At 50.0% G+C, this 70,612-nt stretch overlaps 2 protein-coding genes and 2 long non-coding RNA genes across 5 annotated transcripts in view; 2 read left to right on the plus strand and 2 right to left on the minus strand.

Annotated features, from left to right (window-relative positions):
* Positions 1–17,213: 17,213 nt before the first annotated feature.
* PVALB (parvalbumin) lies at positions 17,214–35,833 on the plus strand. 2 transcript variants are annotated; one of them, XM_032138095.2, is made up of 5 exons: positions 17,214–17,283; positions 19,690–19,757; positions 21,481–21,613; positions 22,944–23,053; positions 35,615–35,833. In XM_032138095.2, exons 2-5 carry the CDS (start codon positions 19,697–19,699, stop codon positions 35,641–35,643), a joined length of 333 nt encoding a protein of 110 aa, XP_031993986.1. In that variant the 5' UTR covers positions 17,214–17,283; positions 19,690–19,696; the 3' UTR covers positions 35,644–35,833. The 2 variants fall into 2 exon arrangements, with proteins under 2 accessions (XP_031993986.1, XP_031993987.1); XM_032138096.2 differs by lacking the exon at positions 17,214–17,283 and adding an exon at positions 19,176–19,194.
* An 18,914-nt stretch (positions 35,834–54,747) lies between these two features.
* Positions 54,748–58,148, minus strand: LOC131382048 (uncharacterized). The gene is made up of 3 exons (XR_009211198.1): positions 57,960–58,148; positions 55,795–55,895; positions 54,748–54,845 (listed from the first exon to the last, which is right to left on the minus strand). It is a non-coding gene; the product is annotated as an uncharacterized LOC131382048 (long non-coding RNA).
* A 2,203-nt stretch (positions 58,149–60,351) lies between these two features.
* Positions 60,352–70,612, plus strand: part of IFT27 (intraflagellar transport 27) — a 17,940-nt gene continuing 7,679 nt past the window's right edge. The window contains exons 1-5 of the mRNA XM_058431917.1: positions 60,352–60,413; positions 60,685–60,765; positions 68,581–68,660; positions 69,079–69,138; positions 70,255–70,314. Coding sequence (XP_058287900.1) covers positions 60,732–60,765; positions 68,581–68,660; positions 69,079–69,138; positions 70,255–70,314 — 234 coding nt within the window. The 5' untranslated portion in view covers positions 60,352–60,413; positions 60,685–60,731. The remainder of the gene's footprint in view (positions 60,414–60,684; positions 60,766–68,580; positions 68,661–69,078; positions 69,139–70,254; positions 70,315–70,612) is intronic.
* Positions 68,709–70,612, minus strand: part of LOC116458462 (uncharacterized) — a 63,011-nt gene continuing 61,107 nt past the window's right edge. The window contains exons 2-3 of the long non-coding RNA XR_004245333.2: positions 69,931–70,108; positions 68,709–69,495 (exon numbers count right to left, since the gene is read on the minus strand). This is a non-coding gene — a long non-coding RNA (uncharacterized LOC116458462). The remainder of the gene's footprint in view (positions 69,496–69,930; positions 70,109–70,612) is intronic.

A 70,612-nucleotide genomic window follows, 5' to 3' on the forward strand; every position in this document is an offset into this window, starting at 1 on the left:
ACCATGTTGGCCAGGCTGGTCTTGAACTCCTGACCTCAGATAATCTGCCCACTTCAGCCTCCCAAAGTGCTGGGATTACAGGGGTGATCCACAGTGCATTTCTTGAATGTATTTGGCATAGAATGCTCTATTCATCAAACATCTGTAACAGTCTGTTAAAATGCAATTTTTCCATCTCAGTTTTAGCTGAGGGTCTGTGATAAGAGCTGCCACCTGTTCTCACATTCCAAAGTGAGATTCCAGTCCCTGAAACTTGCGTGATTGTTTGTTACTGCAGCACAACTGAGTCCATGCGGACTGATACAGATGAGCACCAGACAGGAGCCTTGCCCATCAGACACTGTTGCCTGCGTATTTCAAACGGGACATTTTTTCTTAAAGGGCCAGATAGTAAACAGGTTTTGTGGGCCATGGCTCATTTGGCCACAGACTATAGTTTGCTAAGCCCTGTTCTAGACCCCTCTTGTTGGACTTGCAAAGGAGAAGGCAAAAAACCATTTTCGTGGCTCTTGGCTTTTCATGCATTGGAATGTATAAAAGGGTTAAAACTGCAGACGTAGAGAAGTCGAAGTATGCAGGTTGCTCTTTAGAGAGAGCTCTTGGGGTACTATGATCCCCAATCCTAAAGAGAAACTGTTAGGTGTAGTTCAATGATCTATTACCATGGAAAACCCATCCTAAACATCAATCTTCAATGGTAGATTATCTCTAAGGACTCTTCAGGTTGGTAGTTGGATAGTCGCTTTGCTGCTGCTGGTGCCATCTGGGGTCACTCATATGACTGCACTCAGCTAGGATTTTGGCTGCCACCGGAAGCTCAAGGTGGCACCACGTCCCCCTTTCCCATCACAGGCTCCCCTCACACCAGGCTCCAGCTAGGCCAGGGGCAAAGCTTTACCTCTGAACAGAGGTTGGGGTTTTGATTATTAAACAAGACTGGACATGCTAGTTATCTAACTGACAGATATGTGTGGCTACCAGCACGGAAAGCTTTTTATTACCTGAGTAAAAAGATTTCCTCCAGGACTGGGGAAAGGACTAGCCCTACAACATCAGAGCCAGGGCAGGGGGAGGTAAATTACCTTCTGGTTATCCCCGTTCAGTTGATGTGACACTTATCACACTTCCCAAGCAATGTCTCTGGAATAGAAATAGGTACATATTTAAGTACCCATATGGAAATAGGTACATATTTAAGTACGCATATGTACTTATTTCCATTCCAGACACATTGCTTGGAAAAGACCCTCAGGGAAAATTAGGATGTGCTGGAGCCTCTGACACCAGCAGACGCTGGTTCGCATGGTGGTGTGTGAGCTCTCATTTCTTGCTCCATCTGTGAGACTCTATTCCCACACCCTGAGACAAGGTACAAGTCCACATACCTGTACGACAATGTGGTGGCTCATTGCACAGGATTTGAGGTCAAAAAAATCAATGTTCTGGCCAGGCTTGATTGCTGGCGCCTGTAATCCCAGCACTTTGGGGGGATCACTTGAGCTCAGGAGTTCAAGACCAGCCTAGGCAACATAGCAAGACCCCATTTCTACAAATAAAATAAAATAAAAACCTAGGTTTACATCCTAACGATTTTCCAATTATTATCCATGGGATCTATAATAATTCATGGTTCCTCTGAGCTTTAGTTTTCTTATCCATAAACTGGGGATGATGATGTCTCCCTTACAGGGTTGTCAGGAGAATGAAATGAGATAATCACGCAAAGCATTCAGCTGATGCGGAGGAAATCCTTGTCACCATGTCAGTGTCTAATGCTATAAATGGGGAGAACCGCATCTGTTTGGGATTGCTGTATACACACATATTCTGCTCAGGAAGGCATCAGCAGAAGCTGCTAACATTGGCTGCCTTTGGGGAGGGAAGCGCATGGCTGAGAAGAGGCAAGAGAAAGACTTTTCACTGTTTAACTCTTTTGTACCTTTTGAATTTTGAAGCATATGAATGTATTAATTATTCTAAACATAAACTTAAAATCTTTCTAATATTTTATTATGAAAGTTTTCAAACCTACAGAAAAGTTGAAAGAATTTTAAAATGACCACCATGTACCCACTGCTGTGGATCGGCCATGACCATTCTACTATACTAGTTTTATCTCATATCTATTAAATTTTTAAAATAAAATGAACCTATCTCTGAGGCCTAGGGAAGTTTCTTTACTTATTAGGGTCTGTATGTTCCCTCTGTGAAATGCGAAATGTGGGGTATTATCCCTGTTACTCACCACACCCAGGGTAAATCTGAGTGAGCTGTTGGCTGTCTTGCCTATATGTCGTAAGTACCCCTTGCTGGCTTAAAACAGTCCTCTCTCTCTCTCTCTCTCTCTTTTTTGAGACCGAGTCTCACTCTCTCGCCCAGGCTGGAGTACAGTGGCATGATCTCAGCTCACTGCAACCTTCACCTCCCAGGTTCAAGTGATCCTCCTGCCTCAGTCTCCCGTGTAGCTGGGATTACAGGCACACACCACCACACCCGGCTAATTTTCGTATTTTTAGTAGAGACGGGGTTTCACCATGTTGGCCAAGCTGGTCTTGAACTCCTGACCTCAGATGATCCACCCACCTCTGCCTCCCAAAAGGGTGGGATTACAGGTGTGAGCCACCATGCCTGGCCCAGTTCTCTCTCCTTGAAAACAACCCCACCACACATGTGTGAGCTCCAAGTGGCTACAGGTGCACCACAGCCTCGTCCCCCTCCAACTTCACCCCCGGCAGTAACCCAGGGATGGTGGAGTGGATAGCCTGCCACTTACTGCTATTTCTGATTCTTCTCCCCTCCAGCCCTCAGAGGGACTCTGTACTTCCTGCCCTTTTGATGTGGAGCCTCCCTCAGCCTGGATTGTTGAGTTGTTACAAGGAGGTCACATGCCCTGGAAAGTCATCTGGACCCAGAGTGGACTTCGTGTGAGTGTGAAATAAGCCTTTGTTTTGATGAGTCCCTGAGACTTGGGGGATTGTTTGTTACTGCAGCACAGCTAAGTCCATGCGGGCTGATACAGATGAGCAGCTGACATGAACCTGGCCCATCAGACACTGTTGCCTGCATATTTCAAACTGGAATTAAGGGAAGTGAAGCAGTCCTTTGCTGGTGACAAAGCTGTCAACCGGAAGCTTGGGAGCAATTAATTAGAAATGAGACTTCCTTCTATGTAGATGAAGCCAATCAGAGAGAATTCTGCCTTTGGGAGAAAAGAAGTGTGTGTGTGTGTGTGTGTGTGTGTGTGTGTGTGTGTGTGTGTGTGAGAATGTGTGTGTGAGAGAGAGAGAGAGACAGAGACAAAGAAAGAGAGGTAGCATTTAAGGCCCAGAATCTCTGACTCTAGTTGTTTACCCCCATAGACTACTGGTAGACTTTTTTCCTTCCAGCTTCGAATGGGGAAAGAAAGAGTAATCAAGCTATTTTCCCAGTCTCTAGGAGATTAAGAAAATGCCTTCAGCAAGATCAAGACCATCCTGGCTAACAGAGTGAAACCCCGTCTCTACTAAAAATACAAAAAGTTAGCCGGGTGTGGTGGCGTGCACCTGTAGTCCCAGCTACTCGGGAGGCTGAGGCAGGAGAATCGCTTGAACCCATGAGGCAGAGGTTGCAGTGAGCCGAGATCGTGCCACTGCACTCCAGCCTGGGTGACAGAGCGAGACTCCATCTTTAAAAAAAAAAAAAATGCCTTCAGCAATCTTTAAATCCAGGGCAGATGGTGCTTCTGAATGCCTTGTCTCAAATGAGCTGAGGATACTTCCTGGGGTGGATGGAATAGGCCCATTTCTGTTGTAGGTCACAGAAAAACCAACTCAGGCTGGTTCAAGCAGAAAAGGAGAATTTCTTAGCTCATGGAACTGAAAAATCTCGAGTAGGTCTGACTTTATGGACAGGTATACTAGATATTTTTGTGGAAGAAGGCTGGAGTCAGGGGTCAGAATCTAAACTGATTAAGCATTCTCACTCTGGTTCTGCTGATCTGTTTTTCCGGAAAATTATGAACTGATACCGAATCATAGCCATACTCATTTCTAAAGTCCCAGTGGTTACTTTAGCTCTCTTTATCCATCCATCTTCTCCTCACCATTCAAGGCCCAGATCCAAATCTGCCTCTTCTGAGAAGCCTCCCTTACTGCCCCAATTCCCAAGGTCTCCACTTTTCTCTGAGTCCCCATTGCATTCAAAGTCTTTCCATACTTGTAGTCAAGTCAAAAGCCCATATAACCTTTGGATTGAATTCCACTTAAAGTACGTTCAGATAAAAAATTACAAGCTAAGGGCAAACTATGCATAGAGCTCCGTGTTTTACATTTTGCAAACACTTCCACTTGCTGTTCATCCATCCATCCTTCTGTTCATTATCCGTCATCCATCCATCCATGCGCTCATTGAAACCAGCATTGACTGACTACCTACGATATGCATGTCCTGTGCTGGATCCCAGGGATACAGCGATGCATACGACACACTTGTCACCCTCAGTGAGCTCTTGACCTAATTTGGGCAACAAACATGTTGTAATCATATCAACAAGTAGAAGAATCATATTAACAAGAAGAAGAAGAAAAAGAAGAATCATTGTAATCATTATCAACAACAAGAGGAAGAATCATTGATACTTAATGAGCACTTTCTTTGTGCCAGTCACCGTGCTAAGCAATTTACATGCACTATCTTAGTCCTAACAACAACTTCATAAAGTAATGTATGAGACAGTGCTTATCTATTGCTTTACAACAAACTACAACAAAACATAGTAGCTTCAAACAACAATTACATTATCATCTCTCTAAATTCTGTAATCTGAACTGGGCTCAACTGGGTGGTTCTTCTGTTCTTGCCTGTGGTCACTCAGGTGGCTGCAATCAGCTGAGGGTGGGCTTGGCTAGGACACTGGGAACCTGGGCTTTCCTCTTCCTGTGTGGTCTGTGGGCCTCTCATTCTCATGTGGCATCTCCATGTGGTCTCTCCAGCAGGGCATCTGAATTTTACCTGGCATATCTGGGCTCCCAAGAGCATGGAAGCTGTCAGGACCTCTTCAAGCTTAGGACCAGAGCAGGCACAGTGTCCCTTCCACCCCATTCCATTGTTTAAGGCAAGCTGCAAGCCCCGACCACAGCCAAGAAAAGGTGGCAATAAAGCAAGTTGCAAGAACCATCTACAGTCGAGGAAAGGTGGCAATACAAAGGTATGAACACTTAAAAGCATGGTTTATCAGAAACCACTGATACAATAGACTACCACAGTCAAGAGTCTTTCTGTTGCAAGTGAAATAAACTTGACTCATACTAACTAAAGTTTTTTTTAAAAAAATAGATTGGGGAAGGATGATTTATTGACTTTGTAACTGAAAGCCCAGGTGTGCATTTGTCTGTAGGAATGGCTGGATCGAGGGGCTCGTTGATATCATCAGGGTTTTATCTTTCTTTTCATTTCTCTGAGAGTTTCTCTCTTTGTGGTGGGTAAGATGGCTGCCCACATTTCTAGAACCACATCCTATCAGCTCAGCAAGCATACAAAGGTATGAATACTTAAAAGCATGGTTTATCAGAAACCGCTGATATCATAGACTACCACAGTCAAGATTATTTCTATTGCAAGTGAAATAAACTTGACTCATACTAACTAAGGGTTTTTTAAAAAATTGATTGGGGGAGGATGAAGTAGGTGGGTTATGCCCATTTGACAGATGGGGAAACTGAACTCGAGCAGTCAGAGCATTTCCTCATATTCAGTGGTAAGTTTAGAATTTGTAGTACGTTTCCTTCCATTGCAATGTGTAGGCAGGGAAAGGAGAGGAAGGAGTTCAGGGATCAGTCTGTGTTTCTGGCTTACGCTGCTGATGTTTCTGTAATCACATGTGGATCTGGAATTTTAATTCCACTTCCATCCTGGAATTTGCAGTCTCCAGGGAGCTGCTTGCTCAGGGCTCCTCAGCCTGGGGAGTGGGGCCCTCACCTACCCCTCGCTCCAAGGTCACTCAACTATGGGACTGGACTTTGCCCTGGCCCTGCAGAATAATCCTGGTCACTCTCCTCACCCCTGCCTCCCACCCTCTGGAGGTGGAAAGGCACGAGCCACGACGTGTGGTCTGACTGAATTCAAGTGGGGGCATCACTTCCTACCCGACACTCCCCCACCTGATACCTGTTCACCCTTCAGCCTGCAACACTAAGAAATGGAACTCTTTCTTTCTTGCTTGTCTGAAACACATTTTAAGAATTTGGGTAGCAATCTGGCATTACTGAAAGTTCATTTACTGAAGCATCTGTTCAGAATCCGGCAAAGGTTGAATGTATGTGTATTTATATTACAGGACATTATTATCCAGTAAGGTGTGTATATTACATAAGCAGGGAATCATGGTGATCTGCCTGCTATGGCGGCCTCTTATTGGCACATTGTGTGACCCACCCTCTGCTTAGGTTGTTGAATTCATGTATTCATTTCACGCTCACAACACTTGAGTGGAGGACTCTCAGGAGTCCCAATTGACAGAAGTGGAAACGGAAGCTCAGGGAGATCAAGTCTCTCTGCAAGTGTCACACAGCTAGAGCTGGTAGCTGAGCCTGAATATTCTTTCCTCTCCACTGTGTAACAGCAGCAGTCACCACTGACCCCAAATGCTCAACCCCCCAGGACTCATCTCCTCTCCGCCTCAGCTACCCCTCACCCCCCATCCCACACCAGCTGGGCACCCCCAGTGGACAACAGGTTGCCCTACAGCCAAGACATTCTTTCCATTCTATTGCTCATATGGTTGGTGAGATTGTTTGAAAATATTCAGACATGGCCAAAACTAGGAGAAAAGCAAAACCAATATAATGCAAATAATAATAAGTACAAAAGTTCAAAGACTCACAAGAGATGCGATAATACATCCAAGACTCCTTGGCACAGCCCCGTAAGGAAAATATTATTTTCATCCTTCAGATGTGAAACTGTCATTCCTAAAGAGTAAGTAATTTGTCCCAAGGTCACAGAGCTAGTAGGTTGGCTGAGCCAGGTATTGAACTCAGGTCAATGTGGCACCGAAATCAATGCAGTTTCCTTTCCACCCTGCTGCGAAAGGGCCCCTGAGCTCAACAAGCTCATAGTCATGTTGGGAGAAGACAATTCCGTGGATAATTGCTCCACGGCAATGATCACAGTAAACACAGGTCAGTATGAGAGTGGTGTGTGAGCAGGAAGAAGAAATCAAGGAGGGCTTCTGGGAAGAGGTGATGCCTGAACTGAGTCATACAGGATGAATGGCAGGTGCAGTGAGCCTACAGGAGGGAGAAGGCAGGACAACGCCAGAGGAAGCAGCATGCTGTCACTGCCAGCCATTACTGCAAGCCATTGTCACAGTGGTCTATGTTACCCTTCAGGGTAAACAAAAGGTAACGTCTCCCTTGTATGTGACTCACATGGCTATATCGGTGATATGGTTTTGCTCTGGGTCCCCACCAAAATCTCATGTCAAATTGTAATCCCCAGTGCTGGAGGAGGGGCCTGGTGGGATTGACTGGATCATGGGGGCGATCTCTAATGGTTTAGCACCATCCCCCTAGGGCTGTCTTGTGATAGAGTTCTCCTGAGATCTGCTTGTTTAAAAGCGTGTGGCACCTCCCCACCCTTTCCTCCTGCTCCCGCCTTGTAAGGTGTGCTGGCTTCCCCTTCGCCCCTCTGCCACGATTGTAAATTTCCTAAGGCCTCCATAGAAGCAGAAGCCTGTACAGCCTGCAGAACTGTGGGTCGATTAAACCTCTTTTCTTTATAAATCACCCAGTCTCAGATATGCCTTTACAGCAGTGTGAGAAAGGACTCATACAATCAGTAAAAGTGACGGTCATCTGATATGCTGTCATCTATCAGATTCACTACGAATCTTGTGGGGAGAATAGGAGATGTTTTTAACTGAAGTGAAATCCATACAACATACAATTAACCACTTTAAAGTAGACAGTTGAGTGGCATCTAATGCCTTTAGGGTTCAGAGTGTGCAGAATGTTGTACGACCATCACTCTATCTGGTTCCAAAACATTTTTATCACCTCATGATGCAGTGACCTCAACACCCATTAAGTAGTTGACCTCAACAAGCTCATAGGTTGAGAGCAGACAATTCCATGGATAATTGTTCCACAGCAATGATCCTAGTAAACAGAGGTGAACATGAGGCTGGTGTGTGAGCGGGGAGAAGGAATCAAAGAGGCCTGAGCATCACCTCTTCCCAGAAGCCCTCCTTGATTCGTTGGTGTCACCTTGACCTGGTTCCGATAAAGCCCATTAAGCAGTTACTCCCTATTCCTCCTTCCCTCCAGCCCCTGCTTTTTTGTCTCTAGATTGACCTAGTCTGGATATTTCATACATATAAGTAGTGTGACCTTTTGTGTCTGGCTTCTTTCACTCAGCATAATTTAATATTTTACACATTTTCTAATTGAGGAGGAGAGGGCAGAGCTCACACTGTGGTCTAAAGTTGACACAGCATCTCCTGCTCTCTCTCCCTCCTACCTTGTTCTCATCCCTTTAGACATGTCCTGCCATCCTTTGAGGGCCCAGAAGTCAGATCCACAGGCCTGGGTGAGTCCCTCCTCTGCCATTTTCCTTGGACATCTTATGCCCTTTCTGAGCCTCAGGCTTCCCATCTGTCAAATGTAATGATTGACAAACAATGTGAATATACCTAACAGGACTGAATTCTACACTTACAAATGGTTAAGACGGTGAATGTTGTGTGTTTCTTTTACCATAATTTAAAAAGTAATACAAGGGAAACCCTTTAGAAAATGAGATGGTTGGATTGGTGACTAAGGGCCCCCTAACCCTGTAGAATCGTGAGACCAAGCATTCATGATTGAGACTTAGGGAAAAGAAAGGCAAGACGAGGAGGCAAAAGGGAAAGGAACAAAGGGGGAGAGACATAGCGGTGGGAGGGGGAGGAGGAGGAGAGGAAGAAGGAGGAAGGAAAGGGGGAGGGTGGTTCTGCTGCCTCAGTTCATTTCCTCTCTGCCTCGATTGGTGCTTGTGTTTATTTCTCAATTCTCAGCCATTGTCATTCTGCAAACCTTGGTCCTAAACCCCAACATGAGCTGTGGGTTAGTCTGCAGTATTGAAACAAAATGGGAACTATTGGGTTTTCAAACTAATTCAGCCTCTGAGTTTAAAAACATTTTTTTCTCAGTCAAATTTGACCCAGAATCAGGATGGAAGCAATAAATATTTAATAAGAAAAAACTGGTTCAACGATGTCCTTAAAACACATTAGCTGTATTAACCCGGGGCCTTTACATTGGTACCAACACCAAGCATCCCCCCATTGGCTGATGGAACACCAAGGCAGATAGCGATCGTACATTCTGGATTTGCTCAGCCGGTTTCAAATACCCAGCTCCCTGTTCCCCAGAGCACCCTCCCTTATCGAAATGTGAGCTGCCATTTTGGATCAGGAATTAAGATTCCTGGGGACAGGAGGCTGTAGTTCCCAGGGAAGGCCACAGTTCCTGGAAGACTAATTACACACCAGCAGGTGCCTCTAAAGTGCAGGTGAATAAATGGATTTCGACAGCACTGTAAGTAGGAATCCAAGAATGTCTTAGAGAAGAACCACTGTACACACAGAGCCAAAAATAAAAATATCCCCCATTTGATTTATTCTCCTTGGAGTCCGTCCTGGAAAGAAGCTGAACGCTATGGTGGTGCTTCAAACTCCCAGCAGAAAAGGCAACTGGAAACACAGAGAGAACAAGCAGAATAATAGGAGGCCATTATTGAGGCAAATGCAGAGTTCTAGAAGGGGCATGAAGTCAGGGGGAAGAAACCCAGGAGGACTTCTGGTAAGAGGTGACACCCAAGCTAAAACATGAAGGACGATCAGCAGGTAGATAGTCCAGCAGAGTGAGAGGGCAGAAAACCTCTGAAACCAATGGTAACCATGGTTGTATTTGGGTAGCAAGGGATTACTGGTGACACGCCCCCCCACCCCCGGCTCTGTTTAGCTCCTCTATTTTCTATTGTTTCTTTAAAGAGTACGTGGCATATTTATAATCACATTTTTTTTAAAGCAGGGAAATGTCGCAGTTTCAAAGGATTTTGAGACTTTTCATGAGCACATGGGCTGGCATCTGCGTGGTGATCACGGCAGTGGAGACCCTCTCCTTCACGCGCCCTCAGCAGGCGCTTTCCATCGCCAGGTGTGTTAGCCAGCTTGGTAGTGGGCCTGAACAGCAGAAATGGATCCTCTTACCCTTCTCAAGGCCAGTAGTCTGAGATCAAGGTGTTTTCTTCTGAGGCTTCTCTTTGACTGTAATTGGCTGTCTCCTCCCTGTGCTTGTCTGTGTCCTAATCTGCTTGTAAGGACACAAGTTATATTGGATTAGGACCCATTCTCAACACCTCATTTTAATTTAATCACTTTTGTAAAGATCCTATCTCCAAATGCAGTCCCATTCTGAGGTACTGGGGGTTAGGGCTTCGACATAGGAATTTGAGGGGGACAAAGCCAGCCCATAGCACTGAGGTGTAGATAAGTGGTTAGAGGTGAGCCCTTGATTTTCCCCGTTTGCTATGGGAGAGTTCAGAGCATTAGAACTTGCCTGATTTTGATGCAAAGAAGCCAGATGCTGAAGAGGACACACATGGATTGTTGTAATGGCTCTGAAGGGTCAGCCACTGGCCCTCCCAAGGGCTAAGGAAGAGCACTGGATGGGAGTCCCCAAAAAAACACATGGAGACTGGGTGCAGTGGCTCATGCCTGTAATCCCAGTGCTTTGGGAGGCCAAAGTGGAAGGATCACATGAGGTTGGGAATTCAAGGCTGCGGTGAGCTATGATCATGCCACTGCACCCTGTCTCTAAGGTAAAAAAAAAAAACAAAAAAAAACACACACATGCAAACTCATCATCCTCCCCCTCGACACACATGCAAACACACACCACACATAGACACGCCATACACAAACACACACCATACATAGACACACCATACACACTCACCATACATAGACACGCCATACACAAACACACGCCATACATAGACACACCATACACAAACACACATCATACATAGACATGCCATACACAAACACACGCCATACATAGACACACCATACACAAACACACATCATACATAGACATGCCATACACAAACACACATGTATACACCACACACACCTTACACACACACACACCACACAGAGACATGCCACACACAGAATACACACAGATACACACCATACATAGACATGCCATACACGAACACACATCTGCATACACCACACACACCTTACACACAAACACACCACATAGAAACCCACACAGACATACACCCCATACACAGACACAACATACAGAGAAACACACAGATGCACACACCACACACACACTGCACACCCCACACACACCCCACACACACCACACACACATACCCCACACACACCACACATAGACACACCACACACACCACACACAGACACACCACACACAGACACACCACACACACACCACAGACACACACCACACATAGACACGCCATACACAAACACACACCATACATAGACACACCATACACACTCACCATACATAGACACGCCATACACAAACACACGCCATACATAGACACACCATACACAAACACACATCATACATAGACATGCCATACACAAACACACATGTATACACCACACACACCTTACACACACACACACCACACAGAGACATGCCACACACAGAATACACACACACACACCCCATACACAGACACCACAACCACACACACCTTACACACAAACACACCACATAGAAACCCACACAGACATACACCCCATACACAGACACAACATACAGAGAAACACACAGATGCACACACCACACACACACTGCACACCCCACACACACCCCACACACACCACACACACATACCCCACACACACCACACATAGACACACCACACACACCACACACAGACACACCACACACAGACACACCACACACACACCACAGACACACACCACACACAGACACACCACACACACCACACACAGACACACCACACACACCACACACACACCACAGACACACACCACACACAGACACCCCACACACACCACACACAGACACACCACACACAGACACACCATGCAGATGCAGGCACACACGGACACACACCTCTGTCAAGGACTATTCTACTCTGTTGCAGGGTGTGGGCTGTGCCAGTGATGGTGGCAGGAGGGACTGATGGGAGAGAATACAGTGAGAGGGGATGTCGTCTTTTTAATCTAGGACCCCCTTTACGGTCGGAGCTGGGGTGAAGATGCCTTGGGGCCGAGCGTTCTCAAGCCCTGTGGACCAGCCTCCTCCCTCAGCTCCTCCAGGCCCACCCTCCAGTACCACCCAAGAAGGGAGAACCCAGAAACCTCCTCTTTCCAATCCTCTGTGACCTTCTGAGTACATGCCTCCCTCTTGTGCCCTCAGCCCATGACCTCAGCCATGATCTCAGGGTACCCTGCTCCCCTTTCACACTCCAGTCCACGTGGGGCCCTAACCCCTTCCCGGGGTTCCTCTGGGCACCACTGGGATGGGGTGGAGTCTTCCAGGGCAGAACATAAACCCAGGTGACCAAGAGCTCTGTTCACCCCGGCCCCTTGAGCCCTAACCCCACCCTCTTTCCAGAGCCCCAGGCCCTTCCAGACCACAGTGCATCTGAGACCCCAGCCCCTTCCAGCGTTCACATTCTCTGATTCTCCCCTTCTTCCCCTCCGTGTGGCTCCTCATTTCCCCAGCAAGGACACTGGGTCCTGGTCTCGGAGACCTTCCTGGAGAGTCAGCGGTTTTCAGAGGTGGGCACCCCTAGCTCTCCAGGTTTCTATCCATAAAGCTATTCCAGGTCTTCTCATTCAGGGGCAGGCGAGGATCAAGGTCAGCTCCTCACAACGGCAACCCCATTATCATTTGTGTCGGGTTTGATAGCCTTCCTCAGACATGAGCTCATTTAGTATTCCCCACGGCTTCCTCTTTAGCTCCATTTTACAGGTGGAAAAACTGAGGCCCAGAGAGGTGAACCAACTGGCTCAGGATCACACAGTGGGCAAGTGGGTGGAGCCGGGGCGGGGACCCAGGGCCGTCTGTCTGCGTGCCCTTGCCATCCTCACAACTGTGTTCCCTGCGGCCGCTCTCTCCCGAGGGAAATCGTGCTTAAGCGTGGGTGAAGGGAGGAAGGGGAAACAAGGCCACAGGCTCGAGATCCGGCTCTCAGGAATGCAGCCGAGATTCCTTTGAGTTAATACGCATCATCCCACAGGGCTGATCTCATCGATATCATTAGATCCTGCAATGTCCACCCAGCCTGCCGGGGCCCTGGACGTGGGGAACTCTGTATCCTGTTCTCAGCCACAGCAGGTGGAAATAGTGTGAACTAATGAAATAGCAGCAGCGAAGCTAACAGCTGAATACTTATCTCCTGGCAGGCGGCAGCTGAGAGACTGCTGGCCCGCACACACTGGCCTCCTCCCCTCCACCAGCTGGGAGGCCAGAGCGGGTGTCAGGGAGAGCACTGGATGTGAGTGAAGGCAGACAGACCAGGCTCTGGTCCTGGTGAGCTGCGTGACCTTGGGCAAGTGACTTGACTTCTCTGAACCTCAGGCTGGTTCATCTGTAAAAACTTTTCATCTGTAAAAAAAAAAAGATAATAGGATCCACTCTGGTAACATATATGTTACTGGAACTATGTGGATGTGCTCAGCTAAAGACCACGCCTCATTTTAGGGGATAGAAGGGGGCATCAGTGTGAGATTGTGGCATCTGCCTAGCTACTCAGCATCCTCCTCCCTGCTCCCAGTAAGAAACCCTGAAGCTAGAGGAAAATTCCACTGGGCACTGCTGCTGCCTTTAAGCAGAGGTCCTAGGTGTGTGGGAGTCTGTAAGGTCTCATGCAGAGCAGGATGGGCCTGGGTCGGTGGCAGGGGGCCCTTAAGTCCAGGAGAGCAACTTTGAGCCTGAGAGTGAATCATGCTCTAGAAGTTTGATGCAGGCAAACTGTCATTACACTCACCAAGGACTTAGGGCATGAACCTCCCGTGTGCCTGGCACACTTGGGCAGCCCCCAGGGACTTACTTCAACAATGACTTCGTGGGCTTTGACTGCTCAAAGCCCCTCACCTCTCTGTCCAGGGACAGTCTCCCTCTCCAGGCCATTCCAATGGTGTTGGCATTCTGCCTCCTCCAAGCCTGAAGAGTATCTCATGCCACAGGCCTGTGCTCCCTTCGTAATCAATAGTGACAGGTTCAGGGATGATATGGACAAAACTGAGCTCATCACAACCAGTGAATGCAGCTCTGGGACTTTTTTTTTTTTTTTTTGAGTAGAGTCTCGCTCTGTCACCAGGCTGGAGTGCAGTGGCATGATCTCGGCCCACTGCAACCTCCACCTCCCGGGTTCAAGCGATTCTCCTGCCTCAGCCTCCTGAGTAGCTGGGACTACAGGCACCCACCACCACGCCCAGCGAATTTTTGTATAGCTCTGGGACTTTTGAGCAAACTCTCAGGCAGTAGACTCCCTTTCCCCCAAAGGACTTGGACCTGAAAGTTTGTAGCATTGCAGGGACAGCCATCTTGCCACCCTCAGGGGTCAACCAGTTTGAGAGAGTGGCACAAGGTATTGCTGAGAAGTAAGAGAAACAGTATCTTCCTGACAGCATTTGGGTTCTGGATGAAACCGTGCTTGAACTTTCGTGGACTTTTCAGTTGCATGAGTTAACAAATCCCCCACTGTCTTAAGCCAGACCAAGTCAGACTTTCTCATCACTTACAGGAAAAACAGACCTGACTGATAAACCCATTTTCTGGCATCAAGGCCCTTGTATAATTAACCAAATTAATGAAATGAAGGCTGCTTCAATTAGCACAGATTCAGAGCAAAAAAAAAAAAAAACTGGATCATGTTTCCAGATATATGACTCAGGTTTTAGGACATCTCTACCCTACTTTAAGTATTATAGGGGGAAAGATCCTCCAGAATCAGAAGTGCTCAGTTTAAATCCTAGCTCTCCCACTTACTTCCTACCTGTGTGACCTTAGGTAAGTCACTAAACCTCTCTGAGATTCTATTTCTTCGAACTCTGAGATAAAGTACATAAAGCACTAGGTACACAGTAGATGCTCAATGAATGCACCCCCCACACACACACATACACATACACGATATGGTTCAGCCCATTTAGATTTGCTTAATTAGAGGTACATGAAGAAGACCTATGGGGACAAAGAAGAAGGCCATCTGGGCTCCCGAGAATTCACCCATGGTAGGTGCTGCCTGGTCTTCTGGTCTTATTCTAGAAGCAGGATAGTGTGGTAGAAAGGAGCAAGTGCTTTGGAGTCAGTCAGAGAACCGGGGCTGAAATCCTACCTCCCTTCTGTGATCTTAGGCAAGTTGCCCAATCTCTCTGAGCCTTGTTCTTCCATCATTAGTAAAAAAGAGAGGGTTTTGCCTACCTCTTAAGGGGATGCAAGAATCAAAGTGCGATGCTGTGCACACAGAACCCAGCACACTGTTCAACAAACGAGTGTGATTATTTTCCCAGGCCACAGCCAGGGGTCTTCCTCAAGGGTTCATCCTCAAGGTTCTCCTGCATCCCGGCTCCCTGAGCTCAGCCATGCCCACGACTTGACGAGGTCAACTCCTTGACTTCTCTGATGACCATCAAAGCCCTCAGGGTCCAGCCCTGACCTCACTCCAGAGTTCAGACACATCTCCGCCAGGGTGTCCTTCAGGTCCCCTAAACCCAGCATCAGCTCTTGGCTCCTCCACTACTCTCTGGGGGGATTTGGGTAAGTCACCCTGGCCTTGGTTTCTTCATCTATAACATGATGTCGTTTGTAGAAGGTTGTAGCCGATCACCATGGAGGCTGTCCCAGCCCTAACATCCTAGGATTCAACACCACTCACTCTATCATCCCCCCGACTGAGCACTACCTCCTCCCTACACTCCCTGCCTTCAAAGTCAACACTTCCTTATTCAGCAAACCCCAGCTTGAAAATTTAGGGTCAGCTTGGATTTGTCCCTCTTGTTCATGCCACAGCCCCAATTCTGGAAGATTGTCTCCGAAGGATGCTCCCCTGTCTGCACACCCCTCCCTGTTGCCACCACCAGCAACCTTGCTCAGGCCCCAGCACCACACCTCAAGGAGGCCCCAGTCCCAGCTTCCCCCATGCAGCCTGCCCTCGGCCCTTTCTATCTATGGAGCTTCCAAACAGCCTTCGCATGGAGCCTGGGATTCCTCGTGTCACTGTCAAGAACTACACCCCACCATTGACAATCTTCATGCCCTGGAGATTCTTTTCAGATTAGGGATGAGGAGAGGAACATTTCATGGTGCTCAGATTAGATATTCACTATGTATTTATTGAATTCATTTGGTCATTCACGCTTCTCCAAACACATCCCTCAGATGATCATCTCCGATCCAAAACAGACAACGTCAGAGATGTCTGCAAATCGCGAAGGGCTTGGGCCTTTGCGCCTCAACGTCACACTCTTGTGACATTTTGCATACGATTTCAGGGGGTCCATCTTCCCCCTGCCCTAGCCCATCTATCGAGTACAATTTACCTCTGATCGAGCTCATGTTACAGGTGGAAAGACTGAGAAAGAGAGAGGAAGGGACTTGTCTGAGAATATGCAGAACATCTCCTCCTACCAGGAACTAGATCCTCGCACAAAAGTGCTGAGTCCGCTCCCAGCCCCAGGCCCATGGCTTTGAGCAGCAGGTCATTTAACATCTAACGTCTTCATGCTGTTTCCTCATCTGTGCAAGAGCAGCCATGTCTACCTGGCAAGGCTGTAGCGAGAGATCATATAAGCATAGGAATGGGGCTCAGCCCCATGCACAGAGGACAGTTCTTGTTTCATTATTTTCCTTGCTGTTTCTCTTCCTTTCCTGGCAGGATATGGAGGAAGGAAGCATCGCTGCCATCTACAGTGGTCACAGAAGGCTTCATGGAAGAGGCAAGCCCTGCCTGGGCCTCAATTTTGGGTGCTGGAGGGAAGCAGGGGCCAAGAGTTATTAATAGTCCTGGCCTGATGGGCCCAGGGAGGCTGAATGTGATACAGACACCCAGCACCATGGTTGGGCAGTACCTGACACCGGAAGGGGAGGGGGCCGGGGGCTACAGGGAGTGCCACCTCCCAAAATAGCCAGAGCAGAAGCCTATATAGGTGGCCATCCCACCGCCAGGCTCACTTCCCGACAGGACCTCCCACCAGCCCAGCCTTTCAGTGCAGGCTGCAGCCCTCCACCCCCACCTGAGGTGAGTGGCAGCGACCGAGGTTGGAGGATAGAGGGATGCAGCAGGATGAGCCAGCTGGAAGGGACAGCTACACCTCCCCTGTCCGTAGTGACCGGGGCGGGGGGTGCGGTGGGGGTACTGGAGGCAGGGCAGCTGTGGAATGTAGGGCTGAGAGCATGCATTCCTGCTTCTCCACCCAGACTCCTGGTGTGGCCTGGGGCAAACTCCCCCCACCCTCCACGCCCCGTGGCTGGGCCTCAGATTCCCGTCTTAGAACAAAAGGGGTGGAGCCAGACATCTGTGGACTCTGGTGATGCCATCAGAGGGGACCCAGAGGGCAGAGGAGGACTAGCGAGGGCTGATGGGCTGACCTAATGACATTGATGCTCTGGCTGGGAGGACTCAGCCCCGGAGGGGGTGTCAAGTTAATAGGAGAACTCAGCAGCAGGGAGAGATGGAGGAAGGAGACGGAAGAAGAGTGGGCCCCTGTTGAGGCTCCAGCCTTTGCCACAGGGTAACTGCTTAGGGGCTCACCAGGAGCCAGTGTGTGGCTGAGATATATGGGATCTGATACAGCTGGGTCCCAGGCACCAGGGAGGATCACCCAGAGAGTCACTGAACTCCACATGAGTGAGCCCAGGGGTGTGCCCTGCTCTGCTATTGCTTTGCCATGTGTCCTTAGACCACTCACAGACTCTCTGCGCCTCCGTTTCTCCACTGGTGTAACTGAAGGGTCCTACAGCTGGGGAAATCCATTCTCCATCTAGGCCCCTGGAGTGAGCTGAGCCTGGGAGTTGAAATGATAGCATAGGAGCCTGGCATGTCTGAGTCAGCAGCCCAGCTGGGGACAAGGTGCAGAGGTGACGGCAATAGCAGCAGGGTCCAGGGCAGCCGAGGGGTCCTGGGAAGTCCTGGAGCTGAGAGGCATCAGATCAGGAGCTGCATCCTTGGTGCCTTGGAAGCCAGCTGGCGGGCTGTGGCCTGAAGGAGCTGACTCACAGGGAGGGGGCAGCTGGAGCCAGCAGCGGTATCCTAAGGTTTCCAAGAAGGGCAGCCATCCAGGGCTGAGCTGCAGGAGACAGTGTTGACAGCAATGTCAGGGAACTTGAGTTACTGGGCAGCTGGACAGCTGCTCTCCCTAGTCCCCACCACCCAGGGCCACCACAGCCCCAGGCCCTGCCTACCTGCCCATACCTTAAGTTGCAGTCCCCAGGTCCCACAAATGGGACCACTGACATCAACACATCAGAGAGAGACAGACCCAGAGAAGGTCACAACCCAAGGTCACATGGGGACTTAGTGCAGCCCAGGATCTAGAACCCAGGCCTCCTGACTCCCTGTCCAGTGCTCACACACTCTAGAAGCAGCTGGTTGCAGCTTGAAACCTTGGGAACCATGGGGAAGAACAAAACGGGTCTCTGGCTGCCTACAGATAGGCACCGTGACATTTTTCCAGAGGTGAAGTTCAGACCCCCACACCTGCTTAGGTTGTCTAGAAAGTGTGGTCTGAAGGTGCTACCCTTCCTCCAAACCCATGTGGGGCTTTCTGGGAGGGAGGATAGCAATTCCAAGCAGCCTCCCCACCGCTACTCTGCCCAAAAAAGGTTTATGGGAGTAGGGGGAGTCTGGACCCATGACGCCAGGACCCAGGAGACCAGGAAAGCAAGTAGTTAGTAGAGATCTGAGAAGTGTTCTTTGAAAAATCAAGCCAGCAAAAAAATAAAAAATAAAAATAAAACATCAAATCAGGTTTTAGAATATGCATCCCTGGCCAGATGTGGGATAGGGCACCCGAAGTGGGCCCCAGCAGCTCCTGCCTGTCCCTGTCCCTGCCACCTCCTCCCTGCGTCGGGTGGGTCAGGTTTCAGGACCTCAGCGCTCAGATTTTGCAGCATAAATTTGCATCCAGGACAGACCAGAGCAGAGGCTGAGGTAGGAGTGGAGAGAGAAAGGGAGCAGGGCCTAGGGGGTCCTGAGGTGCAGGCTGGCCGCTGAGGGTTCAGGATCTTCCCCCACGCGGCAGGACATCCTCCGAGTTTCCCAGATCTGAGACCCCGCACCTCCTGCGTGTCCTTGACGGCAGGTGGACTTTCCAGACCCGGCTGGTGACGCCAGTGCCCCCTAAATCCCAGAGGTGGCCCCTTCCCCTTGTGCCCTGGCCGCAGCCCCTGGGATCCCGCGGACCCCTGGCCTGGCGGTGCAGGAGCGGTGGCAGGTCCGCCCGCCCTCTTGCCCGCGGCCGGCGCTGCTCAGCGGCGCGGCTGGACTGAGCCGCTCCCGCTGCGCTCAGAGTCCGGGCCCCTGGCGCCATGCCAGGCCCGGCGGGCGTGCGCCCGGCGCGCAGCACTGCAGCGCTGGTCATATGAGCAGAAATGATGAGAAAAGCACTTTTTAATCTTTTCGCACTTGCTCTGCCCGCTCAAACAGTTGCAGGATGTCGATGACAGACTTGCTGAACGCTGAGGACATCAAGAAGGCAGTGGGAGCCTTTAGCGGTGAGCAGCGCGCTCCCCTCCCCATCCCTCTCCCCTAGTTCACCGCCCGCGCCCCTGCACTCCGCGGGCCCCACAGCCAGCGGGTCCTCCCAAGCGCGCTTCTGCCCACACTTCCCGCTGGGCGCCGGCGAGGTCGGGGCGGGGGCGTCCTTGGCAGTTCCCAAACTGTCCGGGAGAGGCTTGGCGCGGGGAGCGGGCGGAGAGGCGGGCGCCCTGCCCAAGTTACAGAAACTTGAGGGTGTGGAAGGCCCGGTGGCTGGGAGGACTCAGGGTCCGGGACCAAGGGCGAAGGCCAGGGTCGGAGGAGAGACCTCCAGGGTCCTTGTACGAGCTCTCCGGACGTCCTCTTTAAGGCACGTGGAGAGGACTGCAGGGCGCATCCTCCTCTCCAAGCGACCCCTTTCCTGGACCCTCATTCTGGACAGGACTTTTCCCGCCAGGCGGTAGTCGTTGTTGGCCCCCTCACTGTCCTAATTCCTTTACTGAGATTCAGCAACGGACCTGCAGGCGAGGTGACCTTCTGGAGCCGGCGCACAGCTCTGCCCAAGCCTGCACGGGGCATCCTCAGTGCCTCAAACCTCCATCCTCCTTAGGCGGGCAGGGGAAGGGAACTGGCAGTCTCACCTCTCCCAGCTGCCCGGGACTTCAGTGCTTAGCTGCCCGCCTTCCTCCTCCCCTGTCGTCCAAATGGGGAAACCAGGGAACTGTCTTGGAGAGGACAAGACATTTGCCCAAGGTCGCCTAGCTGAGCAGAAGTGGTATTAGAACTGGGTTGCCCAGCCTAGGGTCAGAGGTGCACAGGGCAAATTTCCTTGTCTCTAGTCCTGTGCTAAGGGGAAGAGAACATGACTTCAACAGCCACCCCCTACACACACACACACACACACACACACACACACACACACACACACACACGATACATGATCTAACATTGTACCCTTCCCCAGGTGTTCTAAAACAGGACCCCAAGATACAGAAAATTGCAGATAGAAAAGGACCCCCATTTCCTTTCTGCTTTGCACCCCCTCCCCTGGGCACAAAAACCTCTCTGGGAAGCCACCCTCCCAGGATCCTGGGATAACCCTCTCCTTTCACCTCAAGTCCATCTGGGAAGAAACTTAACCGGGTGTTTCTCGGGAGCCTCCCAACAGCCCCTTCCCACTGCCTCCGAAATGGATTTCTGCGCAGAGCCAGGACTTCCGGGTCTGCCCCTCCTCCTCCCACTGTGTGACCTTGAGGGAAACCTGTCCTTTCTATGTCAATTTTCTGGCAACAGAGTCTGTGGCCAAGAAAGAAGGTCAACCCTCCTCCCCCTACCCCCAGGACCATGTTCATGCCCCCTTCAATTCCCCAGCCCACTCCCAGCCAGCTGGCACCCAAAAGTCTTCCTGGACACAAGGTTCTCAGAAGAACAAAAGCCTTTGGTTGTTAGGTGCTGCTCCCATCATCAGCAATGGGTGCGGTGGAGGCGGGATGTGGGGCAGGCTGGAGAGCTGGGGAGGTCTGGGTTTGGGCACACCTCTTCCCCTCCCAGCCTTGTGACCTAGGACAGGGCATCCTCCCTTGCCCGGGCTCCCTCAGCCCTCCGACGGAGGTGGGTACCTCTCATTCCCCACGACTGGCATGCGGGAATCCATCAACAAATGCCTCGACGCCTCCCAGTCTCCCACCCTTCCCTACCAGCCTTTTTGGTCCTTGTTTGACCCTGCTCTTCCCCCCACAGCTACCGACTCCTTCGACCACAAAAAGTTCTTCCAAATGGTCGGCCTGAAGAAAAAGAGTGCGGACGATGTGAAGAAGGTGTTTCACATCCTGGACAAGGACAAAAGTGGCTTCATCGAGGAGGATGAGCTGGGGTAAGCGGAGGCCTGCAGGGGCTGCCCAGCCGAAAGCTGCGTGAGAGGGAGTGGGGGCTGGGACTCTAGCTTCCAAGTGTCCATCAGACCTGCCTTTCACTCTGCCTGCTTCACAGAAAGTAACCGTGGGTGAAGGCAGGGCTCCGACCCAGGGTGCCCGGGGAGAAGGCTTCCCAGCGCTATTGCTTCGGAAGAGTAAAACCCTCAGCTGAAAGTGCAACTAACTAGGCTAAATAATAGCCACTTAATATTGCTAATGGAACGATGCTACTTAATAATTTAATGCAAATGAAGAGGCAGTTTTTCTTGCTGCCTAACACCATAGGCAGGGCAGAAAGCATTCACTTGAGTATTTAATTGATTTTCATTTGTCTAAAAGACACTTTCCACCTTCCTGCAGCCCCCAGCCCTCTGGTACTAGTGTGGCTGGTGCAATTTCTGGGCAAGCAGGGACGCAGAACCAGCTCTGGGGGTCCAGGGGTCCATGGAGAAAAGCAGAGAAGGAGAAGGCTGTGGCTAGGAAAATGCATGCCTCCATCTGCAAAAGCATCTCCCACCATAATCCCCGTGGCCACCCGGCCATGTCTCCTGACTCGGGTTGCCTTATGTCACTTTCTGGCCAAGAAAGCCTTGAGTTTTGTAAAAAGAGAAGCGGGGGATGGGTGTACGGAGAGGCCTTTCAAGTAGGGACTTCCCCACCCATCCTGTCTCTCCCCTAAACCATCTCACAAGGGTACCTTCTGTCTAGAATCTTCACGTTCTACCCACTTACATCCAACGTGCATGCACACTTATGCACACACACACACACACACTCACAATGGCTGACTTCCCCCTGTCCTCCAGGCATCACCTTCACCAGGAAGCCTCCTCCCTCCTCCCCTCACCGCAGGTGGGCAGATACAGCTTCTGAGCGCCCTCCTCCACTGCCCATCACACCACTGTGTGGTCTCTCTTGGAGCCCATGACCTCCTTATTTTTTCCAGTGACTTCCGAAGATCACCACTGTGACCCCACTTTCCAGCATATGCCCGACACAGAAATGACACTTAGTGGATACTTGTTGGATAAATTAACGAATGTAGGTGCCCTCCCTGAAGTGAGGACAACCCTTCGCTGAGGACAGCCTGTCCTTTCCTAAATACTCAGCTACGAAAGCGCAGCCACCGAGCAGGCTACCTGGCCTAGGGCACCTGTGTGCATGACTGCTGCTCGCTGCCTGTCCCAGCCATCCCTTTCCTCAGACAGACACCAGTCCACCCTCCACCCAGCGTCCTGCAAGGCGACCTCGGCTGAATCCTTCACCGGCTTTCTCTCTTTTCTCCTCCAGATTCATCCTAAAAGGCTTCTCTCCAGATGCCAGAGACCTGTCTGCTAAAGAAACCAAGATGCTGATGGCTGCTGGAGACAAAGATGGGGACGGCAAAATTGGGGTTGACGGTGGGTAGCCGTGACCTGAGGTCTGGGCATATTGTGGATCTTGGGGTGTTGGATGCGAAAAGTTTGAAGCTATGTCTGTCACAAGGGGGATGATACGGGGGTCTCTCACTCCCCCAGATTAGAAGATAAAAAGCAGTCCACTAGGTCTGAGAGCTCTGCCACATACTCCAGACAAAGGAAAACTGGTGTATTTTCCTAATTTGAAAACCTAAAAGGAATAGATTCTGTTTTTCCTGCTGGGTAAGGGATCCAGGAGGATTTGGGATTTTTTTTTTCCTGAACTCTGCCTGCACTTTTGCATGGATACTGGCCCAAGCTCTGCCCAAACTGGCTGTGTGACCTTGGGCAGTGTCTCTCAATCGCTGGGCCTCTGTCTCCCATCTATAATCCAAGGAAATGAGGCCGACTAATCCCCAAGGATCCTCTGCCTCTCACATTCTCAGATTCCAGGGATGGAAATTCCTATCTCCTGTCCTCCTCAGCATCTTGTCCTGGTGTCCTGTAACCCCAAGTCTCAAAACCTGTTTGGGTTTTACTCAAATATACCATTCTAGCCTTGCAGCAGAGCCAGGAAAAACAGTAAGCCAGAAATCAGCGGGGAATTCAGACAGGGAATTACCTGGTCCTGCCTTGCTTTGCAAGCTTCAGTGTCAGCACAGATGAGAGATCAGTGGCCCACCGTCCACTCCTTTCTCCATTTGGCTCTGTGTGGCATTCATAGAGCACACCCACATTGCCATCTCTCTTAGCATCATGATTTTCTCAGGAATCATCTCCATTTTGCAGGTGGGCAAATGGACTTTGAAGGTGCTTAGCCTAGTTCAAAGAGCTGGGACACAGTGGTGGAGTGGGGATTTAGAACCAGGCCTGAATGAGTGTTTGCAGCATGCTAAGCTGCCATTTGCTCCCATAATAGGCTTTTCTGCTGGTCTCAGAGAAAACTGTGTGTAGGTGCTTGGCCTCTGGGCCCCAGGCTATCTCAGTTCAAATCCCAACCCTACCACTTTCCAGCTGTGTGTCCTTGCATAATTAGTAACTACTCTGAGCCTCTGTTTTCTCATCTCTGAACTGAACAGAATGATAATTCTTATAGGGTGATTACAAGGGTTAGATGTGTTAATATGTAAAGTGCCTAGAACAGTGTCTGGCACAGAGTAAATGCTATATATGTATTTGTTAGCTAATTTTTTTAAAACTAGGGATTGGGTTGCATTCATCCTTCCAGCCCCAATATCTAGCCAATACCCCACACAAAGCAGGTGCTTCATAAACATTCGCTGCCTGAGTGTAAAGCCCAGACCCCCATGCTCTGCTCCTTCTCTGCCCCTTGCCAGCTGTGACCTTGAACACATCACCTCTGCACACCTACATTCCCTTGCCCGGCAAATGAGGTGCATGAGCTTCTCCTAAGACCTGTTTGGGCTCGTTGTGAAAATTAAGTTTCTGTGAACACAAAATTGCTTTGAGAAAGGTACAAAGATTTTGAAAGTAGGTGTATGCTTATGAGTTAGAGGATTGTTGTTGTTGTTGTTGTTGTTTATTTCTTTTTTGTTTGTTTGTTTCCTGCCAGTAATGAGAATGGACAATCCCTATCAAGGTCAAATGCAGGGGGTCCCCTGGCCATCTGATGCCAGCTGCCCTTCTTGTGGCTGGGAAGGAGGGAGGTGTTTTTAAAGGAGTGGAGCAGAGGGTATTGGAAAGGCATCGTTGGCTTGGCCGCTCCTGGGGCTTCTGGTGCTTGGCAGATCCCCCCTCACACCCCCATCCCCACCAATCTGCTTATCACACAGCTCCACCCCCAAGGCCTGGCTCCCACCTGAACCCTGACCCAGGCCTCCAGACCTGCCTTCCATTTTTATTTGCAGCCAATATGCCATAGCTCAGAAGCCCTGGGCTGGGTCTTCATGGCTGACTGCTCACAGACAACCTACATGATGAAGAAAAACCAAGCCAAACCTGGCCCAGTTCCCTGCCTCCCTCTGTCCCTCCCTCCCTGCCACACTCAGATCTTAAAGCATCAACTAAACTCTTCTAACAGATCCAGCAGATGTTGACTGAGTAGCAACTCTGTGCCTGGCAGTGGAAGAGGTAAAAATAATTCAGGCCCATTTCTTGACTGGGTGCCCCTGAGCAGCTGCTTCTTAGCCCTGAGCCCCAGCTTCCTCATCTGTAAACTAGGCATTGTAACATGGAAATGTGGCCTGTAGTGTCCAGCACATAACAAATGCTCAATAAATGGCCACTGCAATGCCTTATTTATTTATTTAGAGACAGTCTCTCTCAGTCACCCAGGCTGGAGTGCAGTGGTGTAATCTCAGCTCCCTGCAACCTCTGCCTCCTGGGTTTAAGCAATTCTCCTGCCTCAGCCTCCCCAGTAGCTGGGATTACAGGCACTCACCACCATGCCCAGCTAATTTTTGTATTTTTAGTAGAGACGGGGTTTCACCATGTTGGTCAGGCTGGTCTCGAACTCCTGACCTCAAGTCATCCGCCCACCTCAGCCTCCCAAAGTGCTGGGGTTACGGGCATGAGCCACTGCACCGGGCCATGCAATGTCATTTTTATTGTCTGCAAATTGCTTGCAGCTCTACACATATACACAAACAAGCGATAGTGCCAGCCAGAGGCAGAGGCGCAGGCATCAGGCATTTTGTATGGACTTGGAGGCTAAGCCACAGGCTGTAGGGGACAGAGGCAGTGGGGTCCAGGCAAGGCATTGGCATCAGCCAAGGCTGGAAACTTTAGGGTATGTTCAGAAAGGGGCAAGAAGATTGTTTTGCCAAGAATGGGAGGAAAGAATTATTAGCTGGGCATGTCATGTGTGTCCAGCCCAGTGCTGGGTTTGGTTACCTCATTTGACCTTGGGACAACAGAGGACATAAGTGCAGATGTAGAAACGGCAGCCCAGGGAGAGAGTGCAAGGTCACAATGCCAGCAAGTGCCAGGGCCAGGATTCAAACCCAACAGCATGGTCCAGGCCCACCTGTGCAGCCTCCATTGAGCTCATAGGCAAGACATAAAATAGACAATTAGCACAGACCACCCTGAGGCACTGGGGCCCCACACCTCATGCTTTTGAGGTGGGAAGATGCAGATGCCCCCTTCCTCACTCCCAACCCCCTAACGCAGGAAGGGTGGGTGCAATGATGCCCAATAGGCAGCGAGATGGGAAGCAGAGCCTTTTTGGGGCCCAGGATGTTCTGTTTCAGATACTCTGCTTTGCTGTCACTCTTTCTAAAGGCCAGAAGCCCCGAGCCCCACCTATAGCTGGAAGATGCCTTCAACTCCTGGCGGGATCTGGGGCATGTCCCAGAGCCCCTCTGACCATAAAGTGCCTTGTCTTTAAAACCATGGGGCATGCCGGGCGCGGTGGCTCATGCCTGTAATCCCAGCACTTTGGGAGGCCGAGGTGGGTGGATCACGAGGTCAGGAGTTCGAGACCAGCCTGGCCAACATAGTGAAACCCCATCTCTATTAAAAATACAAAAATTAGCCAGGCATGGTGGCACACACCAGCTACTCAAGAGGCTGAGGCAGGAGAACCACTTGATCCCAGGAGGCAGAGGTTGCAGTGAGCCGAGATCACGCCACTGCACTCCAGCCTGGGCAACAGAGCTAGACTCCGTCTCAAAAACAAAACAAAACAAAACCAAAAACCAAAACAAACAAACAAACAAACAAAAAGAAACCATGGGGCATGGGGCAGATCACTAGCCAATTACTGGGGTGCATTCCAGCCCTGGGATTTCACAGATGTCCCAGTGGATAAACCTCTACACAGAGGACCACTTCACTATTTTGGCTCAGCTGCGTGACCTTGAATGATGATGGCAATAGCATCTAAGTTCACAGAGCACTCAATACGTGCCAGGCACCGTGCTTAGCATTTCACTCATTTAATCTTCCTAGCTAGAAGCTCTGAAGTGTATACTATTATGATTCCCATTTTATAGATGAGCACACTGAGGCTCAGAGAGGCTAAGGGGTTGCATAAACCCTTTAGGCTAGGAAGAGAAAAGATCAAAGTCTGAAGTCAGGTCTGTTGAGCTCCGAAGCACATGACCTGTGCTGCCTGCTTCATTCATTCATTCATAGTTTAGTTTACTATAAGATGATTATATTTATTGACTTATTGCCTATTTCTTTCTCCTCCACTAAAATGTCAGGTCCGCTGAACAGGAACTTTTGTTTTTTTCAGTTCTAATCCCAGCACCTAGAATAGGGCCTGGCCCATAGTGGGAGAACAAGAAAAGTGTATTTGGTTGAATGAATGAATGAACAAATGCCCAGCTCTGGGCAGCGCTGTGCAGTGATGAGGATGCATAACTGCTATATGTAGGGGGAGATGATCTGCAAGCCAAGGTTGGGGATCTGTGGGGACTTGTCTGTAGCAGGTGCCGGGAAGCCCAAACCAGGAACTGCCTCTCTTCCCTGCTCTGTTTGTCCTTCTGAAGGTGAGTGATACTTATCAGGTTCTTGAAGATCCTGTATTGAAGGGAGGGGGTAGGAAGACAAAGTTCTAATAATAACCCTTTGCATTCCTGTCTCTGGGGCAACTACTTCCAGGAAGCTCAAAGGTTTTTATAGATGTGGTTGATTGATTCTCAAAGGCCACCCTAAAAAGCTGGTGCAGAGCTGATATGGGGAGGGGCTTAAGGCTGAAAAGGAAAGAGAAGCTAGAAAAAGAGGGGAAGAGTGCCAAAAAAAAAAAAAAATCTTTGTTAAAGCACCTGCAGTTGCAAAGCCCAGGCATAAAAAGCAGACAAAGCAGACTATGTGGCAGGTGCCTTTTCAAACACTTCACCTTCACAACGGGTCTCCAGCTGGGAGCGGGTGTCAGCATCACCTGGAGGGCCTTTGGCAACACAGATGGCTGTGCCAGACCCCAGGAATTTCTGATTCCTTAGGTGGAGCCCACACTTTTGCATTTCTAACAAGTTAGCAGATGGTGCTAATGATCTGGCGAACCACACTTCGAGGACCACTGCCTCACAATAATCCTAGGAAGTGGATGCCGTCGCTATCCCCATTTTGCAAGTGGAGAAACTGAGGCATCGTGAGAAATGACATGCCCAGAGTCTCTCTGTAGCAGAGCTAGAACTGAGGCTCGGTGGTCCAGCCAGGACCCTCTGCCATCCTGCCTCACACGGGCATGTGTCCCCAGCCTGGGCCTTCCAAACTCAATGCCTGCCCCTGCAGGATGTGCTGACCAACAGGAATCGAGGTTAGCATTCATCCCCACTTCCTGTGTGCCAAGTACTGCACACAGGCCTTACATCTTTTAACTCATTCAAACCTCCCAACAGTTCTACAAGATACCTTTATTACTGATACATACAAGGAATCTGAGGCCCAGGGAAGCAGAGCGACTTGCTGTGAAGCCTCAGGGCCCTCTTCAAACCTTGACTCCTAAGATCTTGCTGCAGAGAAGATCCGCATGCCCCGTGTGCACACGTGCCTGCATGCAGTCCTAGTTACATTCTTCCTGAAACCCATTCTGGGCCATGGATCCACTGCCCTCTGCTTTAAGTGTGTTTCAACTCAAGAGTTTGGGGTTTGCATTTTGCTTCTGTTGCTGAACGATGTAGTCATCATTATTGCCTAACCTTGCAACCCCCCCGCCACTCACTCGCGTGCCTGAAGGAATTTGCATTTTCTGCTTCCCTCTGGCAAAATCTGTTCCCTTTTATCCTTAAGTAGCCTATTTACCATGAGAGGCAGAGTGGTAGCGTAAGGCCTTGGGCTGTGGTGGAGCACCTGAGTCAGGCAGAAATTAGAAAGCCAAATGCTGGGGATCAGCCATGGGAATGGCTATATCTTTTCCTCTCTCAGGACATCCATTCCCACACCTGGAAAGTGGGGAGAAAAATACACACCTTATAGGGTTGTTGCTCGAATGAAGAGAATGTTCTAGAAATGATTCCTTTCCTCTTATTTTACAGGCATGTTTTGCTCGTAAGCCACCCAAAACCTTTTGAAAGTGGTGGAATCTCAATCCTCAACAGAAATGAAATTGAGTCTAAAGCAGGAGAAAAGTGAGAGGGAGAGAAGGAGAATTTGCCGGTCTCCTTGTAATTCCAGCCCTCCGGCCTCTATGGGGATTTGATTTCTAAGTAGGACAGGATGCTCATATCAAGGCTAGCCCAGGGTTTTGAGGGCAGAGCCCTAAGGTGCACGATGCTTTGTCCCATCTCATTGCACCCTGGTACCAGCTTAATGAGGTCTAGGGGACACTGTGATCCCCACTGAGAGACGTGAAAACCGAGGCCCCGTAGACAGTAAGTGCCAAAGTCACATAGCAAGTCCTTGGCCCAACAGGACCTGGGTCTCCTGACTCCACCACTCCCTCCCCTAAGCTGAGCTGAGACGTTTTAGTTATAAATGGCTTCTGCGCTTAGCAATCTGCTCTTTTTATTCCCATGTGGACTTTCCCTAGCTCTGGCCTTATGCTGCTCTAGAAAAGATTTAGCAAGGGGAGAGGAAGCAGCCTTCCTTACATAACTGGCCTCCTGTGAAAGGGAGCAGCTGCTCTGTGGAAAAAGACATTCCCCTCCATGCATCCCTCTCCTTCTGCCTCTGGGGGTTGCAGCTTGAGTCCGAACCAGGACCATTTAACTCCAACCTTTGAGGAAGAGACGCACCCCGGCCCCAGCCACGCCTGTTAGAATCTTCCTAGCTGAGTGACACTCAGCCTCAGTTTCTCTGTAAATAAAATGAAGATAAGAGAGCCGACAAGGATGAAATGGAATAACACACCGTGCGGTGCCTTGCACAGAGTGAGCCCCAGAACTGTTCACGCGGCCTCCTTGTGGCTGTCTGGCTTGACCCGGAGTGACTCTGCCTCCCAGTTCTCCGGATGGGAAGGTGATCCCTGTTTGAGATACCAATTTATAAGAAACCGAGCCCGGGAGCTATTTAGAGGCGAGGTGATAAACCAGGAGGCCGGCTCCTTCATCCCGGTCATCACGACAGAGGGAGGGAAAGAGCCTTCCAGCCGCTGACTCAATGGCCGGCTCAGTTTCGCTTTGGGCCATCAGCGTGTGTTGGTCTCACGCTTCTAAATTTGTCCAATCCCCACGGCCTTGGGCTGGGGCAGACCTAATTAGGCTAATTTCAGTTTCCTAAGGGAAAGAAAGAACAGAATCCTCTAGTCCTCTGATCCTCCCTCTGCTGCCCCCTTCCCACCCCTATCCCTACCGTCTACCTCCTTTGTTGCTTTCTGATTGGACAATGATGACATCTGCAAGCTGGCCCCAGAGGGTCTTGGGCGAGGTTTTAGACTGCAAATGTACTGCTGTACTTGCATGTCTTAGAAGAGAATGACCATTCTGGATACCTCCAAAGGAAGACTGTCTCTTCTACCTGTCAACATTAAGAGTTGATTTAGCCGCATTACCACTGTGTGCCAGGCACCATGCTGGGCACTCCTTCTCCATTATCTTATGGAGCCCTTACCATAACCTTATAAGGAGATAGTCCCAGTATCCCCATTTTATAGATGAGGAAACTGAGGATCAGGAACTAAGTTGCCATGGATGGGTGTGCCGGAGGTGGGATGCTAGTTCTGATGGGATAGCTGGGTCAGAAACTTGTACCAGGTCGGCTGGCTGCTCTTTAGGCTTTCCGTGCCCTCTGTTTATATCTTCCTTGTCCTGCTTAGTTTCAGGACTTTCGTGGTTAGTGTTATGTCAAAGCTCCAACCTGTGTCTGTTGTGCTGGGGGGATCCACACAGGAGGTGGAACTAACACTTATAAGCCAGTTACTATGTGCCAGGCGTATTACCCCATCTGATCTTTCTAACAGCCATCCAAACAGGCATTATTATACTCACTTTACAAATGAGAAAACTGAGCCTCAGAGAGCTAAAGTAGTGACTGATGGCCACCTAGCCAGGTAGTGATGGAACAAGATTTAGACGTAGGTCTAGGGTTGCTGGATGGTTGTAGGTAGGTGCCAGGGTGGAGGCAGGAAATGCTGGGATCACGGAGACAAACAATGGCAACAAGAACAATGATGATGCTAACAAATACCAATTACAGTACCATTTAGAGGCTCGTGCTTCTGCTGGGCAGCAGCAAGGCATTTATAGGCTTGGTTTCAAAGTGGCTCCAAGTACAGAAAACACCTTGGTTCCAACACCACCAGATACCGAGAGCTTGCTATGCATCAGTCCTGTGACCGAGAGCTTTAGTGCTGACTCCTCTGAACAGCTTAAGGAAGTAGGCACTATCACGAGCTCCATTTGACAGGTGAGGTCAAGCATCTAGTTGAAGGTCACAGGAACAAGAAATGCGAGCTGGGAGTTACCCCCAGCTTGCTTGCTCCAAACACCGTGTGACAGCCGGAAAGGCGTCTTCTAGACCCGACACCCACTCATAAGAAAACCAAGATCAGGGAGGATGAGGCACCTTGTCCAGGGACAGCAGCAGATGGCAAAGCCAAGACTTGAACCTGACCATTCAAAGCTGCATTCCCCATCCTGGGATCCTACCTACCGCCAATTCAGCTGACCTAGAGTTTACGGGATCTTCGTTGGTGTAGTCTTTTTTGTTTGTTTGTTTGTTTTTGAGAGTGAGTCTTGCTCTGTCACCCAGGCTGGAGTGCAGTGGTGTGATCTTAGCTCACTGCAATCTCCACCTCCCAGGTTCAAGCCATTCTCCTGCCTCAGCTTCCTGAGTACCTGGGATTACAGGCACGTGCCACCACGCCCGGCTGACTTTTGTATTTTTAGTAGAGACGGGGTTTCACCATGTTAGTCAGGCTGGTCTCGAACTCCTGACCTTGTGATCTGCCCACCTCGGCCTCCCAAAGTGCTGGGATTACAGGCATGAGCCACTGCACACGGCCAGTCATTTGTTTTTCTTTAAGGAGAGACCTGGGCATTTTAGAGGAAGGGTTTGGCTAGGAGACCTGTTAGTTAATTGGCTGGCTCCTAAGAGCTCAGCCCTGAGGCAGATAGGAAAGGCACAGAAGGGGTGGCTCCTGCCCTCAATTTATCTACAAAGTTCCCTGTTGAAGGTTTTGAGGGGATAAAATTAGAATTCCATGTTCTCTGCCGAAGGCCAGCGCATGTGGCTACTTGATGTCCTGGCTGCTTGAGAACAGATTGCAGGGTGGGCAGAGGGGCTGATTTAAGAGGCTTTCAAAAACCCCACAGCTCCAAAGTACCTCCCAAAGTCTGGCTCCAAAATGTCTGACTTTCCGTCACTGGAGAGTCCCTCATTGGTGTCCCTGGGCCTCTGTCACACCAGCTGCACCAAATCCCATCTAGTGTGAAGGTGACCAATGGGCTCTTTACCGATGAGCAACCTGAGAGCCCATAATTTCCAGAGTGAGGACGAAGGGGTCAATGCAGTCTGGAAAACAGAGAGGACCAGCTTCCCCTCTTGACAATCTCTCCATGAGCAGACGGTGGCGGACAGGCTCATGCATCCTTTATCCCAGGACAGAGAAACTCAGTGCCCCCAAACAGGGAATGCCAGTGCTGGATAAAATGACAGGTTGAAGGTGGAGAGGGTTCATGTTTCTGCCTGAGCTGGGACACTAGCCCTCTCAGGAGTAGCCTCTCCACATTCATGTAGCGGGTTCCTGAGGCCGGAGGTCAAGCCCTGGCTCTGCCTCCTGCTTTCCACATGACCCTGATACCTCACCTTCCCAGCCTCCATTTCCCCATCTATAAAATTAGAATCCTCCCAGACTGTCATGTGAATTATATAAAGTAAGTCAGAACTTCTTGACCCCTAAGAAGGACTCATGAGCTATCCCATCCACCCATCCATCCATCCATCCATCCATCCACCCACCAATCCATCCATCCATTCATCCTTCTCTCCCTTTATCCATCCCTCCATCAATCCATTCCTCATCCTTCCATCCATCCATCCACCTACCCCTCCATCCATCCCTCCATCCACTCCATCCATCCCTCCATCCACCCATTCCTCATCCATCCATCCATCCACCCAGTGCTTATTTATGAGCACCTACTGTGTGCCAGGAACACTGTGGCTGCCAGGAGAACAGTGAACAAGTGAGAGGCTCCCCTGCCCTCTAGAGTTTGCATTCTAGTAGGGGGAGACTGACAAAAATAAGTGCATAAATAAGATCATTTCAGAGAGTGCCAAGGACTATGAAGTAAATAAAAAAGGACTAATGCAATGGGATGGTGATATTTGAGCTGGGACATGCGTCACTCTATACCAAGGTCAAAGTAGGTCGGAAACTACTGGGATGAAGAAGGAAGCCTAAGAGCATTTCTAGCCTGAATCATGTCTGCTGTATGACCATGGTCAAGCTACTTAACTTTTGAGCCTCAGTTTCCCCATCTGTAAAATGCAGGCAAAGGCGTCTCTCCCATGGAGTAGTCATGAGGATTCAATGAGATATTATATGCAAAATGCTTCCCACATTGGCATTCGATAAATGTTAGTTACTAGCTATAATTAATAAAAGTACTACTAATAAAAGACATCTCAAAATAACCACCTGCCCCACCGAGCTCCTGGAAGATCACAGGCTCCTGGCTGAGAAAGCAAGCACTTTGACGCCTGCCCTATGGGAGGGATTCTGTACGAGTGTTTGTTGTTTTGGTATTTATTTGAGACTCCATCCTTGGCACTGCTGTTACCACTCAACCAGAGAGCCTGGGGATTTCAAGACCAGCTGGTGGACGCTAACTCTCTCCCACCCTGCATCCCCCATATCCAGGTCACCCACCTTTCCTATCCTAGGACAGCCTGGGGATAGGAGAGGATGGTGTCTATTTCCTAAGTCAAACCTCAGGAAAGTGAGGCACCCGGGTACGTGTCCCTTCATCTAGCCAGGGCCAGTGCCAGGTTCTTTCCTTCTTTCTTTCTTTTTTTTTTTTTTTTTTTTGTGAGATGGAGTCTCACTCTGTTACCAGGCTGGAGTGCAGTGGCACGATCTCAGCTCACTGCAACCTCTGCTTCCTGGGTTCAAGCAATCCTCCTGCCTCAGCCTCCTAAGTAGCTGGGACTACAGACGTGCACCATCACGCCCAACTAATTTTTGTAGTTTTAGTAGAGACAGGGTTTCACCATGTTGGCCAGGATGGTCTCGATCTCTTGACCTCCTGATCTGCCCGCCTCGGCCTCCCAAAGTGCTGGGATTACAGGAATGAGTCACTGCGCCCAGCCCAGTGCCAGGTTATTTCTACAATACAGCATGTGTTGGTTTGATTTTTGCGTGTGTGTGTTTTCACTTTTTTATTTTGAAATAATTGTAGATATATAGAAGAATTGCAATGATAGTACAGAGAGTCCTGTACACCCTTCACCCAGCTCCCCCCAATGTTAATATTTTACATAACCACAGTACAATGATGAAAACTAAGAAACTGGATAGGTGGGGTTTTACATTTGTATTCCATACAAAGTCCAGGGAGGACGCAGCTCACCTCAAATGAGTCTCGGATACTTTTTGTGGCCTTTTTGAAGCCATTTCATGACTAGATTTTTATTTGTCTCTCCCAAGCAATTATTACTGGCCCCTGTCTTCACTCCACTGACAGATGAGGGAACCAAAACCCAGAGAGATACATTTTCCAGCAAATAGGGCCAGACTAGGCCTGGAAGCCCTAACTTTCAATCCCCAGCCTGTGCTCTCCCCACATCACAACACTCCATTTTCTTTTTTTTTGTTTTGTTTTGTTTTGAGATGGAGTCTGACTCTGTTGCCCAGGCTGGAGTGCAGTAGCATGATCTCGGCTCACTGCAACCTCTGCCTTCCGGGTTCAAGCAATTCTCCTGCCTCAGCCTTCAGAGTAGCTGGGATTACAGGCACCCGCCACCACGCCCAGCTAATTTTTGCATTTTTAGTAGATACAGGGTTTTACCATGTTGGCCAGGCTGGTCTCAAACTCCTGACCTCAAGTGATTCCCCTGCCTCGGCCTCCCAAAGTGGTGGGATTACAGGCGTGAGCCACCGTGCCCAGCCAAGACAACACTGCATTTTCTAGGGCGATGGGGACTTGCCTGAGACCCTACACTCCCCAGCAGGCTGAGACATGGCATCTCAGAGACACGTAGTGGCACATGGCAGCAAACTCCTTGTCCTCTCTCATCTCCTGGGGAGAAAAACAGCAGAGAAGTCCAGAAATATTGGAGGACCCTGAGCCTCAGTTTCTTCATCTGTAGAGCAAGAACAATGACAAAATGCACCAGATGGGATTATTGTCAGAGTCAAATAAGATATTGCATATAAAGTGTTTTGAATAGTGCCTGGCATATGATAAGCATTCAGAAAACTATTATTATTATTATTTCTATTGTTATTACTGTAGTTATTATTAATGATTTTGGGTGTGGCATGGCATGATGAAGCAATAAGATATGGTAGGCCCATCATTTCCCACCTCACTTCACTCATCTGCCCATTCATTCATTTATTCATTCATTCATTTTCACACTCACGCTCTGGCGCTCCTGCAGCAGAAGCAAGAACCCAGAGAGAGCACCACCCAGGGCCCCACAGTCAGGTGTTGAAAGTCTCTCTTGCATCCCCGCCTCTGACTCACTTTCCTTTGTCATTTTCTTCTGCAGAATTCTCCACTCTGGTGGCTGAAAGCTAAGAAGCACTGACTGCCCCAGGTCTTCCACCTCTCTGCCCTGAACACCCAATCTCTGCCCCTCTCGCCACCCTCCTGCATTTCTGTTCAGTTTGTTTATGTTATTTTTTACTCCCCCCATCCCCTGTGGCCCTCTAATGACACCATTCTTCTGGAAAATGCTGGAGAAGCAATAAAGGTTGTACCAGTCAGACTCTGCTTGCTCAGGAAGACCCAGGCCTGGTCAGGCATTGGCTTTCCAGATGCATCTGGACAGGGAGTGGGGGCTGGATTTTGACAGTTAGAAAAGATGTGATAGGAGAGAATGGAAGGGAACAGCCTCTTTTCTGTGCTAGGTACTAAGCATGACACTCTACAGAGGTTACCCACTTACTCCCTAAAACAACCCCATAAGGTAGGTAATGAAACTCCCATTCTCTAAAAATAAGTCTCAAAGAGGGGAAGTGATGTGTCTAAGCCCACAAATATAGGATTTGTTAGTGTTGGGTTTGAATGCAGGTCTGTGGATGGGTAGGTGGATGGATGGATGGATGGATGGATGGATAGATGGGTGGGTGGATGGATGAATGGGTGGATGGGTGTGTGGATGGATGGGTGGATGGGTAGGTGAATGGATGGATGGATGGATGGATAGATGGGTGGGTGGATGGATGTGAATGGATGGATGGATGGATGGATAGATGGGTGGGTGGATGGATGAATGGGTGGATGGGTGTGTGGATGGATGGATGGATGGATGGATGGATAGATGGATGGGTGAATGGATGGGTGGGTGGATGGATGGATAGACACATGATGGATGGATACCATTAAGACTTTTTGTTACAAATGACAGAATCCCAACTCAAGTAACTTAAGCTAAAAAGGAAGGAAACAAAGGACTTGATTGGCTTATGTGCCTGAATAGTTAGGGGTAGGTCTTCAGGAACAGCTGGATGAAGGGACTCAAGTGATATCATCAGGACTAAGTCCCTCTTTTCCTCTCTCTGAGTACTGCTTTCCTTTGTGCTGAATTTGTTATCAGGAGGGCTCTCCCTTCATGATGGCAAGATTCCCCCAGCAGCTCAAGGTGAACATTCAGCAAAAAAAAAAAAAAAAAGAACTTCTTGTTCCCAATCACTCTATCAGAAGGCCCCAGATTTAGTCCCATTAATACTAGTAGCTAACGTTTACTGAGCACTTACCCTGTGCTGAGTCCTTTGCAGGATTCCATCTGCACAACAGCCCTATGAAATGCATGCTATTATTACATCCCTTGTATAGACGAGGAAGCTAAGGCACGTAGAATTTAAATGTTGGCCAAAAGTCACACAGCCACCACGGGCAGGATCCAGGACCCCAACCCCAGCATCACCTCCAGAGCCTGTGTCCCTTCCTGAGTCAGACACAGAGGCCAGGAGGAGGGATCTTGATTGGAGACAGGTGGAGTTGGTCACACACAAGGCTCGTGGCCTGAGAGTGAGAGAGGGATGTCCGTGTGGAAATGAAAAGTGGGGACAGATGCTGGGGGTGAACACGGCCACGTCCCTACAGAATGGCTTCTGCTGTTCCCCAAGACAGCCCTGGGGAAGTTATTTTAGATTTCCCTGGGTGGAGAGGGGGCATTGGAGTGGTAGTCTCTCTCTCACCAGACCCCATGCCCTGCACCTCCCCTGCTCTCTGAGGTGTCGCCCTTAGGCAGGGCTGTCAGGAAGGCTCTCCCTGAGGGCCCAGCCTGGGGCAGACAACCCATCAGGCTGAGGGGCAGGGATGGGCAGGCCCTCATCCAGGGTGGTAGCCAGGCTCAGAGCAAGGAGGCCCAGGCCTGGGAGAGGACTTAAGGCCAACACTGGGAACTGGGTCAACACAGCAGCAAACCCCAAAGGGCTGCCGTGCCGGGGGCTCAGCCAGGCGCCAGGGCCTGTACACAGGTGGCAAGTGAGCCAGAGGTGGAGCACGTGGGAATGGACGTGGGAGTGGGAATGTGCGTGAGTGTGCGTGTACACGTGGGGAGGTGTGAGGGCACTGGTACACACACATGCTCGTGACAACAGTGAGGACCAATGCAGACTTGGGTCTTCATGTGGGGGGTCTCAGAGGGCCCAACTCTGGACACCGAGGTGGGGTTGGGGAAGAGGAAGAGGGCGCACCCCATGCTGGGTCTGTGTGGAATGCAGGAGGAGGGGCTGGGGCTGGGGAGCGGGAGCATTTCACCCCGAAACCAGGTCAGAGCCCTGCGAGAGGACAGGCAGGTCAGGATGACAGTGACAGATGCCTGCCGGCCTGGAGTGGCCTCAGTGCCTCTTGTTCTGCACCTGCGTGACAGCCCACGCCATGTAGCTCAGACTCAGGGCAGCAAAAGGCGCGGCAGCCACGCGTCGGAGAGCATGGCCCTTTGACCTCTTGGGGGATACAGAGCATTAGCTCCAGGACCCTATTTTGAAAAGACTCTGCCTGGCGCCTGGGCAGGTCAAGGAGGAAATTGCTTCCCTGCGAGGGCTCAGGGCCCCTGCGCTGTTGCTGCAGGGTAACAGCAGTAATGGCGGCCACCTTGGGGGTGGGAGGGTTCTATTTACCAAACCACAACATCTCATTTCCTCCTTTCAACAAGCCTCGGCAATAAGCACTACCATTACCCCCTTTACAGACAAGAAAGCCAAGGCCCTCTGGGGACACACAGCCAGCAAGGGGCAGAGCTGGAATTAAATGCAGGGCTTAATGACCCAACATACCACTGTGCACAGCGCAGGGTGACAGCGGTGGGCATCTTGTGTGGAGGGGGGATGGGAGGGGAGCACAGGTGTGTGGCGGGGGAGGTGAAATGACAAGGGAGAGCCTTGCTGACCCCGGCAGTCATTGCCAAGCCCTCTTCCTCCTGCCTCCCACGTCGTGCTCCACTCGACCGTTTCTCTTGCCCTTGGCCACCACCTGAATCTGGGCCCCGTCACGGGTGGGATTGGGCATGACAGAGGAGCCTGGCAGCCTGAGTCTCCCATTTGTAAAGAGCCTCCAATTCAGACACAGGCGTCTGTTCAAACGCGACTAATATCCAGTCAGTGTCTGTAACACAGGTTTGGCATCTTTCTACACTGCAACCTTCACTGTGTCGAGGGGGCTGGCTTCTCCCAGTCTCTGGGAGATACTGGTGGGACCGCCCTCGTGTCCATGGACCACTGCAGTGGTCCCCAGCCTGTCTCCTGGCCTCCTCTCCCCCTCCCTCTCCCCTCTCCACCCAGAGCCCAAGGGCTCTTTCCAAAACATGGATCAAATCACATTGTTCTGCTTAAATCTTTCCAGTGACTGCCCAATCTATAGAATCAAATCCCAGAGCGAAACACAGAGTTCCTGCCTACGGGCATGACCCAGCCTCCATCCCAGCCCTTCTCCCTCAGCCTGGACCATTCTGCCTCCCTGTCCTCCCCCACACCCCTTTCCCTGGCTCAGTCCTCTTCATCCTCAGAAATCTACTCTGGAGCGTCACCCCCAGCTGAGGTTAGAGCCCCTGCACCAGTCCTGTGAGTGAAATGAAAAAAAAAAAAAAAAAAAAATGTGACAATCTGGTTCCCGTCCACCCCTCCCAAAGACCACGCAATGCCTGAAAGCAGGGCATGTCTGCAGGGGTCCTGCTAAATCCCAGAACCTGGCACCAAAAAGATGCTGGGTTTCACCCATCCTGATGCAGATGTGGCCATAAAGGCCCAGCATGGCTTATGACTCACTCAAGGCCACATAGCAGTGCAGAGCAGAACGGGGTTTGGCCCCAGGCCCCTGCTGACCCACCCCTGCCATGGTGCCATCCATAGGGACCTGCTAACTCAGTAAGGAATGTAGGCATAACAGGAAGCCCTCCCTGCCCAGCATACCCCTCTGTGGCCCGGTATCACTGGGCTCCAGTTCCTCAGTCTCCAGCCACCCACCGCCCTGACACCTGCACCACCAGCCGCCTCTGGGTTTTCTCATCAGCTGAATGCAGCTCCTTCTGTTCATTGTCATGATCAGAGGAGGCTCACTGTTTATCTCTATGCCTTTTTGTCTGAGAGGCTGGGAGCAGGAAGGAGAAAGCTCAGGCCAGAGGAGGGGCCCCAAAATCAATCTGTCTCTGAGTGGTTTTAATAAGAGCCGGGAGCAGCCCAGCTTCATCGAGTGATGAATGATCACCTGCTCCCTGGATGCGTTGATGTCCCAGAGCTAGAAGACAGGGGACTCAGCGGGGAAGGAAAAGCCAGGAGCATCAGAACAAAGACTCCACGGAGAGGAAGGACGGGTGGGAAAGTCGGGATTGAGCTGCCCTCTGCTATCAACCTGACCCTGGATAATATGACTGTGCAGGGCTATAGCTCTGGGGCTGGACAGAGCTGGATTCCAAATCTGCATCTCCCTCCTTCTTACCGGACACTTTGCATATACCATCTGCTATGGTCCGAAGGTTTGTGTCCCTCCAAAATCCACAGTCAAAACCCAACTCTCAAGGTGATGATGGTATTAGAAGGTGGGGCCTTTGGGAGGTGATGGGTCATGGGAGAGAAGCCCTCATGGATGGGATGAATGCCCTCAAACAAGAGCCCTGAGGGAGGATCCTAGCCCTTTGCCCTTTCACCATGTGAGGCTATAGCAGCAGGACACCATATATGAAGCAGAGAGCCCTCACCAGACACCAAGTCTTCCAGCACCTTGATCTTGGACTTCCCAGCCTCCAGAACTGTGAGCAATAAATTTCTGTTGTTTGTAAATTACCCAGTCTAAGGTATTTTGCTACAGCAGTCCAAATGGACTAAGGCACCATGTCTTAATCCACACTGCAGCCATCCAAAGAAGAGATGTCCCTCTATTTTATACAGGAAGGTTCAGAGAGGTTAGGCAACTTGCCCAAACCACACAGCCAATAAAAGTGAAAATTGCAAACATGTATTCACTGACTTGCAAATAATTTCTGAGTGCCTACTTGTGCCCAACACAGCTAAACACTTTAGAAGGATGACCTCACTGAAGCAATCACTTCTCAAAGCATTCAGCCTCTTTCCCTCTCTGCTTTCCCAATAAAGATTCCCCGTCCCCAAGGCATCTGCGGCCACTCAGACACATTAGTCTGGGAAGATTCAAATTGGGTGAATCTGATGTTGGTTTATTTAAACCCAGAAGACTGTTTACAAGAGGCGGTTCAGCAAATGGGACAGAGGCCTGGTGTTCCTGGCTCCCTTCTTATCTTCCTGCCTTAGTGCCGACAGAGGAGGAAGGCCTGGGCAGCCTGCCTGGACCCTGAACTGTGCCGCAAAAGGCCCCCCATCAATTTCCACTCTCGGTTGCCCTGCCCTCCTTCAGTTTCTCCTCCCTGTTACCTCCTCAGGGAAGTCATTCGCAGGAATGTGTCCTTTCTGTGTCCTTTATTTGGGATCTTGTGACGGTCAAATTTGGGGGCTTAGGACATGATCCTCTAGTTTGTCGCTGGAGCCTGCAGGCTCCTCACAGCCCCTGTCATACAGATGAGGAAATGCAGCTTAAGTAGCTTTGCTGAGACTCCTGAATCCACTTGTTTGACCCCACTTTTTGCCTGATTGGGAACAGAGCCAGAATTTAAACTGCAAGGAGCCTGTAAGAGTCAGCTTCCCTGCATCCTCCCCGGGGGCCTGAGAGCACTGGGCCTTCTTATGGCTGCCATTCATTCACGAACGCTTCATAGCTTTGTTCTTCCTCCCTCTTTCTCAGAGGGCCCCAAACTCCTTTACAGCCCACAAAACCCTTCATGTCTGATCCCTTCCAACTTCACGTTTCCCCTTTCTGGTGACTCTCCTGAGTTCTCCTCTCTCACCTCCCCGCTTAGCCCTGCAACCCCACATTCATTCCCTGCATTCTCTGCTTCAACTACATAAAATGTGCCATTCCTCAAAACTGCCATGTCCTCCCTCTCCTCTGGGGCCTCACATAAGCTATTCCTTCGGCCACATCACTGTTTCTCCTCTGGCTGGCTCATTGCTACACCAGCCTCAGGCTTCAGCTTCAATGAGGCTCCTTCTGGGAAGCCTTGTTTATTCCCACCCAGCATCCAAATGTAGTTGCTCATTTGTACTGACAACTCTTTATTGAGAACCTACTCAGTGCCAGGTGCAATGCGCTCCACGATACATCAGCCAGCTAAGCCTGCTCTCGGGAGCATCTGTGCTGAGGGACTCCTGCCCTGTGCTTCCAACTCCACTTCATACTCATTGCTTCTCTAAGCATCTGTCTTCTCAAAGGGACCAAAATAGTTGTGAATCCTACATCTGGTAAGGATTTAGTATCCTGAATATGTAAAGAATGCCTGTACCTCAACAACCAAAAGACAAACAACCTGTATTAGAGTCCTCCAGAGAAACAGAATAGGCTGTGTGTGTGTGTGTTTGTGTGTGTGCACACACAGGTTGAGTATCCCTTATGCAAAATGCTTGGGAGCAGAAATATTTTGGATTGTTTTGGATTGTGAAGTATTTGCATTATACTTACTGAGCACTCCAAATCCAAAAATTCAAAATTCAGACTGCTCCAATGAGCACTTCCTTTGAGCATTACAATGACTCTCAAAAAGTTTCAGATTTTGGAGCATTTTGGATTTTCAGATCTGAGATTTCTTAACTTGTATATGTACGTGTGTGTGTGTGTGTACACACATGTATATAGTGCATAAAAAGATTTGTGTCCAGGCGCGGTGGCTCACGCCTGTAATCCCAGCACTTTGGGAGGCTGAGGAGAGCGGATCACCTGAGGTCAGGAGTTTGAGGCCAGCCTGACCAACATGGAGAAACCCTGTCTCTACTAAAAATACAAAATTAGCTGGGCATGGTGGCACACGCCTGTAATCCCAGCTACTCGGGAGGCTGAGGCAGGAGAATCACTTGAACCCCGGAGGCAGAGGTTGCAGTGAGCCGAGACCACAACATTGCATTCCAGCCTGGGCAACAAGAGCGAAACTCCATCTATTTAAAAAAAAAAAAAAAGATTTGTTGTAAGGAACTGGCTTACACAATTAGGGAGATGAACAAGCCCCAGCATCTGCAGGATGAATCGGCAAGCTGGAGGCCCAAGAGAGCTGATGGTATAGCTTCTGAGTCCAGAGGCAGGAAAAAAGCCAACGTCCCAGGCTGAAGACAGTGAAAGAAATTTTCTTTTCCTTGGAGGAGGGTCAACCCTTTTGTTCCATTCAGGTCTTAAACTAATTGGATGAGCCTCACCCACATTAAGAAGGGCAATCACTTTATTCAGTTATTTTAAATATGAACTCATCCCCAAACACCCTCACAGAACAACCCGGGAGAATGTCTCATCAAACATCTGGGCACCCTGTGGCCCAGTCAAATTGACACATAAAACTAACCATCATGCAACCCAATTAAAAAGTGGGCAAAGGACTTGAAGAGACATTTCTCCAAAGATGATATACAAATGGCCACCAGGCACATGAGAAGATGCTCAGCGCCATTTGTAATTAAGGAGACGCACAGCAAAATCACAATGAGGTGCCTGTACACCCTCCACGATGGCTATCATCCAAAAAAATAAAAATAAGAAGCATTGGCAAGGATGCTGAGAAATTGGTACCCACATATATTGCTGGTGACAGCATGAAGTGGTGCAGTCACTGTGAAAAACGGTTTGGCCATTCCTTAAAAAGTTAAAATTCCGGGTGCAGTGGCTCACGCCTGTAATCCCAGCACTTTGGGAGGCCAAGGTGAGCAGATCATGAGGTCAGGAGATCGAGACCATCCTGGCTAACATGGTGAAACTCCATCTCTACTAAAAATACGAAAAAATTAGCCAGGCGTGGTGGCAGGCACCTGTAGTCCCAGCTATTCAGGAGGCTGAGGCAGGAGAATCGCTTGAACCTGGGAGGCGGAGGTTGCAGTGAGCCGAGATCGCACCACTGCACTCTAGCCTGGGTGACAGAGCGAGACTCTCTCTCAAAAAAAAAAAAAAAGTTAGGACACAAGTTTCTGGGACATGAGTTTCTACATGTTGCAGAAATTCCATTCCTAGGTGTATATCCGAGAGAAATGAAAACACATAAACACAGAAACTTAGATACAAATATTTTTGGTTTGTTTTCGTTTTCTGAGACAGAGTCTTGCTCTGTCACCCATGCTGGAGTGCAGTGGTGCGATCTCGGCTCACTGCAACCTCTGCCTCCTGGGTTCAAGCGATTCTCCTGCCTCAGCCTCCCGAGTAGCGGGGATTACAGGTGTGCACCACCATGCCCAGCTGATTTTTGTATTTTTAGTAGAGATGGGGTTTCATCATATTAGCCAGGCTGGTCTCGAACTCCTGACTTCAGGTGATCCGCCAGCCTTGGCCTCCCAAAGCGCTGGGATTACAGATGTGAGCCACTGGGCCTAGGCTTGTATACAAATATTTATAGCAACTATTATTCATAATAGCCAAAAGGTGAAAGCAACCCACACATCCATAAATGGATGAACGGATAATCAAATTGTGACATACCATACAATGGAATATTTTTAACCATAAAAAAGAATAAAGTATTGATACATGCTACAACTTGGGTAAACCTTGAAAACATTATGCTACGTGAAAGAAGGCAGTCACAAAAGATGACATATTAGATGATTCCTTTTATATGAAATATCCAGGGCTGGGCACTGTGGCTCACACCTGTAATCCCAGCACTTTGGGAGGCCGAGGCGGGCGGATCACTTGAGGCCAGGAGATCGAGACCAGCCTGGCCAACATGATGAAACCCATCTCTACTGAAAATACAAAAATTAGCCGGGCGTGGTGGCTCATGCCTGTAGTCCCAGCTACTAGGGAGGCTGAGGCAAGAGAATCGCTTGAACCCGGGAGGCGGAGATTGCAGTGAGCCGAGATTGTGCCATTGCACTCCAGCCTGGTAACAGAGCAAGACTTTGTCTTCAAAAAAATAAAATAAAATAAGTAAATAAATAAATAAATATATGAAATATCCAGAATAGGTTAGTCCGTAGAGAGAGAAGACACGTTAGTGGTTTCCAGGAGATCGGGAAGCAGAGAATGGGGAGTGATTACTTAATGGGTACAAGGTATTCTGGGGTGGTGACAAGTTTTGAAGCCAGAGGTGGTGGTTACACAAGATTGTGAACGCACTGAATGCCATTGACTTGTACACTTGAAAATGGTTAGTTGTATATCATGTGAATTTCACCGCAATCATCAATGTCCTCACCCATCTTCCCTGTTTGGTTCTTAGGTTTCCTGCAAGCTGGAAACCTTCACCGTTGTAACCCCAGCACTTCATACAGTCCCTGGTACAAAGGAGGTGCTTAATACATCTTTGTTGAGTAAATAAACACAGAAAACAAAGCAAAAAGGAAAGCAAAGCACCTACATATGAAGAAAATTAAGCCTTTCTATAATTAGGGGCTGGGAGTGGAGTCTGAAGAGGAACTAGGTTTATTTTGTGTGATTCTGTGGGCACAAAATCAGGACCAGCTAGTGGGATTGAGAAGGCAACAGCTCTTGACTAAACCTAAGGAAGCCCTGTCTACCCTTGGAGCCATAGATCAGTAAGACCTGCCGTTCTGCAAGGCAGTGAGCATCCCGTCATGAGAGGCATGCAAATAGAAATGAGGGAACTTGTTGAAAGAACTCATGCATCAGCAGGAGAGTTCCCTTAGACAACATGTTCCTCCCAACTCAGAGACGCTGTGATCTGAGATGACTTACAGTCATTAAAAACCCATTTAGCCTCCTGCTGGCTCCTTGTTACCTTGTTGAATCAATCATTCACCAGACATCTACTGAGCACAGGTGTCATACGGATGGATCCAAAGAAAGTGCCACTTCCTAAAGAGGCAGAGAAGTTTCCAGGCCGTTCTTTTTATTTTCTGCTTCCTGACCCGACCCAGGGTTCAGAACGCCAGCAGAGTTAAGGCTCTGATGTGCTGATGTCACTGGGTTCAGAGATGAGTTTGCAGTTCACGTCCCTCCTGTAGGCTGCTCTGCCTGAGCGGCTGTCCCTGCAGTGTGCCTGCCACCTCCTGGCTCTGATGCTGTCTCGTAGTGGTGGCATCACCACCATCTGCTGCTCCTGATGCTGCTCCTCTGGGCATACCTTAGTGCCCACACCTGGCCCCAGCCTCAGGGCCAGGCAGTGGCATGCAGACAGGCGGCAGCATGCAGACAGGCGGCTGCGGCAACGCAGGAAGGGCAGAGCTTGAGAAACGTGATGGGCATCCACACACATACTATCATGTGTCCTTTAAAATACTGAGGCTCCTCTGTAGTGACCTGGGGACATGTGTATGCTGTGGAGTTTAATTTTTTATAGGTGACATTACATATTATTACCCACTGATCATCACTGTTTCCTACTCACCACTAATTCTCACCTCTTTCCTTCCATCAGAAACCCATTTAGGGGCAGGGCAGCAATGTGCCCTGTGGAAAATACTCCCCTGACCAGGGGACACAGTTTTGGTCTATGGGTGTCCACAGGCAGCCCTGAGTGGGGTTTGCACAGAAGCCTCTGGCCTTGGCCTTCCTCCTTTGCCATGTCTAGGGTGCAGTCTTGGTGCCCAGAGACGGAGCTGCCTTCCTACAACTATAGAAACTAAAGACGTAGCTGAGGACAGTGGCATTAGAAATCCAGGAGAAGCCTGGGTCCCTGATGGCTCCTTAAAGCCCTCCCGCTGGCCTGCAAGCTGCCAGCCTAAGAGTGGCTCATGCCCATAATCCCAGCACTTTGGGAGGCCGAGGCGGGAAGATCGCTTGAGCCCAGGAGTTCAAGACCAGCCTGGCCAACATGGTGAACCCCATCTCTACTAAAAATACAAAAATTAGCCAGGTACGATGGTGCACGCCAGTAATCCCAGCTACTCAGGAGGCTGAGGCAGGAGAATCGCTTGAACCCAGGAGGTGGAGGTTGCAGTGAACCGAGATCGCGCCACTGCACCCCAGCCCGGGTGACAGAGCAAGACTCCATCTCAAAAAACAAACAAAAACAACAACAACGAAAAAGAGTGCCTGTGACAGCAGGAAAACAGGCCCCTGTTTGGTTAAGTTGCTGCAGTCTGTACCTGAAACAGACGTAATTCTAACTAATGCCATAGAAATCAAAGAAAATTTACAACACGTAGTGTAGTGGGTTGAATAGCACTCCCCAAAAGATAGGTCCTCCGGAGCCTCGGATTGTGCCCTTATTCAGAATAAGGGTCTTTGAAGATGTAATTAAGGTAAGGATCATGAGATGAGATCCTTCTGGATAAGGGTGGGCCATAAATCCAATGACAGGTGTCCTTAAAAGAGACAGAAAAGGAGAAGACGGGCAGAGGCCCAGAGAAGAAAGCCCAGTGAAGGCAGAGGTGAAGACGGAGGCTGGGGTAATGCTGCCACAGCCGGGGACCAGCAGCCGGAAGAGGCAAGGAGAGAGTGTTCCCAGAGTCTTCACATGGGGCCTGCTGATGCTTGGATCTCAGACTGCTGGCCTCCAGAAACATGGAAGAATAAATCTCTGTCCTTTTAAGTCACCTAGTTTATAGTCACTTGTTACAACAGCCCTGAGGAACCAATACGGGCAGAAAAACACACCATACAGGGTGCGCTGGCGTCCACCTGTAGTCTCAGCTCCTCCAGGGGCAGAGGTGGGAGGATCGCATGAGCTCAGGAGTTTGAGTCCAGCCTGGGCAATGTCAAGAGATCCCGTGTCTCTAAAAAAACAAAACATTAAAAGGTACCATAGAAGATGTGGCATCTAAGTTGGTCATTTGAAAGACAGATCATTCTCACGTTAAGAAAGAAAAGGGCCAGCTGGGAGTGGTGGCTCACACCTGTAATCCCAGCACTTTGGGAGGCTGAGGCAGGTGGATCACTTGAGGTCGGGAGTTCGAGACCAGCCTGGCCAACGTGGTAAAAACCTGTCTCTACTAAAAATACAAAAATTAGCCGGGCGTGGTGGCATGCACCTGTAATCCCAGCTACTCGGGAGGCTGAGACAGGAGAATCACTTGAACCTGGGAGGTGGAGGTTGCAGTAAGCCGAGATCACACCATTGCACTCCAGCCTGGGCAACAAGAGCAAAACTCCATCTCAAAAAAAAGAAAAGAAAAGAAAAGAAAGAAACAAAGAAAGAAAAGAAAGAAAGACAGAAAAGAAAGAAAGAGAAAGAAAGAAAGAAAAAGAAAGAGAGAAAGAAAAAGAAAGAATGAATGAACAGAAGAAAGAAAAGGAATGAAGGAAGGAAGGAAGGAAGGAAGGGAGGGCCCTTCCAGACACATGAGTAGCAAACTGCAATAGTAATCGCCTCCTGCCTTGAGCACTTCCTCTGTTGAGTATACTTTCCATCCAAGCCTGGGTGATGGATCTCGTATCCCAGATACTGGGGGGCCTGCACCCCCATCCCCCTCACCCTGAAGACCTAAGCCTCTTGTCCAAGGGCTGTGGGAGCCCACTCAGGCCGAGGCAGAAGTGCCTGCAGGCCGAGGCAGAAGTGCCCGAGAGCAGTGCCCTGCGCAGCCCTCAACCAACACAGAACAGTGAGCTGGATCAGAACACACCAGCTTCCTCCCCTCTGCCAGGATGATCTGAGGTCAGCTCCAGGCAGTCTCCCAGAGCCTGGGGCAGGCCTGAGCCGCTGTAGACCACAGGTGGTGGTGGGCTCATTAGTTCCCCCTTCCGCCTTCCTCCTTCTCCCTCTCTCACTTGTCCACTCCCCTGGAGGTGCTTTGAGAAGCATTTTACAATAAACCACTTGAATTCTAGTCCTTGCTGTGGGTCGGCTGCTGAGGAAGCCCCACCAAGCCAGTGTTGGAGTTGGGGATTGTATGTGGTTTATCTAATCCTGGAGCCCGAGCTAAACCAGTCTATCCTGTGGGGTTATTTGCACCATAGTCCCGATGCGCGTCCAGTATTCAGAGACACAAACTAGAAAGCAGCCAGCTCTCCGCAGCCCAGAGCGCATGTGGCAGGCAAGCAGTCGCTGCGGGACCAGTCCCTTGAACATCGTGCTGTGGAAACAGAGCGTGCTCTGATGCTCTCTGTATTCACCAGGGAGCCTGCGGGGCCGCCTTGGTTACGCTCCAGCAAGAAGCCTGCGCCCTGCTCTTACCACCCTGGCTTCTCCAGGTCTCGGGCCACTTGTCACCCTCTCCTCTAGCGCTCACATCTGTTAACTCTCGAAGAGCGAGCAGGGGGCAATGGGCAGAGTGTTTCAGAGACAATTCTGGCATCCTGCAAAGCTCACTGGGTGAGCCAGCGCCAGATGAGAAATTGCTATGCTCCAGCAGTTTTGCAAATTCAAAGCTTTTTGCTGGAGCAGAGGGTCAGTTTTTGGAAGGTTTCTTGCATAATCATCCAAAACGTCACCTTGTCAGCATCACCAGAGAGAGCATGTCGGATGATCTGGGGCCAGCCCTTTGTCTGCATTTGGAAAGATCTTCAAGAATGTGAATCACAGAGGAAGCGAGGCCCAACTTTATTGCCATCAAAAGGAAATTGCCTACACTTCGTGTGCTTCTTGCAAAGAAAGCTTCCAGTCCCTGGTAGAGATAAGAGTGCATTTATTTATTCATCCACTCCTCTATTTATTTAACAACCGTGTGCCCTAAAGTAGTAATAACAGGCAGCATTCACCCAGTGTTTACTCTTCGGCTGGGCCAAGTGGTTTCCGTGTAAGAATCCCATTTAATCCTCACAGCTCTCAGAGGTAGGTCCCATCATCAGCCCCACTTTACAGATAAGGAAACAGAGGCTCAGAGAAGTTCACGAGCTCTCCCGAGATCACCCAGCCAGTAAGCCAGGGGGTTCAGGTTTGGAGAGAGAAGATTTCAATTCCCGTCTCAGTCCTTCTTCTTATTAGCTATTTCCTGTCCACGTATCATCTGATGCATTTAGCTGAGCTTCAGTTTCCTCCTCTGGAAAATGGATGGAGCCCAGGTAGGAGTTACCAGACCAGGTGAGGTCCAGCAGCCGGGGAGTATTTTACACACTTCAGAACCCACTCTCCAGCTCGGCATATCCCAAAACTGTGTTTTCCCAACAAAGATTACGTCGGTAGGATGTTCAAAATCTTTCCCAGCAAGCGAGATGGGGATACTGAGAGTCGGCCACAGACGCGTTTTTTGCTTAGGTTTAAACTCAGATCTGTTGACTTAAACGTCTGCCCTCCTGTCCCTCTACCGGGTGCTCGCATCACTGGGCACACCACCCTCAGGTGGGAGAAGTTGAAAGGGTCTGGGTTGCTTTGCATCTCATCAGCTTCCTCTTTGACAGTGGGATGCCTCCTGCCAAAACAATCACGCCTGTTCACAGCTCTAAGAGGGTCAGGAGGCAGCCTGGAGTCCTGCCCCACTGGCCCAGTCGGATAATGCTTTTCTCTCGGCCAGCCTGTGTTTCCCCTGCAGTTCCACTGGAGAAAGGCCCCCCCAGCTTTATAGCCTGAACACCTAACGGATATTTTCACAACCTGTTAGAAAGCTTCTGAATTCCAGCTCCCAGATGCCACATTTGGGTGCTGATGACTTGTGCCAAAAATATTTGGAGGAGAGGATGAGGGAACCAACCTCTGAACGGAGCTGATCATGGTAACAGTGACAGCCATTACCTTTGTCCAGCATTTCACAGTTTGCAAAGCACGCTTAGGCACTACGCGGTGTCAGTTTTGACCCTCGTGGTAACTCTTTAAAGAAGAGGGAGGTTACAGGTATTACTGTCCCAAGCCCAGCCATATCAAGTGGACTGCTGTCTGTCAAGTGACAGAGAAAGTGCTCACCAGGAAGCCCCTGGAGGGAAGGAAGGGGCAGGATGAGCCCTAGGGGAGTCACTTCAGGAGCAGGGAGCAGAGAAGCCTCCAGGTTATGGGAGAAAGCCCAGTGGAGGGGGAAGGGGCAGGAAGAGAAGCAGGAGAAGAGGGGTATCCAAGCAAGGCAAAGGAATGCCGGGAGGAAGGAGAGGCCGTGCCACCTCTGCAGAGATGCTCCATCGGAGATAGTGTGACCAGTGGCTAAGAAGGTGGGTTCATGGCTAGTATATTGCTAAACGTCCCTGTGCTTCAGTTTCCTCATCTGTAGAATCGGCATAACAATAGTCCCCACTTCATGCAGTTACCATGAGGCTTAAGTGCTTATTCCAGGCCTGGCACATAGTAAGTGCAAAGTGTCCCCTGTCCTAAAGCCTGGCATTGGACATGACCACCCAGCCATGAGTGATTTTTTTTTTTTTGAGACAGAGTCTCACTCTGTCACCCAGGCAGGAGTGCAGTGGCACGATCTCAGCTCACTGCAACCTCCACTTCCTGGGGTCAAGTGATTCTCCTGCCTCAGCCTCCTGAGTAGCTGGGACTACAGGCATGTGCCACCACGCCCAGTTGATTTTTGTATTTTTAGTAGAGATAGGGTTTCACCATGTTGCCCAAGGCTGGTCTCGAACTCTTGACCTCAAGTGATCAGCCTACCTCGGCTTCCCAAAGTGCTGGGATTACAGGCCTGAGCCACCGCACCCGGCCATGAGTGACCTTTGACACAGGTTTGGGGTAAGACGGTTTGTGGCATATCGTGGAATAAGTGGAGGTGAGGGAATGAAAGAGGGCCTGGAAAAATCCTTGGAGGAGCCATACTTTCAAGGATGAAATGCAGGAATAAGGGACGGTCTCCCTTGGAGATGTGGGAAGGGCTCGAGCTTGTGTGGGCAGCAGGGGTGGCAGAGGGCAGCAGACGTGGAAGGCTCAGAGGGGATAACAGTCAGGGCACTGGCTGGAGAGGATATCAGGGGCTGCAAATCCTTAATTAGATGGATTGGTGTGGGTAGAACAGCCACCTCTCCTCTCTGAGAGTCCAGGTGTAAATCAGGACATGGGCTGCAGGGTTGGAGGTAGGAGGAAGGAGGGGCATTTGAGCTGGGTCTGGATATCTGCCCAGAATAGAATTAGGCAGAGCCCCTTCCCCCAGTCACAGAGATAAGCATCTTTGGGTTAAGACAATGTTTATCAAATGTTTATTGTTTCCTAGAAGGCTTCCTGAATTTGACTCATAGCTCTGCTACTGTGTTAACTCTGACAAGCTACTTCATCTCTTTGTGCCTCAGTTTCCTCACTTGTAAAATAGGGATCTTGAGATTATGATGCTACCTGCCTGTCCAGATGGTTGTGAGAGTGAGATGACACAATCTAAGGACAGAGCCTGGCCTGGGTCAGTGACGGTGGGCTGTTATTTTTTTCTTTTCTTCTCTTCTTTTCTTTTCTTTTTCTTGAGATGAAGTCTCATTCTGTTGCCCAGGCTGGAGTGCAGTGGCGCGATCTCGGCTCACTGCTACCTCCACCTCCCGGGTTCAAGCAATTCTCCCGTCTCAGCCTCCTGAGTAGCTGGGACTACAGGTGTGAGCCACCACACCTGGCAAATTTTTGTATTTTTAGTAGAGACGGGATTTCACCATGTTGGTCAGGCTGGTCGTGAACTCCTGACCTCAGGTGATCCACCTTCTCGGCCTCCCAAAGTGCTGGGATTACAGGCGTGAGCCACCACACCCAGCCTGGCTGTTATTATTATGTTATTGACTAGTATCACGAGCGGCTCAGTTTGAGAACCAGTAGGTTAAGACAATGATTCCTACAGAGACCCGTACTAAAGTGCAGTCATTTTGACTCATATTTATAGAATTCCTACTATCAACCAGGCACCAGGATATGATGGCTGCCGAGGAGACATGGTCCTCCCTCAAAGATTTGCACCAGCAGGTAGTGGAGGCTTGCCCTGGCCAGTCATTTAATCCCCACTACAAAACCCCAGGACCAGGGATCTATCCATGCTCCCATTCCACATGGGAGGAAACAGGGACAGAGAGGTGTAGTCAGCTGCCCAAGGTCACACAGCAAGGAAGTGGTGGAGCTGGGATTTGAACCCCAGGGGTCTGTCTGGCTCTAGAACCTGCAGTGGTGTGCCCCGCCAGTAACTACAAGTGGTGGTGACTGCCACTGGTGTCCAGAGTGTGCAGGACATGGAAGGCAAATGATGCTGGAGCTGAGAAAGGCATACAGGAGTTAACTAGATGAGTGAGGGCGGCAGGGCTAAGGCCCTCAGGCAGAACAGGCAAGTCGAGTGTGAGGATGCAGAGAGCCAGCTGCTGGGCAGAGGAAACCCACCAGGGAGGAGGCACTGCCCACTCACCAGGCCTGACAGCTCCGTGGGAAAAGTGGACTCTCTCCCAAGCACAGTGGGAAGCCTTTGGGGGACTTTCAGTGGAAATGCAGTGATATTTAGAAGCATCACTTTTTACAGCTGAACGAGACTCAGCCGCACAAAAGACCGAGGGCACTTTGAGTACAGACATGGGGCCACTCCAAAGTACATTAGATGGAAAAGCAAAATGCTGGAGTGTGGGTGCTGGCTTCTATTTGCAGAGGGAAGAAGGAGAGAAAGAATGAGAATGTGTATGTGGCTAGGCACCGTGGCTCACACCTGTAATCCCACCACTTTGGGAGGCCGACGCTGGCGGATCACCTGAAGTCGGGAGATCGAGACCATTCTGGCTAATATGGTGAAACCCCGTTTCTACTAAAAATACAAAAAATTAGCCACGCGTGGTGACGGGCACCTGTAGTCCCAGCTACTTGGCAGGCTGAGGGAGGGGAATGGCTTAAACCCTGGAGACGGAGGTTGCAGTGAGCCGAAATTGTGCCACTGCATTCCAGCCTGGGAAACAGAGCAAGACTCTATCTCAAGAAAAAAAAAAAAAAAAAAAAAAGAATGTGTATGTGCTTTTGTGCTGGGATATATGTAAAATCTCTCCGAAAGAGTACATATGCAACTGTCAGGGACGGGACGGAGGAGACATTCTCTATTTCCTCTTTTAAATGTTGAATCTTGGGGTGAGATTACCTATCCGAAATTTAGATTTGTAAAGGACGATGCTGGCAGCTGGGTGGAAAATGGAACCCAGGATGTCTACGGCGCATTCCAGGGCATGATGCGAGAATGAAACTGGGCTGTTAAGTTTCCAAGTGCATGAGGTGAGGAATTAACTAAGATGGGCCCTGAGCGTGGTGGGTGCAGCTGCCGGGGTAGGGCTGGTCTGGGAAGGGCACTGTGTCGCGCAGCTGCAGGGTGTTATATGGAGTGAGGGCCGGGGAAGGGAAAAAAAGGGTAGAGCGTCAGGGACCCACTCAACTTTGCCTCTAGCAGAATTTGACATAACTTCAGCCTGGGGCACCCGGAATTCCTTGGCCCTCCTTGAACACAACCACACAGGCTTTATGCGTGGAGTGTGGAAAGGGGGCAGTGAGGGACGGCGGCAGGTGCGAGAACTCTCCAGCAGGACTCAGGAGCCCTTGGCTCTAGGATGTAAATCAAAGCACCGCGCCTCAAAGGGAGGAGCCCCGGGGATATCTCAGCCTCTCATTCTCAGTTGGCGAGCAAATGGACAGAGATGCACCAACGTGGAACGTTCTGGAAAAGCAGCTCTTGGCTTCTGCAGATGGGGTATCTTGGGCTGTTAAAGGGGGCCTCCGGGTGGCTCTGGAGGGATGATTTGCTCAACTTTAAATAAAGGCGGCAGCAAATAAGTCAAAAGGCGGCAGCCCTTCCGCCCTCCTGCAGCAGACATTTTCCCGGCTGCTGCTGCCCCCTGCTGACAGAATCAGGACATCGCGGCCTCCGTGCCCCGCCGAGGCCACAGCTCAGGCCTCCACTTTGCATTCTGGGCGCACAGAAGGTGAGTCAGTTCCATTTCCTCTGCCCTTTATTGAGATGGCCACCGCCAAGTACTGCATCAGCGGAGACATAAACAACCAGGCCCACGTGAACAGTGGAAAAAAGAACAGCAAAGGTCATTACCAAGAGAAGGCAGTGCACCAGATGCGACAGTGCGTTATAGGAAATTGTAAAACAGAACTGCACCACAGCATTATAAATCCTCCTCCAGGGAGTCATGGCCACCCCAGTGGCTGTTCATCAGAACTGGTGCTCACTGAATCTTACCACGTGTCATGCGTGCTGGGGACCCCTTGCATGTGGCCACTCTTCTGAGCCTCAAAGCGCCTACCAGAGCAGGTGGGAGGAGACTGAGACACAGAGGAGAGGTGGCAAGACAAGGATTCAAGCCCAGGAAGACCGAGCCCCGAGGCCTTGTAGATTGCAAGTGCAAAATCAATATCCTTTATTCAGTGGGTTCATACATCTAAATCAGTGCTTCTCATCCATGAAAGATTTTGCCCCCCAGGGGACATTTGGCAGTGTCCGGGGACATTTTTGGTGGTCTCAGCAAGGGAGCTTGCTCTGCATCTAGTGGGCAAAGGACAGAGATGCTGTCTATATTGCTCAGGACAGCCCCCATAACTAAGAACTCTTCACTCCCAAATGTCAATAGTGCCGAGGTAGGGAAACCCTGATCTAAATACATAAACTTTCTACAAATCTATTAGCACTCTCTTTTTGGCATTGCCTCTGACATGAGGGCATTTGAGCAAATCTGCTTTAATGTATGAAAGATATTCTTCTTGAGAATTCATGCAGAATCACTCTCAATTATTTAATTTCCCCTAAAACCTCCTGTTTACCCAACTGTTGGATTCCAGCCAACAATTCTGCTACTACACCCTATAAATGAAGGGGCTGTGATGGGGCCCAGGCAGAAGGAGAACCCCCTGGCTGTCACGGCACAATGGCGAAGGGGCTTGGGCCCTGCAGTGGGGACGATCAGCCCTGGCGCTGTGTGTGGAATGTTGCTGCTGTCCCTGGCAGGGAGCCGTGGCTCATCCGCATGCTGCTCTTCAGGGATGTCAGGTCGTGTTTAACCCCAGGATCATTGAACAATTTCTGGGAACAACTTGTCAGCAGCTGCCCCTCCACTCCCCTCTTACCCAAAGCCCCGGTAATCAGCTCCAACAGTCTAGTCCCTGGCTTTGGGAAGCAGCACTGCTAACCCTTCCTCTTCCACAGAGCATATGAGTGTAGCTAGGGGTGCAGGCTGGGGGTGGGAGAGGACCCAGGATCAGGTTACCCCATCTGAATGGTCATTGCACATCTCCCAACAGTAAGCCCATTGTCTGCCCAAAAATTGGTATTCAAGAGTTGGTGCTTGTTGAATGAATGAATACACAACCGGAAGGGTAAACCCTATGAGAGTCATTCATTCATTCAAAAGTATTTACTGGGTGCCTCACCATGCAGGGGACTGTCCTAGATACTGGGTGAACAAAAGAGACCAAGTGTCAGTTCTCATGAAGCTTACCTTCTAGTGGAGGGCAACAGATACCATACAAATAAACTAATAAATATGGAATATAGGTGGCCCTCTGCATCCACGGGTTCCACATCTCTGGATTCAACCAACTGCACATTGCAAAGATAAAAAAATAACAATACAACAATAAAAATAATACAGATAAAATACAGTATACCGATATTTCTATAGTATTTCCATTGTATTAGTTATTGAAAGTAATCTAGAGGTGACTTAAAGTATACAGGAGGATGTGTGTAGGTTTTGTGCAAATATTACAACATTTTATATAGCGGACTTGAATAGCCCTGGATTTTTATATCCGTGGTTACCAATCCCCCATGGATACAGAGGGACGGACTGTGTAATCTCTGGTAGTAGTGAATGCTATGAAGAAAGTAAAGTAAGTCAAGGATATTGAGACTGACAGATTGGGGGCGATGCTTAAATTGTGTGTTTGGGAGGGCTCCCTGAAGGCATGACATTTGAGCTGAGATCTGAAGATCATGAAGGAGAGTCATACAGCCTCATTGGGAACAGTGCATACAAAGGCCCTGCGGTGGGAACATTCCCGAGGAGCCTGAAAAACAGTAAAATGACCCAATAGAGTAGATAAAGGTGGGTCCTGGCATTAGTTAAGAAAAGCAGTTCTCAACATGAGCATCTGTTGGAGTCACCAGGAGGCCTTATGGAAGCAGATTGTGGGCCCCACCTCCAGTGTTCAGCTGGTCGGGGGTGGGGCCTGGGAAAATGCTTTTCTTACTAATCCCCAGGTGATGCTGGTGTGCCAGTCCAGGGATCAGAGCATAGAGTATTTGTTCTTTCTGCACCACGTCCCCCCCATTCAACATTGACTACATGCAATCATAGATCATTATTGCTTGATCATCTGCCGCTCTACTGGGCTGGATGGTTCTGTCCACCTCTATGTCCTAGTGCTTAGCAAGCACTCAACAGAATATTTGTTGAATTAATTCCTCAAACAAGGGTTCTACTCTGGATCTTGCCATTCCACCATGTGTTCCATCTGCTGCCTTCCCAGAGCTCTGAGCCTTTGCATGTGCTGACCCATCCACCCAGCATTTGCCTTCCCCTGTGTCCATCTCACAAATTCCTACAAGGCTCTCCTTCCAGAATATCCTTCCTGACTCCCTCTCCATCCACCCAGGGTTAGGAATGCTCCTCAAGGTGTACATAGGGAGTCCCATATCCACCTGTGGCACAGCGACTTGTCCACATGTTGGTCTTCCTTTCTTTACCAAAGATTGTAGATGAGCAGCCCCCACGTTGAACCGGTCAACAGAGGTTTCTACTGCAGCTACAGTGTTTTAAATTTAAGTTCATTGCCAACACTAACAGGTCAGGGGATTTCACACAAAAATCCAGATTCCTGGCTCCTCTAGAATAGCGTGCAATCCTGGGCCCTTATTCCCACATTGCCGTGATACCTCACCCAGAGGTAAAGCCTGGGGCTCTGTCATCCCCACCCTTCAGTGGATTCAGCAACCAACACCATGCCTGGCTGATGGTAGGCACTCAAGAAAAGCTAATTAATGAAAACGGAGAGACTATGCTGGATAATGGGGGAAAACAAAGAAACAAACATTGGTCCCCAGAGTCAAGAGATCTGAGGCTGGTTCTGAATCTGGCTGACTTGTTACATGACCTTGGCCTCTCTGTGGCTCTTTCCTTTCTTCAAATGAACGAGAGTTTCCACTTCCCAGGGTCATGGTTTCATACAGGAGAGAGGATGTGAAGTGCTTAGCAGATGCCTCGCATCTAATGCTTAATCAACGCAAGTTATTACTGCAAGGAACTCAATAAGTATTTGCTATTTAGGAAGTGTGAGAGGGAGTTCAAATCCTAGCTCTGCTACTCACTAGCTAGGTGACCTTCGGTATTTCACTTAATCTCATTTGGGCCTTAGTTTCCCCATCTATCAAATGGGGATGATACCGGGTTATCATGAATATCAAATGTAAATGTGAAATTAAAGTAATTAATCCCTAAAATCACTTAGAACAAGGCCAGCCTTAAGTCTGTGCTCAACATAGGCCAGCTGTGACTATTACAGCTGCTCAGAGATGGGATAACTCGAATTGCTCAGGAGCCCCCATGGCTCCAAAATTCTCTGACCACCTTAAACCTAGTGACTCTCAAGTCATTCAGCTTACCTTCAGTCACAGAAATGTATAGAAGGCCCTTGGGTCCATGAGGTGAAGGGGGACAGAATTCACCATACAAGTGTTTACCATCTCTCTGGAAAGTTCCACAATGCTCTTATGATGATGCTGACTAAAATCACACAGAGTAGCAGCAACAAAAGGGAGACAGTGAGTGGGGAACAGAGAACAGCCCTGTGAGGGAGGTGTGATTATTACCTGTAAGAGTTAAAGAAAGAGGAAAGAAACATGAAAATTGGCTCAACAGTTAAATACAGGTTTATTTTGGAGAATAAACCTGAGAGGGGCTTCTGGCCAATTTCAGTCAGGAGCGCTCTCTCTTACAGACTCATAGTATTTAAGGTTTTAGGGCAAGAGAGCTTATCACAGGCTTGGAATGTTTCTGTGTGGAGGAGAAGTTTACTGCGGGGTTGGAATGTTTCTGGTCCAAGGGTGGGTTATGTTGGGGCTGACATCTCTCTGACCAGAGGGGAGGTTATCTCGGGGCTGGCATGTCTCTGGTCTGCGGGACAGGGGTGGGGGGGTGTTATCTTAGGGTTGGAATGTTTCTGATTGGAGATGTCACTTGTGGTTTATGGTCATTCTGACATTAGCCATTAGGCTGATGCCCTTTGGGTTGGATTTAGGCAGTTTTTGATCAAAGAGAACTTTAAAATGGCAGTGCTTGTTCAAGATGGCTATGCTCCGGCTCTGTCATTACCCACTGTGCAAAATGAAGGAACCGAGGCTTCGGAGGCTGCCCTGATGTGTGTCGTGTCTTAGCTACGTGGAGCTGCCTTGGGAGGGTGACTCACCAAATGGAGTCCTTTAAGGGATTAACAGGGTCACTCATGGTGAACAGGTTGGCCTGGAGGGGAGCCGGCAAGAGGAAGGCAGAAGACCAGAAAGAGGCTTTTTGCTCACTCAGACCTGGGGTGTCTGAGACAGACTCACGTGATGTCACCAAAGAAGAAAAGCAGTTACGGGAAATGAAGAAGAAACAGACCTTTACCGTAGCACCAGGAATGAATCCCAAGGAAAGAACATCTCAGACAACTTGCATTTACTCTGGATTCGGGGCCGAAACCATCAGTCATTCATAGAGTGTGTATGTTTATTCCCCCACACAAGGCTGGCAGCCACTCTGAGATGCAGAGTGGTGGAGAGGTGGAATGTTCTAGGCGTCTGGAGAGAATGTAGAACTTTCGCACAGGCACCTTTGCTGAGGGGCTGCTCTTCCCTTCAGCATCAGCCATCAGAATCCCAGGGGCCCCAAGAAAGTGAGAACAAGGGATACATTCGGCCAACCAGTGACAGCGATGATAAACCAAATCTGTCCAGATGAGCTTCCGCTCTCCCATCCACCCCACAATCACGTGTGCACCTCCTATCTCCTGGGCACTCATACGTTTCTCTCCTTCCATCCCCACAACCACCCAACAAGGCGGGTTCTCCTAGGCCCATCCTGAGAGGCTGAGGGATGAAGTGACTTGTCCAGGCCAGGGATTTAGGTCTCTGACCCCCTAACCACGTGCAAGAGGCACCCCCAACCCGCTAAACGTGCACAGAGAGCCTCCCAGGGTGACGGGCAACGAGGTGAGTGATGTATTCTCCTTTTGCAGAGTAAATGGACTAAGAGGAAAGTACGACTTCAAGTTTCCGAGTCTCACCGCTTAGCCCCATCAAAGTGTATTTGTTCTGCCTTTGTTCACAAACATCCCTTTAATAAAACACGTTCATATTTTAGAGTTTAACGCTCATTACATCTTTGGGCTTTTAAAATGAGATTTCCCTGCGGGATGCGGGGCAAGGACTGAACTTCTCGATGCACTATAATAGCCGCGCAGTGCAGAACCCGGGAACCGGGGAAGCCGCTAGAATCGCTGCGAAATCAAACCAAGTCAAAACGGCCTTTACAGCAGCGGCCTGGCCCACTGCGCAGGCGCCGCTCCAGACCGCCTAGAGCCCAAACTGCCCCATTGTAGGCGAACCCACTTCTAGAAGGACAGCGGGAGTAGCGAATCCCTATTCCTCCCGAAGATGGGTCAAGCAAGACTCTGACCAATCAGGAAGCTTTTCTTATCACCGCTTCTGGCTGCTTGACGTGGAGGCTTCTTTATCTCGGGACACTCCGGCTCAGCGGGGGCGGGATATAAAGTTGATTGACGTCAATTACAACCACTCGTCAAGCAGACTGAATTTGAAGAACAGAAAACTCTACGAATTGCATCTCAAGAAAAGGCTGTTATCCCAGCTCTCTACTCCCATTGGGTTTTTGAGAGCCCTTGAGGGTGGGAGCTTTTGGCGGCAACCAATCGAGGGTCAGTGAGGAGGAGGAGGAGGAGGAGGAGGAGGAGGAGGAGGAGGAGGGGGAGGGGCAGGCGGGCTATTGTTGCCTGGAGAGTGCATTCGGCCCGGTACTTGTGATCGGAGGAGAGCCGGGTCGTCCTTCCCGGAACCTGCTGGGTAGGGCTGTGCCGAGGGGCTGGGCGGGGAGCACAGGCCGTGTCCGCTCGCTTGCACCTTTTCAGACTGCCGTGTCGGGCCTCGAGCCGGGCCCACCTGGAGCCCTCCCCTGCCCACCCGCCCCCAGCGCCCGATATCCGCCCCCAGCCCAGAAGGGCCGGGCTCGGTCATCCCCAGCCCCGCCGCGGCCACTGACCCTTGAGATCAGCCCCCCCCACCTTCCCGTCCCAGGCCAGCCCAGGGCCCGAAGCCCACCCACCCACGTCTCTAGCAGCCGCTCTTGTCCTCTGGGTACGGCTCGCGGGAGTGTTGGTTACCATGGTGAAGCTGGCAGCCAAATGCATCCTGGCAGGTGAGTCTGAAAACTTGCGCTTGAATACGGTGGTCTCTGGAGTCCAGAGCCTTCATAATTCATCCAGAGCTTTTGTTCACCTAAATTGCCTAGCTTCTTTTCCTTTCTCTCTCCCAAAGGCGAGTTACTGCAATTACTGATACAGTAAATTACGTTAGGCGCGGAAGAATGATCTTCCAGGGCACTTCGCAGCTCCAGTGGCATTCCCCCTGCTCCCTGTCACATACTCTGAGACCACCTTCACCAGTTGAGCTGACTCGTTAAAAAATCACTAGTTAAAACTCTGGAGGAGCAGACTTGTTAGAACAAAACAAAATAAACAAAACTTAAGCAAACCTTGAGTGCTTCAGCTAAACATTTACTGTACCCCAAAGTTAGGCATCAGTGACTTTGGTAGTCTTTACTATGGGATTTTTTTCCCCCTGACCTCACCCCCTCTGATAACGGTGACCTGAGTGTAGTGACCAGAGTTTGCAAAAGGCACTTGTGTGTTGTCTCTAAGACCCAAAGTTACTGTGCTGCCCCACTCCAAGAAGGGCATAAATGTTGAGTCTCCCAAAGGCAGGAATCTTTGTTTTGTTGACTGATACATCCCAAGCACCCAGAACAATGCCTGGAACATAGTAAGTACTCAATAAATACTTTTAGAATGGATGAATATGTGGCATGCACATTTGTAGTGTGCCCCTTGTATCAGTCTGCACATTTAGAAAAACAGTAAGCTTGGATTATAGACTGCGAAACACATATGCATGTTACTGAGTGCTTACTGCATGTGAAGCACACATATTTCATGTAATCGTCTCACCATAGCACACTAGGCTAGGTACTGGATTTTTTTTTTTTTTTTTTTTTTTTTTTTTTGAGACGTTGTCTCGCGCTGTCGCCCAGGCTGGAGGGCAGTGGCGGGATCTCAGCTCACTGCAACCTCCACCTCCCTGGTTCAAGCAATTCCCCTGCCCCAGCCTTCTGAGTAGCTGGGATTACAGGCGCACGCCACCATGCCCGGCTAATTTTTTTTGTATATTTAATAGAGATGGGGTTTCACCATGTTGGCCAGATTGGTCTCGAACTCCTGACTTTAGGTGATCCGCCCACCTCGGCCTCCCAAAGTGCTGGGATTATAGGCATGAGCCACTGCTCCCGGCCAGGTACTGGATTGTTCTGATCTTACTGAGGCACTGAGAGATGTCAGCCAAGGTCAACCCCTAGTGAAGGCCCTGTGCAGGATTTCAGCCCCTAGATCTGCCCAACTCCAAAACTCTTAACTCGTGTTTCTGTTGAAACCTGTGACCTTTCCAGGCTTCCCTAGCCAGCTCAGGAAAGAAGTGGTGAGAAATTATATAGAGAAAAAGAGATTCCTTTTTTAAAAAAATCCCTTCTTCCAGATTGAGAATAAATGGTAATATTTTTAATGGCTTTTATAATTTGAAAATAAAAGGGTCACACAGAAAGATGACTGACAGTAGTAACTGAATCATACTGGAACAAAATAAATTAATGGTTCTCAGGAGAGTCTCCAGTTTCCAGAGCACCAGAGGAGGCAGTGTTGTGTAGCAAAAGTAATTTTGCCTGTTCCTCTTATTGGCTGTGTCATCTTGGAGGAAGCACTTTTTGAGCTTTAATTTCCTTATGGATAAGGTGGGAACATTATTTTCTGAAGTTACATTTTTTTTTTTAAATGGGCTTCTCTCTGGGTTCTTTTTAAATTCGGTTTTCATCATGGAGCTAACTTACTGAGCGCTTTGGGTGCATCAGCTCTGTGCTAGACCCTCAATACAGGTGGTCTCACTGAATCCTCATAGCAACCCTGTGGGATTGGTATTATTGCCATCCTCATTTACAGATGAGGCAAGTGAGGCCCAGAAAAATGAGAACATTTGCTGTGGGTCACAGGGCTGGAAGTGGCAGAGCTGTATGATCTAGACCCTGGGTCCCAATCTGATTTCCAGGGCTTTAGCCCAAGCTACACTGTCCTCAAGCAGTGCTCCTCTGTGTCCTTCTATTTTTTTTTTTTTTTTTTTTTTTTTGAGATGGAGTTTCACTCTCATTGCCTAAGCTGGAGTGCAATGGCACAATCTCAGCTCACTGCAACCTCCAGCTCCCGGGTTCAAGCGATTCTTCTGCCTCAGCCTCCCAAGTAGGTGGGATTACAGGCACCCACCACCATACCCAGCTAATTTTTTGTATTTTTTAGTGGAGACTGGGTTTCACCATGTTAGCCAGGCTGGTCTTGAACTCCTGACTTCAGGTGATCTGCCCGCCTCGGCCTCCCAAAGTGCTGGGATTACAGGCGTGAGCCACTGCACCAGGCCTTTTTTTTTTTCTTGAGGCGTAATTTCACTCTGTCTCCCAGGCTGGAGTGCAGTGGTGCACAATCTTAGCTCACTGCAACTTCCGCCTCCTGGGTTTAAATGATTCCCTGCCTCAGCCTCCCGAGCAGCTGGGGATACAGGCCCACGCCACCATGCCCAGTTAATTTTTGTATTTTTAGTAGAGATGGGGTTTCACCATGTTGGTCAGGCTGGTCTTGAACTCCAGACCTCAAGTGATCCACCCACGTCAGCCTCCCAAAGTGCTGGGATTACAGGCGTGAGCCACCCACCGCACCCAGCCTCTTTGTGCCCTTCTTTACCCCCAACTCCCTTGGGCAGTTCTTTCACCTCAGTGCAGCCACTGCCTAGTTAGTGGCTCCTGAACTCCAGCCTGCGCCTCAATCTGCAGCCTCTTTTCAGGGCTTCCACAGCATTTCCTCTTGGAAGTTTCCAGGGACCAAAACACCTCAGCCCAGAAATCAGCCCCCTCTGACACCCCCCCACCTACCCCCACCACACACACACCATTGGTTTTATTTTTCCATCCATGACCCATAGCCCTGCTGTTTAAACTGAGTTACTCTGTTTTTTCTCTCACATAACTAGTCATTGAAGGACCTGACGTTCAGTTCAAGTGTTTATGCATTGAACAGATACTCACTGAGCACCTACTACGTCAGAGTCACCGTGCAAGGTGCAGTGGGCCTGCAAGCATGAATCAGTTGCACTCAAGGAAGAACTAAGATACGTGTGATAAGTTCTAATACAGCGAACACAAAGCGAATGCCCTTTGTGTGCCAAATGCGGGGAAATAACCTCCAGGCACACCTGCTACTTGTTCTGGTTCTGGAGAAGAAAGAAAACAACATTTGACATTGATCTGTATTTGTTTACTTTTTTAAAAACACTTAAATAGTACTTATATATGCCAGGCACTGCACATATTAACTCATTAAATCCTCACAACAATTCTGCAAGGTAGATGCTATGATTATCTTATGTTATACATGTTGCAGCTGAGGCACAGAGAGGTTAAGTAACTGATTTAAACTCACACAGCTAGAAAGTGATGGAGCTGGAGTCTGGCTCCAGAGTCTGTGCCCTTAAGTACCATAATATTCTGCCTCTTGATATACACGGAGCTGGTAATAGAGCCTCCTGGGAGGGTTGCTGTGACATCACATCTTGTGCTACCACTGACCGATGATCCACATTAGCCACACAGATTAAGACGAAAGAGGGAGAGATGGACTTCAGAGGCTGTGCAGGAAGGGTATTATTTGAGCTTTCCTTGCAGAGAATGGACAGGATTTGAATTTGGTCTAGGGGTACCTGGAAGGAGGTGGCCTTGAGGAATTTCCAGGGACTGGGCAAACAGGAATGCAGAGCCCAGATTTGGGGTAAGGGATTATTGGGGAGAGAGTGGGAAGGTGGGTTAGGGCTGACCGTGGAGATGGGTAGGCTATGAAGGAATCCTCAGTGGGGCTTGTGTGAAGGTTTGCCAAAATGGAGGCACTTTATTACGAGGGTCCATCTGCTGATGCCATGCTCTGGGCGGATTAGAGCCGGGAAAAAAAAGAAGAGAAAAGAAGTGTTCAAGGCACAGTCGGGAAGACAGAAAACGCAGTCGTCATTTCAGCAGAGAAATTTTAATGTATGGAATTGCTTCATCAAGTGTTGGAGAACTGAGGAAGCAAGAAGGCAGCATTGAGATGACACAGAGTGGCGGAGAGGTCAGGGGTGTCAGAAGCTTGAAGACCCCAGGGAGCTGCGATGCGGACCCCTGAGGAAGGGGCCCTGCCCAGCTGGTGCTGGCACCTCCGGAGTTCAGTCACCCGCCGCGTGACCCCAGCACATGCCACAGAGCACCAGGACCCATTTCCCACTGGGAGGAGCCCAGCCCTGTGTTCAGGGCAAGACACACCAAACCAATTCCAAACACAGATCCTGGAGGGTCCGTGTTTCAAGACCACTCCTGGTACCAAGGACTATATAAGTCAGGGGCCAGGCAAAAACCAGCAACTCTACTCGGCATTTCAACAGTGAGGATTTCAGTAGGATGTTAATGACACAGGTGCTAGAGGACTGGAAGAGGAAAAGGGGGACACTGAGGCAGCACGGGTAGTAACTGCAGGAAGGAGCACCGCCTCTCAGGCTGGGGAAGCAGAGGGAAGCATGTGGGGCTCTCAGCCCAGAAGCAGGGAGGAGGGGCCCTGGGAGCCGAGGTGTGGATCTCTGAGAAGGGGGCACTGCCTGCCGGTGCTGGTTCCTCTGGGGGCAACAATAAGCTGGTCTGGGAGTAGGGAAACACACACACACACCCCAAGACAGGAAGCAGTTAGTGCTGCTAGGGTGCAGGCCATTGCTAGGGTAGTACTAAGAAAAAGGAGAAGCAGGCGGGAAGAGCAGTGTCCTCTCCCCCGACTCTGGCCTTCCCTTCTTCCAGAACTCCCATTGGCAGAGCCTAACAGGAAGCTCCTAGCAAGGGCGAAACGTGTCTGCAGAGGCCCCTCCCCAGCACACCATGGAAGGATGGGCTTGGGGCTGAGATAGAAACCCAGCAGTGAGGTCTGAGCTAACTGGGGCGGGGTCAGCAGGGAGGGCCGAGCAGAGGTGGGCTGAGACTCAGCCAAGGATGTGAGGAATGCAAGGGAGGCCGCCTGGAGACGGGAGGAGGGAGGAGGAGCAGTCAGAGGTGACCCGTTGAATCTGGGGACGATGAAAACACACGGTGGCATCACAAACAGAAAGCTTGGGTGATGGGGGCAGCCCACTCAGGACCAGGGCATGACGGAGCTTGGCTGTAGACAGACTGAGGTTGGAGGAAGGTCCTTCATTCTAGTGGCAACGCACACGGGTTTTTGGATATATAGACAAAGCTTGGGAGGGAGATCCTGCCTTCTGTCAAGGTGACGGGAGTCAGTGGCAAGGAGTGGAGTGGGAGCAGAGCGCCACCGAGGACAGGCCCATAGGAATGCCCACACTGGGGGGCAGAGGGGCAGGCAGATGGCAGAAGAACCAGACCAGGGCAGGGTCACTGAGGCCACGGGGACAGGACTCAGGAAGGAAGGGGTCACTTCAGGCTGACTCACATCCTTCAGAGACGTCAAGGAGGATGAGAACCAAGAAAAGGCCATCGGCCTTGGCAACTGTGAGGTCACAGGTGACCTCACATCGTGCCCTTGCAGACGTCATCCTCTCTGTCTTGCAGTGCCCTGCCTGCTGTCGCCCCCAGGCCCAGCCCTTGCCCCTAGGGAAGCCTCCCTCCCCAATGAACCGTCTCATTCATTTCTTTCCTCGATGCTCCCCAGACGCCTTGCTTCTCAGTTTGTGCTGTTTGAATTTGCACTTGTCATCCTGTTGCTCTGCAAATGTGTTTATCAGTTATTTCACCTCCCTGTGCTTCTGAGCCCTCATAGCCAACACAGGCGGTTTCCTGTAAGTGTTGGTGACTCTGACTGACAGTCAGAGGAAAGATTTATGAAATTAACCAGAACAAATCTGTGGGGAATCTCATAAGCAGGAGGCGCCAACTTCCAGCTGGATTCAGGAGCAGAACTGGAGTCGGAAGGGCGGGCACAGTCAGGGCCCAAGGAAGGAAAGCGATGCGCTCTGTTTGCTCCAAGATGGATGGGTACCCTGTGACAGTCTAGGCTGTGGTTGCCCCAGATGTCATGGAAGGCTGCGGTGAGGAGGTCCTGGAGGGGCAGCATTAAAAATGGGTCAGAACTCACGCCTGTAATCCCAGCACTTTGGGAGGCAGAGGCAGGCAGATCACCTGAGGTCAAGAGTTTGCAATCAGGCTGGCCAATTGAAACCCCGTCTCTACTAAAAATACAAAAATTAGCTGGGCATGGTGGCGCACACCTGTAGTCCCAGCTACTTGGGAGGCTAAGGCAGGAGAATCACTTGAACTCGGGAGGCGGAGGTTGCAGCGAGCCTAGATCTCACCACTGTACTTCAGCCTGCGTGACAGAGACTCTGTCTCAAAACAAGAAAAGTGTCAGAAGTGGTCCCTGAGCTCTAGGAGAGGGGCAGGGCCTGGGAAGAGCATGAGGTTGGAATCCTGGGCGAGTTACCCAGCCTCTCTGAGCCTCAGTCTCTTCATCTGTCAGGTGAGGTTAATGATACCTTGGCGGGGAAGGAATGAATGGGATTGTGTGAACAGGTCCATGAGGGGGCTCAGCACATGTTGGTTCCCTTCTAAGGAGTGATGACAAATAGGAAAGCAGGACCTGAATAGCTCACTCAAACCTGGAGGAGTTCACATAAAATGAAATGCCACAAGCATTGAAATAATTGTCTTACAAGAGAAAATTATAGGTGGGAAAAGTCAAAACTGAAAAGTGAACAGTGGCAGACTGTTGAGAAGTCGAGGAAAGAAGTGTTGAAGCCGCCTGTAAAATGGGAAGCAAAGGTGAAGAGATGGTACCAAGTGATGTGAGTTGGAAGCCGCGGAGTGCGTGCTGATTTTGCTAAGGATCCAGAGGATGAGAAGCAGAAAGCACGTGTTCTGCCAGGGCCTGGGACGGTGGAGTGCAAGTCCATGTAGGACTCAGGAGGAAAAGTGGTTGCAAATGGAAACATCAGCATCAAAGGAGGCTCAGCAGAGCCATGAGAGGGAAAATGGGGAGGGCAAAGGGAATTAAAGATGGGCAGGGAGAGCTTCCAGCACCCATGACGGGCACAGGAGGAGCGCTCGACTAAATGGCTCCCAGCAGTCTTGTGAAAGGCTCAGGTCTCAGACTGAAAACTGCGACATAAACCTTTAGTTCTGAGGGACCAGTTTCTGGGGCTGTTGACCAGCAGAGGAGCGGGAGATAAAGCCAGTAGGTGAGGGACGAGCTTGGAGGAGGTGACTGCTATTGCAGATCGAATTGGTGGAGCGGCCCCTGGGAAGATGAATCCTCAGGTCACAGACAGGTATTCTGCGATGGAGACGGAGCATAGCATTTGGAAAGAGATTTCAGAGTGATGAACATAGCCTCAGACTTCTTGCTTCCCACAAATGCAGAGCCCCTTCCAACCCCGACCCCCTACACAAAAAAGTATTCAGGTGGAAGCTGTCAACCCAGATTGGGTCAGTTGGACAGGTGAGTCTGCCTGTCAGTGCCAGTCACACTTCTTTACCTTCAAGACTTCAAAGTAAATTCCAGTTTGGAAGTGACAGCTTTTCCCCATAGGGCGTGTTTCAGTGGAAGAGTGTCGGTTCCTTTTCCAGGGCCCCAAAGCCCTCCGTAAGCTCTGTTACCTTCTGGGTCAGTTCCTGTGGATAAAAGGCTTAGCCGTGCAGAAATGTGCTCTGGCTGTTGTGACGTTTGCAGATCAGTTTCATGGACCTGTGTCCTGCCCGCAGCCTCAGAACAAGTTCCCTTGAGAGGCAAGTACATCTCTGAAAACTCATTGAAGTTTTTGGTTTCTAGACTAATGTTCTGCAGCGGGAGATTCTCAAGTCGGATGAGGACTAAGGCGTTCTTTTTCTTCTTTTCTGATCTCACAGGAGACCCAGCAGTGGGGAAGACCGCCCTGGCACAGATCTTCCGCAGTGACGGAGCCCATTTCCAGAAAAGCTATACCCTGGTGAGCTGGGGAGTCAAGACCTGGACACGGCTTAAAGAGAAGTGCTCGGTTCACTATGAGTGAGTGACTGCGAAGTTCCTTGAGGGAAGCCTTAAGACAGCTGATGAGAGGCTGCTCGGAGGGCCATGTGGAGATCGTTTTTTCCACTAGCCCAGGGTGAGAGGTCGGCTACAGAGCAGAATGGCCACAAGCAACTTGGCCACCACGTGTAGCAGCTCACGTTGGGGCAGGGAGGTGGAGAGGACTAGTTGGTGCCCTCTGACTTCTGCATGCTGAGCTGCTTCTCACCAGAATGAGTCCAGAACAAACCCTTCCACTGGAGATAGCCCTCCTGGGATCGGGGTGCTTGTGTGTCCTCCTGTAACATGCTATCCCTTTGGGGGCCCTCAATGCTAACATTCTTGGTGTTCCTCGGCAGACAACAGGAATGGATTTGGTGGTGAAGACAGTGCCAGTTCCTGACACGGGAGACAGTGTGGTGAGTGATGCCTCTACCCAGGGGAACTCAGGGCTCCCCCAGGTGGGCCCAGGGTCTCTGTGGTCACACCATCCTCCCTAGGAGAGATACAGTGCAAGGCTGTGGTCTAGACTTGTCTGAGCATTTTGGAATAGAATTGGGAAGGATTCAAGGGAGGGACTGAGGAGGTGGAGGAGGAAGGAAGGAAGGAGGACTAGGATATGGGCCTGGCCCTTGAAGAACTTGCTCTCTACTATCAAGGTTCTTGAGTCTCTTTATGGGAACCTGGGGCTCTTGAAAGTGAATTGCAAAATGTTATGTTTGTGTGTGCTTTTCTAGAGAGAGGGTTTGTAGCTTTCACCAGATTCCTAAAGAGGGCTGTGAGCCAAAAAAAAAAAAAAAAAAGTATAAGTACTTCTGATGAAGAGAAAAGTGAGTTCCCAGGTAACCAATATGCAAAACAGACAATGGTACTGATGTTTAGACGGCGTATGCTGGGGATCAGAGGCCAGCCAGGAAAGACCCAGTGCCAGGAGGGAGCTTGGAGGGGGAGTCGAGGGGTGATTTCCTAGGGGAGCAGCCCTGGGAGCTCTCACATGGGCTGGGGAAGGTTTGGACAGGGCAGGAAGGGTCATCCTGCACCCTCTGTCTGCATCACACCTTAGCCATCCCAGAAGGGTGACAGAATGTCCTACTTTAAACACCTTCCCCAGGCCTACTCAGTGACCTCCTTTAGAAAGAATTGTTCTCAGATTTGAAAATCAATTTGGTTAACAAAGTGCAGAATGACCTTTTGGAAACCAGAGCACTCACCGGCCTGTTTAGCATTCTGTTCTGCCAGGTGGGAAGTCAGCTTGTTCCTGGTATTTTTGCACTCAGGGTTACAAGAGGTGAGACTCCACACAGAAAGTGCTGGTTGGTGCGAGAACCCGTCGTACTGCCTCTCTAAGACTCTGGAGTTCGCTCCTTTCCCCTTCATCTTCTCTCGTGCCTGGGAGAAAAGACAGAGCATGTATGAAGCTGTGGGTGCCTGTATTTCACCCCTAAGACAAGTCCAGTGTGAGCTGAGAGTGATACCAGTGACTCGTAGCTTGTGGTTTTTCCATGTGGAGACTTTTCTTGCTTTTCCAATTGTAGGAACTCTTCATTCTTGACTCTGCTGGCAAGGAGCTGTTTTCAGAAATACTGGATAAATTGGCAAGTAACACGTGGTCTTTTTCCTGACCATCACCACCTCCTGCCAAAACGTTTACCCCTGACAGTGCTCACACAGCAGTTTCCCTGCACTGTGCTATTGGGAAGCTCCCATGGCATTACTCTTTAAGGGGCATTCCTCCCAGCCCAGGATTCGTGGCTACTTGGCAAGAAGGAGCGGCTGATGCGCGTGACTGCCAGGGCCCCAGCTCTGGGGTGCCCAGGATCCAATAGGCCAAGAGCCCTGCAGCTCGGTCCCTTGCAGCCCTCCCCCTGTGAGGCCTCCCTTCTTTAGAGCAAC

The sequence above is a fragment of the Hylobates moloch genome, unplaced genomic scaffold (genome assembly GCF_009828535.3).
Source record: "Hylobates moloch isolate HMO894 unplaced genomic scaffold, HMol_V3 SCAFFOLD_19, whole genome shotgun sequence".
In the NCBI taxonomy this organism is placed as follows: Eukaryota; Metazoa; Chordata; class Mammalia; order Primates; family Hylobatidae; genus Hylobates; species Hylobates moloch.

Coding starts and splice junctions, on each gene's coding strand:
- PVALB (XM_032138095.2), top strand. CDS start 19,697: ATGTCGATGACAGACTTGCTGAACGCTGAGGACATCAAGAAGGCAGTG. Junction 19,758..21,480: donor GGCAGTGGGAGCCTTTAGCG/GTGAGCAGCGCG, acceptor TTCCCCCCACAG/CTACCGACTCCTTCGACCAC. Junction 23,054..35,614: donor CGGCAAAATTGGGGTTGACG/GTGGGTAGCCGT, acceptor TTTCTTCTGCAG/AATTCTCCACTCTGGTGGCT.